At 43.1% G+C, this 66,923-nt stretch overlaps 2 protein-coding genes and 2 long non-coding RNA genes across 8 annotated transcripts in view; 1 reads left to right on the forward strand and 3 right to left on the reverse strand.

Annotated features, from left to right (window-relative positions):
* LOC119028610 overlaps positions 1-1,534 on the reverse strand; it is a 1,539-nt gene extending 5 nt beyond the window's left edge. The window contains exons 1-3 of one of the 2 annotated variants that reach the window (XR_005077762.1): positions 1,380-1,534; positions 1,062-1,293; positions 1-86 (exon numbers count right to left, since the gene is read on the reverse strand). The exon at positions 1-86 is cut by the window's left edge and continues 5 nt beyond it. This is a non-coding gene — a long non-coding RNA (uncharacterized LOC119028610). Of the gene's footprint in view, positions 87-530; positions 627-1,061; positions 1,294-1,379 lie in introns of those variants that run through there. The other variant, XR_005077761.1, reaches the window with a different exon arrangement.
* Positions 1,535-11,103: 9,569 nt separating this feature from the next.
* prrx1b (paired related homeobox 1b) lies at positions 11,104-30,209 on the reverse strand. 4 transcript variants are annotated; one of them, XM_037113450.1, is made up of 5 exons: positions 29,043-30,209; positions 21,858-22,033; positions 17,242-17,423; positions 14,625-14,690; positions 11,104-11,993 (listed from the first exon to the last, which is right to left on the reverse strand). In XM_037113450.1, exons 1-5 carry the CDS (start codon positions 29,287-29,289, stop codon positions 11,861-11,863), a joined length of 804 nt encoding a protein of 267 aa, XP_036969345.1. In that variant the 5' UTR covers positions 29,290-30,209; the 3' UTR covers positions 11,104-11,860. The 4 variants fall into 4 exon arrangements, with proteins under 4 accessions (XP_036969345.1, XP_036969346.1, XP_036969347.1 ...); XM_037113452.1 differs by having other exon boundaries at positions 11,871-11,993; positions 14,578-14,690; positions 29,043-30,207; XM_037113451.1 differs by lacking the exon at positions 14,625-14,690 and having other exon boundaries at positions 29,043-29,841.
* Positions 26,528-28,545, forward strand: LOC119027998. The gene is made up of 2 exons (XR_005077544.1): positions 26,528-26,832; positions 27,179-28,545. It is a non-coding gene; the product is annotated as an uncharacterized LOC119027998 (long non-coding RNA).
* Positions 30,210-39,134: 8,925 nt separating the features above from the next.
* Positions 39,135-46,585, reverse strand: gorab (golgin, rab6-interacting). The gene is made up of 5 exons (XM_037115477.1): positions 46,358-46,585; positions 45,866-46,196; positions 45,171-45,272; positions 44,938-45,078; positions 39,135-41,328 (listed from the first exon to the last, which is right to left on the reverse strand). Exons 1-5 carry the CDS (start codon positions 46,410-46,412, stop codon positions 40,884-40,886), a joined length of 1,074 nt encoding a protein of 357 aa, XP_036971372.1. The 5' UTR covers positions 46,413-46,585; the 3' UTR covers positions 39,135-40,883.
* Between the last annotated feature and the right edge of the window lie 20,338 nt (positions 46,586-66,923).

Genomic DNA, 66,923 nt, shown 5'->3' on the forward strand with positions numbered 1-66,923 from the left:
CTGTGTGTGTGTGTGTGTGTGTGTGTGTGTGTGTGTGTGTGTGTGTGTGTGTGTGTGTCTGGATCCAACACACTGACTCTGTCGCTCTGTAGGGAGAAAACACATTGAGGCCACATGTATCCAGACCCGTCATCTCGCACTCTGATATCTGAATAACTCATGTCTCTGTCACACACACAAACACACACACACTAAAGAAAACTACATAAATAAAGTGTGTAACATCGACTCGTTGTGTGACACAAACACCAGAATAAATCTCTCTGCCAAACTGCAGATTTGTTCAAACTGAAGGTTTTCTGTTTGTCTGCGCGCTGTGTTCACACTCTGGTTAGGTTCAGGCACAAAAACCACCTGGTGAGGTCACAGCACCTGTTTCAGTCGCTGTAATCACAGATGAAGATGATCTGACCTCCAGTGAGAAACCGACAGTTCTGGTCGCCTCAGTACAGAGTAGAAATGTCTCCACGTGTCCTTCAAAACATCCAGCAGTTCCTTCCAACTTCTGATGTGTTAATCAGCTGATAAGCATTTAATGTGAGTGTGATGTGACACGTTTGGTATCTGTGGTACTTTATATCCTGGAGATGTTGCTGCCGTGCATCGAGGGCGTGAAATCACATCTTCTGAAATCGAAGTAATCAAGTATGAAACTTCAACAAATGTTCCCTCAGCGCGGGAGAAGAATCTAGCTTTAGTATTATATATTATGTTATGTCTTCATACATTGCTCGTGGCGACATATATTTTCGGTTATAAGCCAGTTCTGCTGTCGTATGACTGAACTACAGAGCAGCTTCCTTCCACTGAAACTCTCTCTTTTTATCACTTCATCTCCTGAATTATTATTTTTAATTGGTTCTCTGTGCCTCCCTTAATGTAAAGCATCCTTTGGTCTCTTGAAAAGCTATTAACTATAATAACTACATAGAGAAATGGCCAGTCTTCCTGCTTATGTAAAATAAGCATCAGTATTGAATTGAGTGTGTTTAATAACCAGTGAAGGTTCGTGGCTGCGTGCGTCCTGTACGGTTTGTTTACATGTTGATGAGTGACGTTACCTTTATGAATATTTCCGCTGTGACTCGTCTTTAGGAAATATTCAGCCGTCTGTTCGTTTCCCTGCTGTGTTTGTTTGAGTTTGTCATCGTCGTGTGTGACACAGTCAGGACGTCTCAGCTGACTGTTAATATGAGCTCATCGCTGCACGCAGTGATCAGAACCTTCATCGCCGCCTCGGGCCTGGCACCGATATCAGCCACACGGCCTCAGCTCCGCCGGGCCCACAGGTGGCTCCATCATTACAAACACATGTTACACACCAACACACACTTTCTCTTTACATTAAACATGTTCAGTTATTCAGTTATAGAACTTACTGTAGAATCATGATGGTGATTGACGTTGTTGTTCTTGATGATGTTGATGCCAGTGAAGATTTAACGATGACAAAGGAAGTACACAAGCTTTCCTTCAGAATAAAACGCTCTGTTTCCAAAGTAACAAAACAAATAACTTCAACTCCACCTGGATCAGTGAGGATCAGGATCAGGATCAGGAGGACAGTGGGTGTGTTTACACTTGTGGGGCTTAACGAGGGAATGAAGAACAGGTGTGGCTCATTCGGGAACGGTGAGGGTCATGGCGACTGACGAGGGCGGGAAACTCAGAGGGCTTGTGGGAGACGGTGTGTGATGGTGGCTGATATCTGCCCAAATCAAATACATATTTCTCCCCTTACCTGCAGTGTTGTCGATCCATCTCGATGGTTGCACAGGTGGAAACTGCAGCGTTCATCCTGATGAAAACAAAAACATTTTCCAGATTCAAAGTGAAGAGGAGAGATTTGTGAAGGCTTTCCATTCTGCCATGAACGCAGCATCATCTTTACATTCTCAGCGTTAGCGTGTTAATGCTTAATGCTAAATTAGCTTAATGCTACATGCAAAAGCCACAAAAGCATGAACACAGTAGCCTCATGAATGTGTTTAACAAAGTTTGATCGGCCTTGTCTCCAGTTTGTGTCCCAAGTTAAGCTGACGTTGTTTCAGGATGCACACAGATCTTCTCTTCTCATCATCATCATCATCATCATCATCATCATCATCATCATCATCATCATCATCATCATCTTTTCAGTGTGCAGTAAAAGTTATTTTGTAGATGAACATGATCTGGAGCTGCAGTCACGATCTGAGACACATTTCTTAAATAAACCGTCAGCCTATAGCGGGTCGGATGGTTTGTTAGGATGTTTTTCTCTCATTCCTGCTCTCCCTTCCCATCCCCACCTCATTCTCTCCCACTTCCATCATTCCTGCTGTCTCTGTAGATTTCATGTGTGTGCAGCAGATCCTCCGCAGCACAATAGTCCAACAACACGCATAATGAGCGGAGAGGGGAAAATAAAGATGAAGAAGAGTCGTTCCTCGGGGGAAGTGAGGCGTCAGCAGGATTTCATGAGGCCCGTTCAGACTGAGCACGATGAGTCCAAAGAAAAACAGGATTCCTCAGATGTAGAGCTGCAGAACTGAAAACACTGGGATGATGTGTGATGATAAGTGGTGGGTCATAATGTATCATCGTGGCATTGTTTCAGTTCACATTCAACCTCCTGCTCTGCCAAGTTGGTCTCTGTCATGGAAACTTGTAATTACAGCAGATCAGAACAGACACATTTTGGAAACTGCTGCGTCAGAGCTTTTTATGGCTGCTTGGCAGATCTGGAGGTTTACTTCAGTTTGTCACGCTGTATGTGTGCTGGAAGCATCTGTGCCTGTGCAGCAGAGCGTGAACAGAGGCTGGATCGCGTGAAGGATCCTGTTCTCAAAGTCCAGATAGTCGGGTCGAGAGGAGCGAGAGAGTGTAACTGAGGTGATCATCTTTGTTCACACAGAGATTTCACACTATGTCTGCAGCCGAGGCTCCGAGCAGCGCCGACATGAAGCCAGCATGCAGGAACCAGAAGAGACGTGATGGTACACATCGTAACACTGAGATCTGTCTCAGCCAACTGTGTATAATCATACGGATGCTGTTGGTGTTTTGCTCTACATGAGATCAGAGAATCACCATCAGTACAGAGCAGACCCATGCTGTGTCTCTCCTCAGGATCTGCATCCTTCAGAGGAGCATTTGAAGGCCAAATAATTCACAACGCCGCGCGAAGGCTGTCCCAGACTGAAGGCTCCTCCGGATGCTCCTCCTTTTCTCTATTTTTGGAGGATGCACTGCGACATCACGTGGCGTAGATCGTCACTTTCACGGGCCTGGGCGGCAGAAATTGTGATCTAAGGGTAAAACATCTGGTGATGCAAACCAGGAAATGCTCCAGAGGCTAGACCGTCCCATTTAACAACGGCTGACGAGGTTAACAAGGTCTCTGAAGGACTCGCCTTCAAAGACCACAGACTCCGGGTCCTTCAGAGGAGGCAGACCCTGAATCGAGACACGGCAGACCCCGTCTGGCTCTCTCATGGAGACCGATGCTGTTTTCGGGGGGGGAAGTGCACTGAAGAGTCGGTTTGGAGGGCTGATCATTGCTGAGACTTTTCCTGATGTTGCTAAAGACAGTAACTACAACAACACAACAGTGGAAGGCAACAAAGACGAGTGAGTTAAATGTTTTTCACTCAAAATCAGGTCATATAATCATCGTCAGTAAGCAGCAGGAGCTGCCTGGCTCCCGCTGCCGGGACAGCTGCTGTTTTTTGGATGGAAGCGTGACTACGAGTCTGTAGGACAGACAGCATGACAGACACTATTGTTGCTGAAGACCTGACCTACCTGACACTACACCTTGAGACCGCCACACCCCTGTCCCTCCTCTGGCCTTTCTGTAACTCCCACACAGACAACGAGTTGGACTATCGGCACAATTCTCGCCTTAAAATTGCAGCGTGAACCGGACTTTTGTGACACAATAACAAAAATCAAGACATTTTGCCTTTTTTGGGGTTTTGGTAGAGGGGCCAGTTCAGGGACTTTGATTAATGACTTAAATATTTAAAAAAAATCCCTGGCCGCTGCCATCTGAGAGAACATAATGATCAACAAACAACAGCTTCTACAAATCAGAAGAACAAAGTTTCTCTTTGTGTGTGAACCACAAAACCTCATCAATTCACACGCACACATCCTCAGATAATCTATTCTAACCTGGGTCTCGATCCAGCACGCACACAACATCCAGCCAGGCCTCACTGTTCAGAATTCATGAGCAGATACAGAAGTAGAAGTGTCTCTAAAAAGAAACAACAAGCCAATCAAAGTGAAAACAGTTGTGATGTGAGGAGGCGATTACTGGAACTAGAAAAACAAAGAAACGCAGCAGCTGTGTCTAAAAAAAAAAAAGAAAAGAAAAGAAAAAATCTATTTTCTCGGCGGTGGCTCACTTTCACTAATCAGGTATTAGTTTAAAGGCCATTGTTAACTGAGGACAATACAAACATTTCCTGTCGGCGTGGAGCCCATCAGGCGCCTGCCACTTACACTAAATGGATAATTGAGAAAAAAATAAACTGTGGGGTCCACTCGCTGCAGGCCAACTAGATCTGTGAGTTAGAGCGAGTGTGAGGGAGGAAGCTCGGCCTTTTGGTTTGCTCAGTGTGTGTGTGTGTGTGTGTGTGTGTGTGTGTGTGTGTGAATGAGAGAAAGAGAGTCGGAGGGGCGAGCGCACGCAGAGCCACCAGTGGAGGAAAATTGAAGGCAGATTTTCCACGGCAGGCGTTGGCTCTAAATTGCTCGTTTTGGACGGGGAATTTGCTCTGGCACGAGATGTGACAATGATATTCATTTCAGAGCTCGCCCCCATTTATACCAAGCTGAACACACACACACACACACACACACACACACACACACACACATACACACACACTAACACACACACGGGCCCCAGCTGAACCAAAACTATTACAGAAAACTCAAACTGCCTTCAAAGGAGAAAAAGAAACATTCCTCATAGCCTCAAGTTGAGGCTCTGATCAAAAGGCACGAGCATAAACTGTATCCCTCTTATACTCTCCGTCACACACACACACACACACACACACACACACACACACACACACACACACACACACACACACACACTTCTGTATGCCGTGTTTGGACGTCCACACACACCCAGACCTGTAACATGTGCCCACACCGGGCTGATTTGATCCGAGCCCAGTGTCATGTTTCTCTGAATAATCATCTCCAACTGGTCAGTATGGAGCCCATTAAAGAAAAACTTCACCACACATGAGCTGATCCGGCTTCCACACAGAGAGCCGCCGGGCCGCCGCGAGGAAGGAACACCAGAGATAAAGACACAAAAACATAGTGAAAGTAAAAAAGAGTAAAACACGTGAAAGACGTCCAGTTGGTCTCTGCTGGAGAGTTTGTTTGTTTGAACGTTAATCCTTCAACTTCTTACGGCTGGTTTAACTGAAATGTAAAGAAACAGGATGCAACTTTTGCAAAACAGCAGCAACCAGAAGTGGTTGTGTTTGTGTTGTTTCTGTGATGTTCACAGAACTGAACCTTGATGTGATCGCTGCAGGTTGAATGGCATGTTGAGAGTTTTAATCTGAACCTCCTAACCTGCAAAATGACTCAGTAATGTAACATATAAAGAAATATATCATCTAAAGTGAAGCTGATATCAGCCACCATGAGCTGCTGGTTACAACAGACCAGACGAGGCTGTAACGACAAAACTGGATCAAACAAATGTGAGTTTTATTCTGATTAATTAAAGATTTTACTTCAGGGAACTGAACTTTCTCTGTTGTTTAAAGAGATCACTGCTTAATAACAAATAATCAAAGTTATCTATCGACTCTGTGTTTACTGAAATGTATCAATAACACCAAATATCAAGATTAATTGATGTTAAAAAAATAATATCAGATGATTCGTTTGAGGAGTTTGGCTTCCTCGAATGAATTAAGAGAGAATTTGTGATAAACAGCTTTTTATTCCCTTAAAGTCCAACGACCAGCGCTGACGAGGACATGAGATCTGTGACGGGAGTCTAAATGTTTCTCTTGTAGCAATTCAGTGTAACTCAAATTATCGTTATTTCAACATTTCGATGTTAAGAGACTGAAAAATCTCAGCGGTTGTTTTTATACCTGCCTCAGACTTTGCTTCTTGTAAGATGCATTCAGGGAGTTCCTGAAGCATCCGTTCATATTCCTGATTGCTTAAACTAAAGTGTTGTACAGACGGAAACGACTGTAACAGATCAGTGCTGTGACTCCTTCCTGCTCCTGGTGGTCAGCAGCAGTGAGGACGGCCGGCGTCCAGCAGAGGGAGTAAGACAGCTGATAATCTCTGGGTGAAGGTTACACATGGACCCTGCAGTCACCGCCATCAGCTCCACTGTCTGACCCAAAGCCTCTTAACAAAACTGTTTCCTGTTTAAACTTTGGGTCTGACGGGTGGAGTCGGAGCTGATGGGGCTGATGGATTTGCGGCTCTGGCTCCTTGATTCACTCTTCAAAGTGATCTGAAGGAGGCTGGACAGCGTAGCACAACACCTGACCCCGGCTGACAGGTAGATAACGCTCGCCAGCACTCAGCAGACTCTTCTCATAATCTGTGAATCTGATAACTGTCTTTTAAAAGCTTTGTGACTAAGACGGCCATGAGGGAGGCATAATTCCCTGCGGTCAGTAAATGTCTGAGCTCCCGAGACTTCCTCCATATTTCCCTGGTCAGTCACGTGTTCTGCTTGGAAGAGGCCGAACTTCCTGTAAGAGATCGAGAAAAAAACCTTAAAAATAGCCGATGTGCCATGAGGGAATATGAACCCTGGCCATGATTACACAGTGACGATGTCGCTGCGCTCACCTCATGTCACTCACCATAATTGTTGTTTTGGTTGTTGCCCTGCTGGACCTCAGCAGGGCCGACGGGATTAAAATGCTAATTCATGGACCAGAAGACTCACAGCAGCCATTTAAGTCGGGCCAGAAGCTTCATCGCACCGTAATTAAGTTACTGTAGGACGAGAAGAAACTATCTTTGGTTGCTGTGTTACACGCCGTGTGGGAAAATACAGAATGTGACATTTGGGTTTGTACCGACGTGGAGTAGATAAAAGTTCTGTCATTCAGGGAGAAAATGTAGAAACAGCTAAAAAAAAATCATGGCAACAATGAAGGAGCAGTCAGATTTAAGACTTCTCACCAGAACTTCTCTCAGTCAGGATGATATTTTTTATGAATGAGTAGCTGACACATGGCAACATGTCTAAAGTTGTTGTTTCCTCAGTTTATCAAGTGGTCGTTGGTCTATAAAATGTCAGGAAATGTTGAAAATGGTTCTGATCCGTGTTTCACACAGTGTCCCCGACCTTCTCTCATGAGTCAAACCAGTGAATCACTGATTAATCAGCTGCAGTCAGACGATCAGACAGGTTGGAACCGAACTTCCAGGTTAATTTATCAGGATGAAAATGAAGGTGAACAGTGAAATTAACACCGAAACTGTCTCTGCTGAACATCCATCACAGCCCAGCGACCCGCTTCACCTCTGACCTCCTGTTCTGCAGCTGAAGGATCATCAGCATCACTCGAGCTGTGCTCATCTTACCTCCACATCAGGTGGTTCAGATCATCTGTGTAAGACCTGAGCTCAGAAATGAACGTGATGAGAACAATATTGAAAGTATATGACGACCAAAACTACAAAATTAGACACACGTCATAATAAAATCCAGCACAGGATCAAGAGTAAAAACCTCGTTACAGCTCCTGTTTGTAAGGAAGTTGATTTTTGAGTCTCATTCCAGCTCGTGGATTACTGGGATGGAGTTGGGAAATCATACAAATACAAACTTTAAATCTTTAGTTTCATACCTCAAGATTTCTACAATAAATTGATGTTCATGTCAGGAAGTGGAGAAGGATGGTGGTGACGTGACGGCTCAGCTCGATGGCTCTTCAGCCAGAGACCACTGTTCAAGATGGTGTAAAAAAAGCCATTTTAAGTCAACATGTGATGTTTTCCTCTTCATCATCATGTTTGTTTTACACCTGAACCTAATCAGACCATCTGCACGGCGTCGTCACAACATGAAACGTAGAACTGAACATCCGTTACAGACAGTTAAACTTCTTCCACCTTTATCTCTAGACAACAACGTCTTCTCATGAGAGAGACTGGATGATGTTTAATGACAAAACATTTCATTTAAAAGTTAGTTATTTTAATATCTACACCACCAAGACCTGAAACAAAGTCGTGCAACGTTACTCTTCCCAAAAAAAATGAGTTTAGAGTATTTTTCACCTCTGATTTTAAACAGTGATGAGACACTTTTCCTGTCACATCTCCACGCTCGATCGTCAGATTGTGTCAGTGGGTGAAATCCTGCACGATCTCACGCAACCTCGCCACATGACGCATGCACTGATCCCGCGTCGTCACCGGGGGACGATCGAGCTCTTGAGAAACATCCAGCGTGAATGGAACTCTGAGAGGTTCTGTGCTTTGTCTTCTTGCCTCGTCGGACCATCGCTGTGTTAAAGACGAGATCCAAATCGTAATAAAACACAAGTTATCGTTTAAAGTTTACATGGTCTCCAGATTCTGAGAGAATTTACTGACTTCTGAGGCCATAAAACTTTCCTGAAACCCTGTGAAGACTTTCAAAAATAGTCCATGTTAATCAGAAAAAGCAACCATCTTTTTTTTTTTTAATGGGGAGAAGCAGCCAGATATTTTCTCAGTTCCTGAAGACAAGAAACAACAAGTTGCTGGCGAGGGGAAGTTCGGTGCATATGGCCGTCTGCATTAACCCTGAGATGGCAGTTTGAAGTTAATTATGTTTCTTTTACAATCCAACAGAGAGAGCGCTCGAGCTCTGCATCTGTGTTTATGAAAAAGTGTGTAATAATAGTGACTTAATCACACAAACAGTGCAACCTCTCAGTCAACTTGACTTTGCGTGGAAACTCCACATCTCGGGACATTCTTTTGGTTGTTCACCCAAACCACACACTGTTAACAGCTGTGCAGTATTTCACTCCGACTGCGCACAGAGTTTCTTTTTTTTTTTTTTTTCTTTTTAGTGCCGAGCTCTTTTCCAAAACCACTCATTAATAAAGTATTTGTGATCATGTGGCACTGACAGCAGGACAAAGATCACTGCATGAGAGAGAGCGAGAAGAGAGCGAGTGAGGGGGAAGGAAGGAAGGAAGGAAGGAAGGAAGGAAGGAAGGGAGGGAGGGACGTTTAGAAGAAGAAGAAAAGCAAAGAGAAAAAGGATAAAAGAGGGGAAAAGGTGGATGTTTTAAGGGAGAAGGGTTGAGAAACACTCTCTTTCCCGCTCTCTCTGCACGCAGACTCCCCGCCCCTCCCTCGCTCTTACTGTCTCCTCTGTAATGAGCTCCAGATGTGCTGCTGAGGATGGGGGTGGGTGGGTGAGGGCGAGGCGAGAGGAGGAGGAGGAGGAGGAGGAGGAGGAGGAGCGATGGTGGTGGTGAGGGGGGGAGCTGCCTTGCATGTCATGTGCTCAGGCGTGGAGAGACGCTGTCCGAGGGGACGCTGTCAGCCCTGATGGAGTGGCTGGCCCGGGCCCGGGGGCGAAGATGAGGGGGGGAGCATGAAGGGTGGAGGGGGTGGGGGGCCAAAATGATCTCCACATCTGGAATCACTTCAGGTCAGCCCGGGCCCTGGCCGTGAAAGGTGAGACCGGGCGCCTGGCAGGGGAGAGGGGGGACAGGGGTCTGACACTGGACATACCACAGTCAGGGATCAGTGAGCAGGAAAACAACCGACAGCAGAAAGTAAAACGGCTGAAAAGAAAACTGAAATATTCCCCTTTTTTTTTGTTTTTAACGTGGCGTACAAAAAACTCTGAAGTCACTTTAATGAACCGCCTTCTTTATAACGACGAGCACTTAAACGAGTCCTTAAATCCTTGAAAAATGACAAACTTGCAATAAGAAAAAGCTCCTTTCCAAGTAAAAGTCCCACATTCAAAATAAACTAATTCATCGCAGTGAAACCTCCCACAGTGGAGATAATGAAACGTTGAAAGGTTTTCCAAATTGTCGTGCTTTCATGGGGATTTCCCCGCTTACAGATCAGAAGAGGGATCACACGCCGGTCGAAAAAACTCTCAGACCTCATTCCTTTACGAGAACTCATACTGGGACTCAGAGACGCACTTTTGTTGAGCGACGACGAGGCTGTTTCACACAGATTTTAACACAGTGACACAGACACTCACTGAGATTTTCACATGTTCAATCTGAATCTGTTAAGTTTCTCCAGGTAATAAAGTAAAAAATCATACTAGCAAGTCTCCAGAAATGAAAATATGAGTCTGAACTTGTTCACTTTTATGCCGAATGAAGCAGAACACAACACAAATTTAAAATATGTCGTAGATAACATTTAATAATGAATAAAATGTTTGCTGCGATCAAAACTAAATTAAATGTTGAACTTTTTAAAGGGAGTTCAGCCGTCAAAAAAAACAAACAAATCTGCTTTACAGGTTTTCTGGTTATTTGTTGAGTTGTAAACAATAAACCTGAGCGCTCACGTGAGCTCACCTACCGAACAAACGAAACGCGACCACATCAGCTGCAGTTTCATCCGAGCCCGCTTTTATGGCCCGTGTTCGGCCCGTACGAGGACGAGTGTCGACATGTGCTTGTTGACGGCGGAGGTTACGAGGGGCCAAGGAGAAGAAACACCTTGTGTGACAGCCGCGGAGTTAAAATGAGGCCCGGGGGCCCTCCATATTAAAGAGAGGATTTCCCTGCTCATAAATATCCTGTTTTTAAGATGGAAATTTCAGGTTGTGGTAATCAGGAAAAAAGAAAACACACAAAGCAGGAACAGCTTGAGGTTTCAGTGAAAGAGAATCTGTTCTCGAGTTGTAAATCTCCCTTTTATGGGCCGAGCACGAGGTCCAAATGCTCTCAACTATAAACATGCTTATTTCTTATAGTGTGCAGCAATCATATATTTCTGTTACGTTGATTTAAAAACCTTCTAACCATAAAGATTCACTCCAAGAAGTGTTTCCAAAAAACGGGGGGGAAATTAATGTTTTCCCTCCTTTATGAGATCTGTTGAATTGGACACTTTGCATTGCTTGAAATGCATTTTTATTAATATACAAGTTTTCATTCTGTTACAAATAAAGTATATCATAGGAAATTAAGAGAATCTACTGGTTTTGGATTCAGAAATACAATTAGCCTCTCCTTTATATTGGACTATTACATGAGAATCAAAATGCGTTGAAAATGTTTGCTGGTCAGTGGTATAACATGGAAAGAAATGTGGAAAAAACAAAACTAACTTTTCTTTAAAAAACAAAAATGTATAAATGTCAGAAGTCTGTGTCGGTTTGTTGTTGATTCAAAAAAAAAAAAAAAAGAAAAGAAAAGAAAAGAAAAATCCCAAACTTGGAGTGTAATTTTATCCCACAGCTGAAGGGAGGAAGAGTCCACGTAGTCCGTCCACGCGTCTCCGTGGAGAACGAGCTCGCTGATTGAAAAAACAAAAATGAAAAACTCGGCCTCCGCTTCAGTCACAATCACACATGTAAAACTACGCAGACATTCGGCTACAGCATCCAGCAAAGATGTCTTTTTTTTGTACAAACAAGAGTTCAGTGATGCTCAGGAGGAATTAAAAATAAAAATAATAATAAAAAAAAAAAAGGTGGCTTGGGGGGAAAATCCTGCATCACTCGCTGTCCAACATTTTTGCATATGGGTGTAAAAGCGACCGAGGCTCCGTGGGTGTGATGAGGTGGTTCTGATCCCAGAGACGGTGTCCCGTCTGCAGGGGTCCGACGGCAGAGCGCCTCCCCTCCCTCCCCCAGCCTCTCCCCCTCCGCTCAGTTGACCGTGGGCACCTGGTTCAAGCTGTACTCCTTGGCTTTGAGCCGCAGGTTGGCGATGCTGTTGGCCATGTTCATTCCCTGGGACGTGTTGGTGTTGGAGCAGGTGGGCGGGTAGGTGGCCATGGCGCTGAGAGACAAGAGGAGGGGAGAATGGTTACATCACCTGAGGCTGACATGACACAGCTGTGGAAATATGAAAGAGGTGTCACATGATCAGCTCAAAAGATTTAATGTAAATCTGACGTTAAGACGTTTACAACCCCCCCTCAAAAAAAAAAAGAGTTTTTGCACATTTTAACCTCAGCGTGCGTCACAGTGTGGAGATCGCCTCCGATGAGAGATAACCTCCTGGATTAACTCGGCTTTAACCAGCAAACAGTTTGGAGGATCACGTCTGTTTCATCTTGTTTTCCCACAGATTGTTTCTCTGCCATCTCAGGCGGCGATTAACGAGCAACCGGGTCGTCACCAGATTGTAGTTTTTGTTCCTTAAACCATCTGCAGTTGTAAAACGTCCCGCTCAGTCTCTCTTATCCTGGATTTGTTTAACTGCCTCTCTTGATGTTTTTTTTTTTTTTTTTTACTTTGGAATTAGTGGGTGAGAAAATTAAACCTGAAGTTTAAAACAAATGGCAGATGACGAGTAGAGGGTTTTTGTTGTTGTTGTTGCTCTAATTCATTGGTTCTGAACTCGAGGGGGTCGTGAGTTAAACTTCCAGAGGTCACCAGATGGTGCTGGAGAAGAAAAAACAACAGATCTTTAGACTGGGGAGTAGTTTTGACATTTAACTGCCTGCATAAGCGACATAATTTACCTGAAAATAGATTTTATGTGAGTGTTCGGACACTTTCAGGAAGTTCTGGCGTTCAGAGGAGGCGAACACCAACCTGAGCTTTCTGCCACGTCTCATGGTCTTCATCAACAGGTGGAGTGTGATGAAGCTGTCGACTGATCTGTGAACCTTCACTGTCATTTTCATCATCGTACATCAGTTTCTTTTCAGCCCATTTTCAGGATCAGGAATTCTTATATTCTTGTTATTTTGAGCCTATTTTTTCCTCTTTTTTTTTGCAGGATTGTATTTATACTAAAATGTGTTTTCACCTCCTCTGACTGAGGACAGATCTCTCTCTCTCTGTCTCTCTCTCTCTCTCTCTCTCTCTGTCTCTCTCTCTGTCTCTCTGTCTCTCTCTGTCTCTCTCTGTCTCTCTCTCTCTCTCTCTCTCTGTCTCTCTCTCTCTCTCTCTCTCTCTGTCTCTCTGTCTCTCTCTGTCTCTCTCTGTCTCTCTCTCTCTCTCTCTCTGTCTCTCTGTCTCTCTCTCTCTCTCTCTCTGTCTCTGTCTGTCTGTCTCTGTCTCTCTCTCTCTCTCTCTCTCTCTCTGTCTCTCTGTCTCTCTCTCTCTCTCTCTCTCTCTGTCTCTCTCTCTCTCTCTCTCTCTCTCTCTCTCTCTCTCTGTCTCTCTGTCTCTCTCTCTCTCTCTCTCTCTCTCTCTCTCTCTGTCTCTCTCTCTCTCTCTCTCTCTCTCTGTCTCTCTCTCTCTCTGTCTCTCTCTCTCTCTCTCTCTCTCTCTCTCTGTCTCTTCATGATTTATTCCTTTGTTTGTTTATTTGAACCAAAATGCCATAAATCTGTGTCGCCTTTGTTTTCCGGTTCATGCCAGGAGTCGAGTTAGGAAAGGCTAAAGATGAGCTTTTTGTTTTGGTGACAACTCGTCTGCTTTTGTTGTTGTCAGAGTGATCTCCACGCTTGTTCCTGAAGACATCTACATGATCTCAGGGTTCTCTTTGGTTTGTATTTATGCTTTCAACACTCGTCTTAAACCTCCCGAGTAGCCGTCTGTAGGAACACAGTAACAAATCTGCACTCAAAATCTTCCATCATTTTCCACTGTTTTTATTTTTTATCTCTTCCATGAATGTTTTGAGCCATTTGAACCACGTCTGCATCACCAGGCGGATCTCCAAAGCTTTGTCTGCAGTTCCATCTGATTATTGTCTTTGTGCGTCTTTGTCATTTTGAGATATCGCTTCATAAATACAAAATGGCGGAGGGAGGACGAGCTGCTCCGAGTTCGTCTGGAATAACTGTCAAATCCTTTAATTCTTAGAAAACCTGAAAGGTAAGAAAAATACTTTTCATCTAAATAAGGTGTTAAATAGTTTAAGCCAGAAAACATTTAAAATATAAAAACATGTTTAAATAGTCTTCTTATTCAGTTAAAATTCATTGTATTGTCTGATTTTATGAGAATTAAAGGATTAAAAAAAAAAAGTGATTAAAACAAACAAGATGAATTATTATTGACATTCAAATTTAGATTTTTCTATCTTTGGATGTTTTTCTGACCGACTGTTCTGTATTTAACGTGCTGCATATTGTCTCGTTGGTTCAGATGGATTTCAGACGTCTGCGCTGCATTACGACACGACGACAACATGACTTTAAAAATAAAAGCAGACGTGATGATCGATTTATCTCCAGCGTGTTTCAGACAGCAGTATCTCTCTCGGGTTAAAATGTGCAAAAAGAAAAAAAAAAGCTGGTTTGATTCTTTAAAGACAACAAAAAAAAACTTATTGTATTTAATTAAACAGCAAAATGAATACAAACACATTAAAAAGGTTCAATAGAATTAAAGAAATACAATCAGGAAACAAGCTGACAGTGAAACAAACAAACAGTAAGACATGTAAATGGAGTGTATCTCACTTTTCTTTAACATGAACAGAACTCATTGTAGTAAAGTGAAGGCGTACTTGTTCTCTGAGGGCAGCATTTTCTGTGGCACTCGCACTGGCCCCCCCTCCGGCATCGGGTACCAGCTTTAGGATAATATACAGTCAAACGTTAGCACCACATTAGCATTATTCCTGTTTCACAACAGATTTCCCTCGCCGCTCTGCGTCCGGCCAACAAGCTCTCAGTGAGCTCGAGCCGCGGCCGCAGGGTCTGACATTTTATACCGACTTTCATAACGGAGGATTACTGTAAATCATGACCAATGTAACCAGAGTCACAAAAAATGTTGCCCAGAAGAGCTCTGTCTCTCTGTGTAGCGTTCATTATCTGGTGTAGTGTAGCACAGAGGGGTCGCGGGGGTCGACGGTGGATTTAATACGCTTTGTTTTCACATTATCACCTCGTCGGGAGGGGCGCGGGATCTGGCCCCGCCCCCCCGGCTCCGCTGACAGAGGGGAGCGGTGAGAGCGAGGCGAGAAGAGGCGAGAAGAGGCGAGACGGCTGTTTTGATTCAACACAACTGGTTTAGAGTTAGAAAACGTGCAGGACGGGACAGAAGAGAAGACAGAGGAGGAGACACACAGATCCATCTGAAGGCTTCCTCACAGCGACGGAGGAAGAATCCTGAACTTTAAAGTGTTTTATGATTAGAAACAGACAGTGAATGTATCTCAGGACACGTAGTGTGATTTATCCTCTTCCTGAGCCACACCCGTGTTCCTTCATTACCACAGATACTCACGAGAGCACCGAATGTGGAGAACAGGAACCCAAAAAAATCTAAAATTCAGTCTCATCTCCGACAGAAAGTGGAAAACAGTTCTGGAGCTTCACAGTAAAACAGATCTGCTGAACAACTGAAACAGCTGGAGACTTGATTCAAAACAGAGAACCAAAGAAACATAAAATGGATCCAGTAGCTTCTATCAGCAGAAGCCCAGAGATCCTGAATCAGACGGGATGCACGCTAACGCTGTTAGCTTAGCAGCTACAGTTAAATCTCCACGTTAGAAAACAGTTGTGTTAACATCGTGTTTTCATGGCTCCTGCAGACTGAACACTGTACGGAGACATTTAATATCTTTCTTTGGGTTGTTTCTCTGTTTTAAATCAAGTCTCAGCTGCTTCAGCTGTTTAGCAGAACGCTGCAGCTCTGTTTCACTGTGAAGCTCCAGAACTGTTCTGTGAACTACGAGATTAAATGTTCATTTTTGGGTGAAATGTTCCCTTTAATCCACCACTGAAAATAGTCCCCAACAGACACGCTGTGTCTCCCTGAGCGGCTGCTTCAGGACGATGACCTGAACAGAACCTGAACCTGTGAATTTGTGAGGTGTTTTCTAAAGGTCTTCAGTCGGAGCCAACGGGCTCAGAGCTGAGACAGGAAGTGGGACGGTATTGAGAGACGGACTCATGCGAGTTAAGTTCGACGGAATAAAACAGGCGGACATTAAATGTTGCGCTGAGCCGAGTTTGAGTCCAGGTGGATCAGAGGAGATGAAGACGGTCAGGAAGTATGAGGAGTATGTGCAGGTAGAGGAGGACGAGGAAATGAAACAATAACACAAGGCAGCGCCGGGGTCAGAGTGTGTGTGTGTGTGTGTGTGTGTGTGTGTGTGTGTGTGTGTGTGTGTGTGAGACGGTGGTGTTAACGTGTGGTTATTGTGGCATCAGCTTGAGCTTTTTCAACTGGAGACACTTTGTGTAATTTGACGTTCTGCAGCCGAGAGAAGAAAAGAAAGCAGAGGAGAAGAAGTCAGGACTGAAGTACAGTTTAGTTTACTGCAGTAGTACTGTAGTATTTAGAGTAATGGATTTATATAATACTATAAAACATTTAACTGGTTTTACATCCAACATGAGATAGATTTATTTAATGCTGCTAATATGTATTATCATTATTTCCTCATCTGTTCCTGTTTCCTGGTCTTATTTCTTTGCTGCTGTTAATTTGTTTCCTTTTTCTTCTTCCCGTCGTTCTTTCATTCCTTTATCTTCTCCAGGTGTCAGTCTTTCATTCCTTCCAATTTCAACGGAAGTAAAATCATAAAAAAATCCCCCAACTTTCACACTGAGACTTGACTTTTACTGCTGATCTCTGAAGACGGGTCAGTAATGAAACATCCCCCAAATTCTTGACTGAAACTGACAGCGCATGTTGGAGACGAGCTGCGGCGGCTTCTTCTTCTTCTTCTTCTTCTTCTTCTTCTTCTTCTTCGCTCGCTCAGCTGTTTTGTTGTTGTTTTTAAGAATCGCAGTCTGAAACCTCGAGAATGCTTTTTAACAGTTTTGTCTTGGATGTTTTCATCTTTTTAAATCAAAGACCACCTTCTAGACTTTTTCTTCTAGACTTCAGCAGCTGCACCTCCTCCTCCACCTCCTCCTCCTCCTCCTCCTCCTCCTCCGCCTCCACCTCCTCCTCCTCCTCCTCCACCTCCTCCTCCTCCTCCTCCACCTCCTCCTCCTCTTCCTCCTCCTCCTCCTCCTCCTCCTCCTCCTCCTCCTCCTCCACCTCTTCCTCTTCCTCCTCCTCCGTGTTAGCAGCCATGTTAGTACAGACGCCGTGCAGTGTGTGAACAGGGTGCTGTAGTGTAAATGTCGGCTTACTGGGTGAGAGAGCAGAGCAGTCTTTACCTGTAGGGGGCGGCGCTGCCCCAGGACAGGTAGTCGTTTGGGCGCGGTGCAGGCCGCGGTACGATCGGCTGCTCCACCGCCGTCACGTCTCCCGAGTACGACTTGAGCAGCGAGGCGTTCTTGCTGGCCAGCATGGCGCGCTCGTTCCTGCGAAACTTCGCTCTCCTGTTCTGAAACCAAACCTGGAACCAAAGAGAGAACGACACGATGAACGTCTCCATGTTTAAAGACACTTGTTTGTTTTTTTACTCTTTACAAAGTTTTCACAGAAGCCTTGAAAGCACCGAAGATCCGACAACAATCAGCAGTTAATATCTCGGGTCGGTGCAGGAACAGAGGAACTGAAACTCAAAGGTCCAACAACGAGCTTTCAGCCACATCTCATAGTCTTCATCACTGCAGAGAGGTTTGTGCTGCTGCTCGTCTGATTGTTGGGTGGATGTTGAAGATTTTAACCCTTAAAAAACATGCTGACCCAGATTACCAGAAATTTGAGGCTTTAAATTTGGGGAATTCAAAAGAGACCTTTTGTTTTCAATGTGCGATAAATATTTAAAAGACTTTTATTAAGATTCCCCACAACACTTATTTTATTTGGATCAGGTTTTGGGTTCTTCTTGAATATTTCTCATCTGCATCGGCCCATTTCGTCTTGATTCGGTTTTGTTTAACAATCACAATAATCCAAATTATATCCAGAGTGGCGCTCACAGACACCAGCCAGCTGAATTTAACACCTTTCATCAAGATCCATGTCTTATTAAATTATTGAAAACATCCTGGATCCAAAACCTGCTCAGTAGTTTTTGTGTCATCCTGCTGACAAACCAACCAACAAACCTCCTGGTGGAGGAAATTATTAAAGCTTTGCTGTTTTTATCAGCAGAATACACACATACAAAAACCTGAAGCACTGAATATTAAACTAAGTATCATAACACACACTCACAAACACTCACTGAACAACTTTAAAAGTGAGAAGAGTTTTCTGTATCGACATCTGTGATCTGTAACTCTCTGTTGGAGACACATTCGCTGATGTTTCCTGAAGCTTGTTTGTTTTCTTTCTTCACTAAAAGTCTCGATCCTTGTTGTTCTCCGGCTGCATTTCTCTGCACTGTGTAACGTTAAATAAAAGGAAACAGAGGCCATAAAAATCTAAAACCTCCTTAAAACAGATCAAACAATCGGAGGCTGATTCTCCGAGTTAAGAACTGTCATGTGTTCTCTCCAACACACTCACATCCTTCATCTACATGTCACCATCATCACCCTCCTCTTCCAGATAAACACATGATGATGTGACTCGGGCCGGGGGAGGTGACTGTGGGGGTGCTAACGTTGTTCCTCGCTGTGAAATAAAATCCATTATTAGAAGCTGTGGGCGCTCGCAGGGGCTCGCTGTCCGCTGACGCACAGCCTCAGGAATGAGCCCCGAGTCTCTTTTATCAAAGGATTTTCTGCATCGCTCTCTGCTCCACATTAATCACAGATGTGCTGCTTCGCTCCCTCCAACATCACCATTTCCTCTTTCCCACTCGCTCTGCCCACAGAACAAATACTCTCACTGCTGCGTTCAGGGAGCGCGGGGCAATTACAGGAACATATTCATATACATCTGCAGGAAATACACTGAATACTCTATCCAGTCGTACATCTTTTATTCATGATTATTAAACGTAGAGCCTGAGAGAATAACTGCTCGGACATTCCAGCGTTTTATCAGTTGAAGCAGGGCGCGACTTTCCATGTGAGACACACGTGACGTGTTCGCTCTCATTCATCTTCATCCCACTTTTCTTCTTCTACAGTTTCGCAGCTGCAGCTTGAAACCAAATTCCTGTCACAAGATTTACCCGACCGATCTGATTGGAGGAGCCTGAGACGACACAACTCAGGAAACACTGAAAATATATTCAACAGATTTGAATTTCAGGGGAATGTGAGAGGCGTTTTTGTGTTGATCGCAAATTATATCCTCACAACGTGCTAGTTAATTACGCTGACGTAAAAGTTTTTTGGTTTGAGGCTGATTAATCAGAAGATGAAGGGGTGGAGCCGAGTCCTCAGCGACCATGTGTAGACCAGAGCGACGAGCAGTTTGAGTCACATAACTCATCTAATGTTTTCTTTTTTTCTTTAATCAAGCAAAAAAAAAGTTTTTTTCTGCTTCAGCTTCTCAGTCTGAAGTAAATACTCGTGTCACAGCGCAAATAATGTAGGAAAATAACACCAGCCATGAAAAGATCAGGCTGAATGCTTCCCAAAAAATAAAAATAAAAGAAGGTCCAGTGACATCATGAAGGAAGCACGCCTGCCATTACTCAACCAAAACAGTTTGAGGCCGCTCGCTGTTTCCAGGTAACAGAGAGAGAAGCTGAGGTGAAGCAAGAGCGAACAGACGGACGTTCTCTGCATCGTCTCTGCACCTTCAGACAGTTCAAACCATCTTTCTTTCTACAAAACCTGCCGACTTATTAATACAAACTCTGACTTCTCACTGAGATCAGAGTTTCTAGATCAAACTGGGATTCTTACGGTCGTCTTCGACTCCGGACAGCAGCCGGGCTGCTAGCAGTAGCCATGTTGCTAACGCCTTGTTTGCGACACAAAGAGGAGACGGAGGCTGAAAAGTCGCCTGTTTCCATTTTAAAAGTGAGAAATAGAAATTTGGAGCGTTAAACGTGAAGCCGCACTGAGAGCACAGGCGACACCCCGTCTTTCTTTAGAATTTCTTGAGTTATTTGAGAGTTTTATCAGATCAGGAGGGGAACATGTCGTCTACTGATCACAGATTTGTTGGTTCGATCATCGCTGAACCCAAAATTCCTCCCCGGCTGCTCAGGATGCACAAGAGAATGCATCTGCTAATTCCCAGCCTGGATAAATGTGGATGGACTCATCAGGAAGAGCAGCCCATGTGAAAACCAAATCAGATTTGCGGATCATTAAATCAGGTTTCTGCACCAGAGTGGTCGAGGCTCGGTTCACCAGTGACATGGAAACAGACGATCCGCTGTGGAGACAGCGAGAGAGGAAGAGGAAGAAGAAGCTGCTGAGCCAGCAGACAACTTATAATGTTGAAGCTTCATGACACATTGATTCAAGACGAAGCAGCAGAGGTGAAAGTTTGAGACTCAAACTCAAGATTCATCTGCAGATTTTGTGTTTTGTGATGTGAAAACGTTCTCAACTGAGTCTGAAAGGAACTAAACTAACTTCACTGTGTCGCCTCCCTCACTTCTAAAACCAAACCTGCAACCTACAGCGACCACAAGAGGCACGAGGTCGACAAACTACCAAATCGTTCCATTTACATTAAAGGAACAGTTCACCCAAAAAGTAGAATCCAGTCATCCTCTCCTCCTCCTGATGATACACAGTCAGTTCTGGATCAGTTCTGGAGCTTCACAGTAAAACAGAGCTGCAGCGTTCTGATAAACAACTGAAGCAGCTGAGCCTTGATCTAAAACAGAGAAACAACCACAGAAACATCAGAAGTCTCCACACAGCTCGTCTGCTGAGATCCAAGCACTCCAAACTGATCCAAACTGATTTGAAACAATGTAATTTACACACTTTTGTAAACTCAAATCTTCACTGTAGCATGGTAGCATCAGCATGAAAGAACTGTAAATAACATCTCCTCAGATCAGTTTGTGATCTCAGGCCTCAGCAGACGACAGACGAGCTGTACGAAGACGTCTGACATTCGTCTTGTTAGTTGTTTTCTCCGTGAACGCCGTAACGCTGTTTTGCTCTGAAGCTCCAGGAACGTTTGTGAGTAAAATAAAGACTGAATTTTCATTCCGGGGTGAACCGCTCCTTTAAAATATCAAATCCATCCTCTGGCTCCTTTGATCGACTACATTTGGGAGTGTGACATCGCTCATTTGGCCAATTACAGCCGGAGAGTTTAGCTCCCGTTCTGCTGCAGCTCTCATGTGCTGAACACATTTGTCGTTTATCACTGATCTGTAAACCTCGGAGGGAAATTAGACGTCATTACATCCACTTTTCTGATCACACACGGTCCAAAACTGCTCGCAGACTCTAAACTATCAGCCATTATTTCATTTAAGAGAGCGTGTTAGCGGGATGCAAGTCGCTGACAAGTTCTTATCAGCTCCTTTGAGAGCCCGTAATGTGAAATCCAAACACGTTAATAGGTCCTGATAACTACCAGCCACTGAGTAAACCTGTAAGAGCTAACAGATGAAGTGAGGACACCATGTTGTTTCTGCTGCAACACAAAACACATCATAAATCTCTTCATATTTATAAGTTTAGTCCCTCAGCAGGTCCCACAGAGCCACCGGAACCTTTTCTGTGGGTTTCTGTGTGTTTATAACAATCTGTGTGTGTGTGTGTGTGTGTGTGTGTGTGTGTGTGTGTGTGTGTGTGTCTACAGGAACAGAGCTTTACAGTTTGATCTCCACAGAACTGTTCTGATCCTGTTCTTATATTTTGCAATCTGAGGACTTTTAGAGCTTCTCCTGCTCTGATTAACTCACTGCTGCCGGAGGAAAACCTCCAAACTTCAATGGAATCAGGCTTTTATTTTGTAAGGGAAGAGGATGTATATCAGAATAAAAGTCTCTGGATGAGTGGCGTACCTGGACTCTGGCCTCGGTGAGGTTGACCCGGCGGGCCAGGTCCTCCCTGACGAAGGCGTCGGGGTAGTGCGTCCTCTCGAACACTCTCTCCAGAGCCTGCAGCTGGCTGCTGTTGAAGGTGGTCCGGTTCCTGCGCTGCTTCCTCTTCTTCTTCTCCTCCGTGTTCATCTGCTCGTCTGCAGGCAGAAGAAGAAGGAGGCCATGTCACAAAAACTTTATGGCAACACAGAACATTTTAGTTTGCAGCTGCAGAGGAGGTGGAATATAAAAAAGGAGGTCAGAGCTCCTGCATTCACACGGCTGCTGCTGCAGCTCCTCAGACTTCAACCCGAAATCTATAAAATCACAGAACTCAGAAGAATTTGACATTCAAGGATCCAAATCACGGCGCCGTGTTCAAATCTGAGGCACTTTTCTATTTTATTCTTCCACTCCAACCACATTATGGAGGCAAATATCGGACATTTACTCTACAACAATCTGCCAAAGTAGCACACTTTTAAATTATTAAAACTTTTATTGATATTTAGACCAAAAAAACAGATTCCAATAATCTGAGAAATGCTGAATATAAGATCAGTCGACCCGTATAATACAGTGCATCCATGTAAACACACACGTTATTTACTTTTACTTTTGATACTAAAGCACATTTTAACACGAGATTTACTTCTTACTACTTTATACTTTTTCTCCGCCACATTTCAGGACAAAATATTGTACGTTTTATATTTCACAGCTACTTTTCAGATTGAGAGTTTATAAAATAATCTCATTATAAAATAAATCAAACTACAGAAACATTATTTCCACCATAACAACATGAAATGTGACAATATTTACCTGATAAATTTAACTCTGAACGAGGCTGTTTTGCAAAATCAGAGTTCACATTTGATTCTTTACGTCGTCGATACAGACTTTTATCTGTGACTGACGACTTTTTACTGAAGTGAAAGAACTTCACACTGCTCATCTCTCCTCTTCACTCTGGTTATCATAAAAACCTTAAAATGTCAGTATTATATCATATTATATTATATTTACACTCTGCAGCAAACAGCACAATGTATTTCTACAACACTGATCTGTGGAGATGCAAAGTGGAAACACCGCTGCTCGTTGGTGTGAGTGTGTTCAACTACTACAGACAAATTTAAGTTAAAGATTAACTTGATTAACTTGGTATTGTCACTATAAACTATTATATGACATGAATTTGAAGCTTTACTCCTAAACGTGCACACATAAGATCAATTGGAGGTTCAGGTAACATTTTGAACACAGAGCTTTAGTTTAGCAGCACATGAATCCTGATAATCTGATGATATCGACTTCATAACTAAAGCGAGCGGACGTCCACCAGGACCGCACGACCGTCTACACCAGGCTGAACGTTCAACCTGCTGCCGGACGGGAATCTGCAGCCAGATGCAGCGAGAGACGAGCGTCACCGCGGCTCAAACACGAGCAGGTAAACCTCAGCGTCACCGGGTCCGACTGGGCCGGGACCTCTGCTGCATCTCATCCCTCCCTCTCTCTCTGCAAACACTTCCTGTCGGCCCTGCAGCCATTTTCTCTATCAGATAGTCAAACGAGCCAATAACAAGAGTGTGTGTGTGTGTGTGTGTGTGTGTGTGTGTGTGTGTGTGTGTGTGTGTGTGTGTGTGTGTGAAAAAGTCTAACATTATAATATTTCTCCCATGACAACAATATTTTCTCTGGAAAAGTTGTGAGCGCCACAAACTAAACTCCAAAAGTATCAAGCGAAACACGAGCGAGAACATCCTGTTTTTTTCTTTTTGTAATTTGGGTGAACTGATCCTTTAAGGAACTCCCTGGATCTGAGCCGAGAGTAAATCACTTGTTTCACCGGCCCGGAGACTAATTATCTAACAGACAGACAGATGTAGAGAGAAACAAACAGGCTGCAGAGGAAACAACAGCGCTCATGGTGAAGATAATCACATGATGCGTGTTGATCACAGACACCTTCTGCTGCACCGTCAGGCTCAGTCAGAGCCGGAGCCGCGACAAGACCACAAAATAACACTCACACATCGACAAAACAGCTGTAATCATCTGTGTTCCTGTGTAATTACACACACACACACACACACACACACACACAGGAAGAGCAGCTGGAGGATTAAGTTACTTTGCAGATTTAGACTTTGCATTAAAATAAAACTGCCTGTTTTCAGATCGTCCAGAATCACATTCACACACAAAACAGCGCTGTCGTTTGTTTGCTGAACATTTTGTCCTGCTAACAATTTAAAATTATTTATCTTTATAGTTCTGAGTTTGACAGAAGTTTCATTAATGATCGTTAGTAGTCTGATAAAAACCGGATCAAGACTCTTTGTCGATGATTTATGGACTGAAGTTGTGCAATAATGAGATGTTATCGATGTTCCTGTGCATCACTTCCTCTGACGACCGTTTGCTTCGACACACAACTTAACGAACAACAATGACTTCAACTTTTCATACATACATATAAACATTTTTACTGTTTTATCTATATTCTTATTTTACTTTGTTTTTATACTTTTTATGTGTGAAACTGTCTGGATGTCTGTCAGATCGTAACGACCCACCTGAGTTTATTTGTTGCTCATGTTGATTTATTTTGTTTTGGGGTTCTTTTGGTCACAGATCTGATGTGAAACCCAACGATGGATTGATTTAATGGTATATGTGGAAAAGTACATAGTGAATATTCTTCACAATACGTTGATTAAAAACATTAATGCAGAGTTTATTTCAGCTGACGCAGGAAAGTCAGATTCTTCTTCTGCTGTTTTACTTCAGGAAATATTCAAAGCATCTTTAATTTACTTGAATTTATGTTTTTCACTTTTCACCACTTTGACTTCTGTAAAATGAAATAAACTAAAATAAAATGAATCGGGATTTTTTTTAAAAACACCTCAACAACACGATGACATTTCTGAGCTTTCAGCTGCATCTCATGATCGTCTTCACTCAGTAAATCTAAAATATCTAAATCCAAAAAGTTTAACATCGTCTCCACCTGCAGAAGAAGGTGTTCCATCAAAAAAGCTGAAAAACTGATAGATAACAAAAAAGATTTTATGTCTATGAGACCGTTAGAAAAAAAAATAACGTTTAAAGTACATTTTAAAGCCAACACATACGGTGAAAATACATCTTTTAAAGAAATGACGTAACTGCGAAAATCTTAATAAGAAATTTGCGAAGGTTTACTACTTTCCTCACACACACACACACACACACTCACACACACACACACACACTCACACACACACACACACACTCACACACACTCACACACACACGTTGTCGCCGAGCGTCACACACTCTGTCCTGAGCAGATGCTGCAGTGTGTCGATGTCCAGTTTGTTTTGTTGTCACCATGTTGACTGATTAAACCCCCTCCTCCCCCCGCAGGCTCGGCCAATCAGGAGGCAGCAGAGGATAAACTGAATGTAAACTGAATGTAAACTGAATGTAAACTGAATGTAAACTCTGCTTTAAAATGACTGAAGCTGATTAAAATAAAACTCCTGACACACACTGAGCAGTTTCAACACATTCTCTCATCTCGCAGGACTTTTTCAGGCCTTAAATATTTTCTGTATTTTACCAGAAAATTTTTTAAAAAAAAAGTAAAATTATGAGAAAACGCAGAAACAACAAACAGAATAATTTCTCATTCTTATTCATGAATTTAATCGTCTCGTGTCCGGTCACATTTAGCTCTTTGTGATTATTCACCTTTTACAGCCGACGTTTATCTGAATGTCTGAATCAGTTTTTTTTTTTAAAAACGCTGATGAATTATCGAAGCTGCAGCTCTGAATGTTTGTGAAGAGTTTGAAGTGACTTAAAGGATCTAAAACCAGTTCATTTGACAGTTAAGTTCATATGATTGGTTTTGTTTTATATTGTCTTCAAACTTTTAGATTTTTATTTAAATGTAGTTTTTAATGTTTTTGATAATGAAGATAAGTTAAACTAATAAAATAAGTCTTTGCTCCTCGCTGGTCAGAGATCTTATTGTTTTTGCTCATTTTTATTCTGTTATCTATTATATTTTTGTCCTGTTTTAATTGTTCAGTAACTGTTTTCTCTGTTTCTGACTCTCGAGCTGTTTCCACATGAGAGATCAGAGACGTTTTATCTTTTCGTGTCTTTACTGAAAACTGAAAATCAATAAATATGTGCAGATTTAAAGATTAGGGGGGGAAAATAAACAGAGTTTGGAGAAGCTGATTTATTTTTCTTTCTTCGTCCTAATCCAGATAATCGCTGTGTGACCTCTCGGGTTTATCTTGTTGACCCTCTGTGGGGGTCCTGACCCCCCGGGGCCCAACATCAGCACACTAAAACCATTAAAACACGAAATATTTCAAACATTTATGTTGCTTTGAACGTAAAAATCTAAATCTGCAACGTAAATACCAACTCCAACTCTCAGATTATTGAAAGATATATTATAAACACATTATTCCGAACATGCTACTTTTGATTTAAATCAGACAATATTTCCTTGTTGCAGGTGTTAAACTCCGCAGGATCCACTTTCCGCACAGATACGTGCTTTTATACTCCTACACTCACTCACATGTGAATATTTATGCGTAAATATTTGAACCAGCTGAGGCCAAAACTGTCTCACCTGCCTCTCCTCCATCTTGTTTCCTCTCCTGACTCAGTTGTAAATCAGTGCAGCAGCTCTGAGGCTGCAGGCTGCGCAGAGGAGAAAAAAAGAAAACCCGGAGTGAAGTGACGGATTCTTGACAGTAAACTGCGGCTGTAAACGCTGACGGCAGCCGCACATGGCTGACCAGCGACCGCGCATAGTTTCCTCCTCAGCCGCTGGAGAGAATCATGACGCGCTCCATTAGTGCTGCCCGCACCGTGTGATGACGTTACGACCGGAGAAAATGCGACAACAACATGGAGTCTGTCCGTCTGAGGAGAAGTAATTAAATATGATGATCGCTGAGATTTTATTTTGGTGCTAAAAACGAGTCCTCAAGGAGGAATTTACGCGCATGGCGTGCGCGTAAAAAGCGCGTTAAAGTGGGTCAATCCGATCAAATGAAAAAATAAAAAATACTGAATATATTCTCCTGATTCTCTCCTGTGAGAGTTCAGTGTTTTAATTTAATTTAATTACTGTTATTTAATATAAAACTGTGACAATGTGACACAGCTCTTAGTACATTTATAATTATTTCTTTATATCGTGAAATTATTTTAATTTCAAGTGGACAAAAATAAAAACGTATAAAATCTAAATGTCTTTTTTTTTCTCTCTCCTGAAGTGGAGCTGAAAACCTCCGGACTGAGTTTTCCTTTAATAGTCGTGCGAGTTCCTGCGCGGCGGTTTCTGGCCTCGGAAAGCTTTTAATTACGCCTGCAGGGTGACATTTAACGCAGCAAATCAAAGCCGTTCCCACCATCATCATCATCATCATCTTCATCATCCCGCTGCAGCTGCTGTGGCCAGCACGTGTGATCAGACTGATCTCATTAGCAGCTATCAGTGAAAGTCAATTAGTCGTCCTGCCACAACTCATTCAGGACGAGAGAGCTCACCGAGTCCTTAAAACAACAAACAGAACCACGTTCGGATTATTTGCTATTTTAACGTGAAACGTCGATTTACTCGATGTAGAACTTCTATAATGTGTTTGGGTGAAAATAAAGATAATTTGTTGAACAGATTGAAGTTTTCGGCTGAGCCAGATCATCTGTTGCGTTCACGTTTCTGTGAGAAAATCGGGAAAAATTAAACGTAATTTGCAGGGTTTGGATCTTGTGTTAATCTGCTAAAATCTTTTTTTAATCTAATTATATTAAAAAACAAACAAACTACCACAACTGTTTCAGCTCATCAAACCAACCCCAGACTGATTCTTTCCTTCTGCTGTTTTTTTTTATTTAAACTCGCCTCTCAACACAAAAAGATCCGATCAGCTGTTATTTGATTCCTTAATTGTTGCCGCGAAGACACGCGCGCTAATTATGACAGATGATTAGGCTCCGACGTTCTGAGAGTTTGACAGGCCGAAAATAAGCGTGAATTAACGGCGTGACCCGCCACTTCCTCCCGCATAGTTCTCGGAAGATTTTTTTTTTTAGCCTTTTAAAAAAAAAACAAAAACAATAACAATAACACTCATTAAAGCCTGTAACGGTTCTGTCAGCCTCTGCAGATGGGCCTCCGAGCAGGAGAAGAGGAGGAGGAGGAGGAGGAGGAAGGAGCGTTTATTTACTCTCTCAACGGAGCGCCGAAGAGGGCGAGCTGCGGGTTTCTGCGCTTTCACCGAGTTTATCCGAGTTTTACTCAACCTCACCTCGTGTTTGAACGCAATAAAGTTGGAAATCACGGCCACGATTTTCCTCTCTGGCCTCGTCAGCGGGCAGCTCAGCGGAGCAGCGCCCGCTGCTCACCGCACCGAAGTCGGCTTACACTTTTACGCACAGGCGGAGAGGAGCGAGTGACGGCGGGGGGAAACAAAACAGAACAGAACAGAACAGAACTGTATTTTATGATTATTAACTGATAAAATAAATCACATGTGGAGCACCAAACTATCACACACGCGTCGAAGCATCATGTGACGCACTCAGAGTGTTTTCAGATGAAGTTATAAAACTTTTCTGTCTTGAATAAAAAAGATAAAAACCTGCACGATCAAAAAAAAAAAAAAAAAAAAAAAAAAAAAAAAAAACCCAAAAAGAAAAGCAGCGGCCTCGTTCTGGTCAGCAGCAGGAGAGGAGAGATTTATTACCCCGGAGTTTGACTCGCAGGGTTACTTCACTGACCATGTCCACCAACATCACCATACCTCACTGACATCAAAGTGTTAATGGTGAATTAATGGCCGTTTTGAGGGGGAGGCCGTCAGGGATGATGCATTGCCAAAACTCACTAAAGGATTCCTTCCATGCGCGCTGCGGAGCTCCATTCATGCGCTCTGCAGGCGGACACACGCCAGAACATAATGAAAACAAATGACTTTCAGTCCTCAGCTGCTCATTAGAACTACATTTGCGTGAACTCTGCGGTGTTTTCCGCAGATCGGGCCTGTTTTGAAAAAACGTACCAAAGAGGAATTTTAACATTTTGGTGACGTGATCTAAAAGTAGGTTTTCTCTTCAGGCTCCTTTTTTTTCACTTACTCTCCTGCTGGGTCGTGTCGCTCCCGCTGGTCAGACCCGGGGACTCCAGCATACTCCTCCCCGCCTCCCCGACGCTCTCGTCCGCCTGGCTGCCGACCATTTCCCCGGCCTCTTCCAGATCCAACAGGTGGCTGACCGAGAAGTTCTTCTTGGCTTGCAGGTTGTCCAGGTTAGACGTGATCGGACTCTCCAGGCGGTTTGATATCGAGGCTTGCCTGTCCATTACATGTGCATAGCTAGAAGTCATGACGCAAGTGGGGAACAGCGGAAAACAGTGGAGCGGCGCTGAGAAGAAGAAGAAAAAAGAAGAAGGAGAAGGAGAAGAAGAAGAAGCGAGCCAAAAAGATCCGTGCGTGCAGCAGAGCGCACAGGCTCCAGAAACCAGCCGGAGGCAGATCCGGTTCTTCCGCGCAGAGAGCGGGTCTGTTCACATCCAAGATGAAGCCGCGGAGGGTTCAAAAACTCTTCAGCAAAGTTAAACTCCTACAGACAATCCATCCGGACGGACGGGAGTGACCTCAGCTCGTCCCGCAGCCCGACAACTTCTTCACACCGAGAGGTCGAACAGAGAAAGTCCTCTGAGGAGACGCTTCTCTTCTCTCGTCCCTCTCTGGTCGAGTCACATCTGAGCAGGAAGAGCTGCTGCTGCTGCTGCTGCCGCTGCTGATGACGACCAGATGCGCAAAGCTCCGTGTGTGCGCAAAGCTTGCTCAGCGGCAGCTAGGCGCGAGGAGGCAGGACGAGTCTCTCTCTCTCTCTCTCTCTCTCTCTCTCTCTCTCTCTCTCTCTCTCTCTAATTACGTGGCAGTGCCTTTATGTTCTCTGACGTTTCACCGGCCCCCACCACGAGCTGCCCCCCCTTCTGCAGAAATTACACCATCAGCACCATCGACACCCTGCCTCGGCCTAATGAGTGTGTGTGTGTGTGTGTTTGTGTGTGTTATCGCTGATTGTGTGTGTGTTGATAAAGCCACTCTGACTGTCCTGCGGTCTGCCACCAATTAAACCCAACCATAACCCGTGCCAGTCAGTCTGTCCACAGATGTGCCCACAGCAGCGGAGTGACGTCTCTCACAGAACCGACATATAGAGAAGAAGTTCTGGTCCACATGTCACTGTCAGACGGGAACATCATCATCTTACAGTTTAGTCTTTGGTTGGATGAGATAGAATTAAAGGAGCAGTTCACCCCAAAAACTGTCTCCTCCCTCCATGCTGATTGAAAATCAGGTGAACTTTCATAGTCCACAAAACAACAAATAAAAAAAACAAACAACACAAAAACTTTGCAGAATTAGCTGTTAGCACTTCCTGTTAGCAGTGAACCTGTGGATGTTCACACAACTGTCACTGGGTCACTGTGGTGCTGAAGAAAACTTTAAATTATGATGTTTCTAAGGCAAGTTCTGCACATGTACGAGCATCTTTTTTTTAGAATTTCTAAGGAGATTTATGAAGTCCTCCTCTCCTCCTCCTGAGGATATAAAGTCCTCCTCTCCTCCTCCTGATGATATAAAGTCCTCCTCTCCTCCTCCTGAGGATATAAAGTCCTCCTCTCCTCCTCCTGATGATATAAAGTCCTCCTCTCCTCCTCCTGATGATATAAAGTCCTCCTCTCCTCCTCCTGAGGATATAAAGTCCTCCTCTCCTCCTCCTGAGGATATAAAGTCCTCCTCTCCTCCTCCTGAGGATATAAAGTCCTCCTCTCCTCCTCCTGAGGATATAAAGTCCTCCTCTCCTCCTCCTGATGATATAAAGTCCTCCTCTCCTCCTCCTGATGATATAAAGTCCTCCTCTCCTCCTCCTGATGATATAAAGTCAGTTCTGGATCAGTTCTGCAGCTTCAAAGTAAAGCAGAGTTTCAGCGTTCTGCTGAACAACTGAACTGAGCTCGGACACTCAGACGTGCTGACGTTTTTACCTCGATGGTGTATCGAGGATGTAAATAACGTCTTTTCAGATCATTTTGGGATCTCTGGTCTTCTGGAGACTTGGATCACACCAGGCAAACGTTACACAGCTGTTTTATTTGGTCATTTTTTTACATTTTAATTCAAGTATCCAGCTGCTTCAGTTGTTTAGCAGAATGCTGCAACTCTGTTTTACTGTGAAGCTCCAGAACTGTTCTGTGGACTACCACACTTCATATCAGCGTAATGTGTAATGACTTCTCATTTTTAGGTGAATTGTTCCTTTAAATACTTCCCAGTTCAGTCAGGTGAGTGATTCTCAGGTAGTTTACTGAGCTTCAGCCAATCAGAGCTGGAGGAGAGTCTGGACCCTTCAGTCTGTCGATGACATCTGTGATTAAAGGAATTTTCCCGACTTTTACTTCACCTGGTTTCTTTCAGTTGGACCTGAGCAGGTGAGAATGTGGCGGTCGTGTTCTCAGTGTGTGGCGTGAAAATGAAAATGATTTTATTAAAGTTGATTTTTATGCCTTCAGATCAGTTGGTGAAGAAGGACGAGAAGGACAGAACATTTCTGACGCCAGAGGTCACACCATATATGTTCAGGTGTCTGTGACACACTGTATGTTATCACCTCTACAGTCAGTAACGGTGCCTGAAAAGACCTGAATCTTCCTGAGGGAACGGCTCTGTTTGTCTGACCGGCTCGTTCCAACAGGCCGTGACTTGTGACGACGGGTCAGGAGAAGAAATAATCTAAAGGCTCCTGTGGCAACGAGGAACAGAAATGTGTGCAGAAAGAGCAGAAAGTGTCCCAGTAAAGTAATTTAGACTGATGCTGAGTTACTTCCCACCACTGAACTGTAGGTTAGTGGGGTTGCAGGAGTGGGGAGGGGTGAAGGAATGGAGGGAGGTGAGCTGGATGGTGGAGGTGATGTCGAGGAGGAGGAGGAGGAGGAGGAGGAGGAGGAGGAGGAGGAGGAGGAGGGGGTCATGTGCTCAGATGGCAGGAGTCGACTCCGGGCTCCGAGCTGCCATAGACATCCCGTAGCTTCCAGCCCCCTGATCTGGGAAAAGAACACTTGATGCCATCAAAGGGACGCGGATTGAATCCAGATGTGCCTCTCTCGTTCTTTCCATGTATTTAATGAAGGCACAGGGATAGAGTAGACTTTTTCATCATTAGTTTTCCCTCCAGATTCTCTTTTCCTGCCTACAAGTCCATTCCGGTGCCAGCTAGGGGAAAAAAAAAAAAAAAAAAATAGAAAGAGCTCAGAAAAAAAAGGCCTCCCCGTGTCTCAGACTCCAAGTCTTCTCCTCCGGGGCCCCGGCTCTTTGTTCAGAGCTCGATGTGAAAGTGGCCCGTTTGCTCCGCCTGCTCCAGTTTGTCTGTGGCGAATGGAAACGTCCAAACATGTCAGACGGGGAAAAAAATGCCATCGTGCAGGACGAGTCGGCGGAGGAGGCCGAGACAGACTCTGCAGCGTAAAGAGTCTGCATCAGGATGAAGACTTTAACATGGAGGCCAGTGTCTGCTGCTAGAGAATATAATTATGTAAAGCCTCGACTGAAAAAAAAAAAAAGAAGTCATAATTATGGGATTAAAAAGTCATATTTAGGAGATAAAAAGCCAAAACTTTGTGATAGAAAGACATAATTATGAGATAGAAGGTCAGAATTATGAGGTAAAAGTATAATTATGGGATAAAGTCTCATATTTTTGTCTTTTATCTCATAATTATGACTTATCGTCTTTTTCTTTAAGCTCAGTTTTCTTTTTTAACCGGCAGAAATGAGCTTCCACACATTAACACTCCGGTTAATTAAGAAAGTGATTTGTAAATTAAATTTTTTATTGCAAGTTGAAGCTCCTGAAACATTTGAGGCTTTATTGAATTAATTAAACATGAGGCAGTGATGGTAGATCATGGACCATCAAGTCAAGTCAGTTTATTTAAAAACAATAAATGTTGGATCGGTGTGACACTCAGAAATAAATGAGTTAATAAACAGCTTATCAATCAATAATGACAGCAGAGGACACTGAACACAGAGTCAGACGTTATCAATGATCAGCTGACATCATCATTTCTGAAAACACAACGTTAGGAATGAAATCCATGTCAGAGAATAAATCAGCAGGTTATCATCATTTTCTTGTGTTTACATGATGAACAGAACCGAAGTGACTCACCGACTGAACATGTCGCTGTCACACCACGTCTCTGATACTCTGCTGTTTTATCTTCAGGGATCAAAAAACGATGTGAGTGTTTCATCAGAGTCACAGTCTGACAGGCAGCTTCTGGGCTCGTGTTTAACTTCGATAAAGTCTGACACATAAATCTGGACGAGCCGCTCTGATTCTGTATTAAACTGCACAAACCAGAAACAGGACGGATCATAAATTAATGCAGAGCTTCAGTGAATTGGTTGGAAACGGGACTTAATCACAGAGTCATGAAACTCCACACTTTAACTCACGTCAGGGCTGAAAGCCCGAGCAGGATAATTAGGTTTCTGCTCTGGTTCTGGACTGTGGGTGGTGACTGAACATGAACCCACAGAAACCTGCTGACCCTCCCAGTGTAAATCTTAATGAGCAGAAGTGAGCGGACAGGTGAGAGCGTGTGATCCGTCTCTGTTCGGCATGTCGGAGTAAGATTTGTAAAATTAAAGGAGGTGAAAACATGACGTTAAACTTTTAATCGAACAACCGAAGACGTGAACCAGGAGGGACCTGAAGACAGACGGTGGAGCTGCTCTTCACATTCAGACTTCACATTTAACATACAATCAAATTCTAAAATATCAGCAGGTCTTTTATGGTGTCAATATATAATAAAATGTACATTTTCAGATATCATCTAATGATTGGAGTGATCATGATATCGGGAAAAAAAAAAAACATATTTGTCGAATTCATCTTTAACTTTATTCACTGTGTTTTTGTCTCCTGCAAAAGAAAAAAAAATTGCAAATAAATTTCACTCAAAATGCAAAAAAATTAAACAATTAAACTTAAAGAGGCACCGTGAAGTTTTGGAGAACAAATTCAAACTGTGAATATGAATATTTACAATATTAATGAGGTAAAAATACATAATTAACCAGCTGTTCTTAGAGGAAAATTAGGTCCTAGAACATCTCTGAGAGGTGGCAGGGTCCGCCACATATAAACAAAGTAAAACAGTGTAAATTTGTACTCTAAGGTCAGTTTGTTCATTCAGTTTAATCAGACATGAAAACAAAGAGTTTGATTGTTTAGTTAATCAGCTGATGAGGATCGTTCTCTGCTCATTAACATTTCTACAGACTGCTGCTTTAACTTTGTTCAATGTGTTTAAAATAAATGACAGTTAAAATGCTCGTGCAGGGAGCTGCAGAGCAACTGTGACTGTCAACAACGAAACAACAATTAATACGAAAGTGAACCAGATGAACGAAAAGATCCACGAGGCCGAAAACATCTGGATCATCCGCTCAGTGTGTCATTAAAGTAAAAGTTCTTTGTGTTCAGTGTCACAATATCACCGGATTATTCTGCCATCTACTACTGTATGAGGTGATGAGTAGTTTAATCCACAACATTCATCGTATCTAATTAAATTCTCATGTTTTTCTGTGTAAAACCTGCCAAGTAATAATAAAAAAGAGTACATTTTCCCTCTAAAATGTAGTGAAGAACAAGTGTGAAGTGAAGTTTAACTGCTCCTCGTGAGAACGAACGCCGAGCAGACTAAATGTATTTACTGGGCTCCATGTGAAAAGTGTTGAAGACGTCCTGATGTCTGCAGTGACATGTTGAGTCTGTGGTGTTGTGACGGCCGCCTGTAATCAGCTCAGACTGTGTGTGAGACGTCTGCAGCTCGGCAGCAGCAGCAGCTCGCCGCTATAAGAGGAAGAAGTCCCGGTGCAGCCGCTGCAATCAGGCGGCGCAGAGGGAGCAACACGAGGCTGCAAGAGTCAACAAGGAGCCCATTCACTCCCAGTTAGGGAAATAAAAGAGGACAGGGGCCACAGCGCCGCTCCAATCAGCACCGGGGTCACTGGACAGCAGCGGCGGCAGGGTGGCGGCCCAGGACCCTCATCATCATCACCTTCATCATCATCATCACCCTCAGGACTGCACAAAGACCCTGAGCTGAACACATTAAGACCAAGATGGAGGATTTATATAAATGCATGTTGACTGACAGCTGAATGTATCAACACTGCTGCTGCACGAGGACAAACGTGTCATCAGGTGAGGAGAGATGCAGCGCGCCTGAACAAATACTCACAAGTGTACTTCAGTCGGTGTGCAAGTTACACTGTTTTACTTTGTTTACGTGTGGCGGACCCTGCCACCGAGTGCCCCCATTTAAAAATAGCACCAGCAAAATAAAGCCTGCAGAGCTGGAGTGGAAGTCAGCTGGTGACAATTACTCACTAACACTGTCAAATTAAAGAATAATTACATAAACAAATGGCTCAATAAATAAGTGAATATAAAAGTCTGATGGTTTTTGATTCTGGGGCCGATATGCAGACATTTCTGTGCAGCGATCCCTCACATGTGGTCATCAAACACTTGTGTCATTTAAAGTTTAACAGTAAACTTAGATGTGTAAAATAACACGGTTAACATCGCAGAAATTTAATAATTACTATAAGTCATCATTCAAAAATAAATCAATGTTTCACATTGGCGACATAAACACAGATACTGATTCATCCGGAGGAGCAAATATCTGCTGATGATATCGATCAGTTTCTCCAAAAATAAAATACTGACAATAGATGAAGGCGTTAAAGGAGCAGTCCGTATAAAGAGAACCAACAAACTCTTTGTTTTCACGACTGAAACAGCTGAAGATGAAAAAACAAACCTAACATTTCCACTTTTACAGAATTTTCATTGTTTAATAATTTGACTGTTTATAAATTATGCAAAACCGGGTGGAGGGTGGCAGGGTCCGCCACGCATAAATAAAGTGAAACAGGAAGAAGTTGTGTGGTCCCCAGTATCGGACTCCTGCCTTTTTAAGTACAACAAAATTTCGTACTGTTTCACTCTGTTTACATGTGGCGGACCCTGCCACCTTTGTTTATTCACTAAGGGATGGATTTCTACATAGTGGCCCTTTAAGGTTTTTCATTATCCAACATTTTTGGATGCAGTCAAACAATAAAACAGTGACATTATTTCCTAATTCTTATTAAAACTCTTGATCCTCAGAGTGACACGTCACCTGTTGATCCCGGACCCAGAGACGGACCCTGGTGTGAAAACGACATGTATAAATAACCGCCCCTCCCGGTAATTGTATGTAATTGTATTATATGAACTATGAGCGTCCCCTCTTTATGTTTTACGAGCGGTTCTGGTTCTGTTTCTGTTGTTGCAGGCGGCTCACATGTTGTAACTGTAAACGGTCTGTGGTGTTCGACATTAAACAGCAGATCTGCTCCTGATTAAAACAACACGCCGAGTTTACAGAGCGCGTGTGAAATTAATTCAGCCGCGCTCATTCTCGTTATTATGAACCCGCCAAAACCACCGGAAACACCGCGGAACACGTCGGTTATTACTGATTAATCAGGAGACGTTAATCACTGAGAGCTTCTGCTTCTTCCGGTTCTTGTGTTGGTTAATTTTTCAGGTTGTAGGTTGAATCAATTTTAAGCGTTTTGAAATTAATCAGATTGTTTTATTGTTATTTTTAATATTTAACACGCGCGTTCAGTCGAGCTGAGATTATTTCCCATCATCTGTTTACGCACGAAGCCAAATTCGATTAAAGTTTCTTTAAATATTTAGTTGGAAGATAAAATGTTCTGATTATTGTCCAGATATTTAAACATGGAGTCTGGATGTCGGTTCTTCGGGGAAATAACATTAATTCGGCTGCAACAGTGAAGCATTAAATTAAAACGGAAAATGAGATTGAGTTAATCATCCAGCAGCTAAATTAAACCGGACGCGCGTTTTTGTTAATTGCCAAAGCAAATTAGGCCGAAACTTCACTGTAAAAACATCAAATCTGAATCTGATTTGTTTCATTTTCTCTTTTTCTGTCTTGCACAGTTGTACCGACAGTGAGTTCAGAGTTCAGCGGTGTGGAGGTGAAGTTCGGCTGGTCCAGATGGCGCAGATTTGGAAGAAAACTTGATTTTTGGGGCTTTTTTGTCTCTTTTTTTTCTCTCTCTCTCGGCTTTTGGACTTCTCGGGTTTCAGGGTCTTTCTCGACCTGTCGAGGGACGCCAGCGCCACATAAATCACACTTTACTTTATAAACCCTCTGAAGTCCGGCCCGGCCCAGCGCGCGCACACACACACACACACACACACACACACACACACACACACACACACACACACACACACACACACACACACATTAATGGAAATGTATTTCCAAATGTAGGAGCCGTTGGTGCAGTTTGAAGCCCGGCTGGATGCCTTAATCTCCGCAGCCTGAATCTTCTCATTTTTCTTTGTCATAATCCAAAACACATTTCTTTTCACAACGACTCCTCCTCCTCCTCCTCCTCCTCCTCCTGAGGAGTCCTGAGACAATTATTATTATTCCCATTTTAAGCTGAAGCAGTGAGGAGGATCATGTGAACATGTGCAGGAGGATAAAACTCTCCTCAGTCTCAGTTTGTTGGAAAACTGAACTTTTCTACATAATGTTTTCATTTGAACTATTCGGTGGAATAATGCAGCAAAAAGAGAAACTACAAAAACACAGAAACGATCAAACTTTCTCCCTTTAAGAGCCAAAACTAAAAAATAAAAGGAAAGCCTTTGTTATTGTATTATGTTGTTAAGATGACAGAAGGAAGCCTTTAACCTACGGAAGCCCGGAGAGGTCAGTGAGAAAACACAAACTTTAATGACCTAAATCTCATCTAATTATTTTCTCTTCATCTTCTCTTGTTTTTTTTTTTTCTTTTTTGTTTGTTTAATTTGTAAAAGTGTTTTGCCATAATCAATAAAAACAAAATGTCTCTCAGGGCTTCCGTATTTTTAATTTCCTCAGTTGAACTGAACTTCACACTGCCGTAGGTATCAGAGTATGAAAAATAATAATTAACAATTAGGATTTCTACATATTAAAGAAGCTTTTTACATCATGAAATTAAAGCATCAACTCAGATTCTATTACTTTTTCACTCTAAGCATCTGTCGGAGCAAATAAAACCTGTCGGCCGGCCGACTTTGGACCGCAGGCCCGACTCTGAGCAGCTCTGACTTAAAGTTTCAAAAGCAAATGTTCAAATTGTTAAACAGCACCTTTAATATTGTTATATATCCATATAATTCGTTTTTTAAAAATGTTTTTAAATTATATTTTAATGTTGCATTGATTTGATTTTATTCAAACAAACGGAAAAATAAATGTCTCTGCAGAATATTTCCATTTTTTAAATTTCATCTTTTTATCGAAATCAAAATATTTACAGCAGAATTTACATTTACAGCCTAAATGACAACAGATTTATAGATACCTGAGATTCTGCAGGATGAACAACTATTACATTTATAAAAACTTTTAAAAAGTGAATACGATTTTATGACTAATACAATTTATTTAAATAAAATATCTGAACTGTAAAGTACAAAAAGTGGTTGAATAAATGTAAAAAAATAAAACATTTCAAATATAAAGTATCATCAAATAAAAACCCATTCATGGTAGAATGAGTAAGTAGAAACTGTAATTCAGTAAATGTTCTTAATTATCTTCCACTCATGGTTTTTGTTTCACAATGAAGGTCACAGCTGAGAGGAAATTACATAATTGCTCCTTTTTTTTTCTTTTTCTTTAAATGTCTTTCTAATTTGGTCAAATCTGATGTGACATCAGCTCCTCGGGACTTCAAACGTTGACCTTGGAGGTTCAGCGGGGACAGACGGGACGGTGGTCACTCTCCCTCTCCGAGCTTCTACCTCCCAACTAATTAAAAAAGCAGCTTTTACGGCCTCTGCTTCAGACGGCCAGATGTGACCGGAGCGCTGTAAAATCTCAAAGCGGTTTACAGAAACACTTACTGCACTTTAAAAAAACGACTTGCAAAAGCCGTGAGAGTCCCAGAGTGCTCCCCCGAGTAAATTCCTTCCAGGACCACAAGCTGCAGATAACTCATTATCAAAAAAAGTTACGACACCAGGACAAAATAGACGAGAGGGAACTGAGCTCCTTTAAAGTTTATTTTAGTAAAATATCAGACTGCATACCTAAATATCACCTTCTTAAATATTTACCCATTCAAATAACTTCTCATATGCAACATCATTCGCTCCACATACAAACCTCAGAGTATACAGACTTTGGTCAGGCCCACAGATATAAAATTTAACATTAGATTACTGTCATATATTATTTTCAACACATGTGCAGCGAGCAAAAAGCTGAAAGCGTCCGTCCGTAAATGAACAGGTATCATCTTACCATCCGGAGGCCCGTTGCTCCTCAGCAGCACCGACAAAAACCCAAATCATCTCTGTGAAACACGAGCGCAGCGCCAGCTAACGTGTTCATCTCCAGAACGTGACACAGGACGGTTCATGTTTGGATGAACGCTGCAGAGCGTCTGCATCAAACAGACACGTTCCAGGAAGTAAACAGGACCCATCTTTGGTTGTCGCCACAGAAGAGACGACAATCAGAAACAGTCAGATTTTGAATTCGACCTTTGGTCAGACAGATAATTCACATGGGATGTAAAACCACATGTTTGGAAGAGGAGTTTTTTTTTTTTTTGTTTGGAAGGGCACACGTAAAGACAGCGATGGAGGATAATGGCTGAGAGATATTTTACTCTGCAGCTGAATGTGAGTGTGTCTGATGCTGCAGGTACATGTGAACGGAGGGCCGGGTGTCCTTTGACTTTTATCAAACACCACTGCTGATGAAAAACTCAAACTCGAGTTCCATGAAACAACTTTTTTACAGATGGATTACAGCTCTGTGAGGTTCTCGGTAGAAAACAACAAAAAAAACCATCTAAACAAAAGCAGCCGGACGAACACTGACTACATCCCATTGTTACATTCTGACCTGAATCTGGAACTTTTCTTTGTGACTTGACAGTTTTTGACAGATCAACTCTGTCTGCTAAAAATGTGTGTGTATTCTACTAATCTGCAACAGAAAACACATTGTCAAGAACATGCAATAACTCCAGCTGACATCTTTTATCAGCATAATAAAGAACTGTTATTCATAAACTAGTCTGCAGAGCTGCAGGTGAAGATGTAACCTTCCTCACCCCGGTAACAATCTAATACTGGCTCTCTATTTCTGATTGGAGCTGCTCTTTAACATTTTATTGTTCTGTTTAAGGCAACTCAAGGTTTTGGCTATAATTAGGTTAAAGCTGCTAGAAGGAACTTTTATTTTTTACTGATTCTGGCAGCTGCTGCGGACAAAAAGCAAAACAAAGTAGAATTTGTTTTTTTCTCAGGTTCTGAAGCTCCTCGACACCCTCAGAACTCACCATAAAAGATGGTTGTAATTTCATGACTTCTCTGACCCGGATCAATCTGAATCAGGCCTGGTGACAGGCATTAAGAATATCTATAATAACTATACAGAAGGAGCAATTTTCTCACTGTTGGTGTTGTTTAGGATTAAACAGACAATGTTTCATAACCAGATAAAAGTTCCCTTAAAAGTGGTTTGTGCATCAACCATCACCTCCCCACGACTTCTGGTACCAGTACTCATTATAATGATACATCAAGATGAGTAACAACATAATGTCTGAGAGACTCTGAGTCGGTTTGTTCTGATGTGGACACCCAGCATCAACATCTCATCTAGCTGATAGTATCAGTGTGAAACATTAGTGTTAGCATTTTATATCAATGTGTGATAACGTCCAGATATTTTACAGCTCAGCTGACAGATGATGAACGTGTGTTTGTCTGTTCTGAGCATCAGGAGGCCTCGGCCTCACTCTGAACACAGTTTTCTAGAGTTTTACAGTCGTGTTCAGTCGTCGCTGCTTCAGTCGTCGGGTGGTGCTGCTGCTGGACGTCTCCTCCTCTCTCCTCCTTCACTGTCTCTCCCTCTGTGGGTCTACAGTCTTTGGTTGATTGCATCGTTCCCTCCTGATTCTCCACTGAACCGTTTCTCTGCCTCTCCACACAGCTTCTCTTCTTCTCCGCCTCCTCCTCCTCCACCTTCTGCCTCTCCAGCTCCTCCTCAGTGGCCTGAAGCTGCAGCTGCTTCATCAGCTCCTCCAGCTTCAGCGCTTTACGCAGCTCGTTCTGCTGGATGATGGCGCAGAGGTGCTCCGTCAGCTGCTCCTTCACCTCCGTCTTCCTGTGCAGGTCCAGTTTGGCCGTCACGTACTCGGCCTCCGCCTTCTCGTAGCGCTTTCTGAGAGAATACGTGAGGAAGAAAATGTGAAGAGAAACTAAACAGGCGTGAAGGACTTCTCTTTTCACTCTGCACTGAACATCTCGCTTACAGATGGTGACAGGAGGAGTGTTTCTTTTCATTTTGAATATTTGCTGCAACAAATCAAAGCTCTCCTGTCTGCATTCCTTTCCTGCTGATAACATCTAGTATGACCAAATATGCTGAGAGCTCAATCATGCAGATTCCTCTTTTAACACCTGCTTCCTGTCAAAGCTTAACGTGAAACAGAAAAAAAAATAGATGAGAGGAATAATCCAGCAAATGAATAAAAACTCACTGGCATAAAAACCGAAACACTAGCTAGAATATTAGACATTAAATCCACAGATGAAGAGTGTGAGCTGTTGCACTGTGCAGGTTAAGTGATTAATCCATCAACATTAATCAAGAACTATTTTTAAAATACATTTTTGAATAATTCATCAACCAAAATTGCTAAGTGGGTTTTTAAAATGTGAGCAATTTTTGATTGTTTAACTTAACTTTATGTTATTAGGTTTCTTTGGTTCTGAGAATGCCTGATCCGAATCAGAATCCTGTTTAGAGCTGCAACAATCAGTCGACTAATCAATAAGTTGATTAACAGAAAAATAATCGCCAAGTGTTTTGATGTTAGATTAATGGTTTAATTCTCTGGTTTATATTTAATATTTAAAATATGTAATTTTGCAGACCAACCAATAAACAAAATAATGCAGAAAAATATTGTTGGATTAATTGAAAATGATGGTTAGTCGCAGCCATGATCACGAGAACTTCTTCTGCTCATTGAAAACAGGTGTTTTGTTGTTGTTGTTGTAGAGAAACTTCCTTATATGTCTTCTGTGTCTAAAGTGCTAAAGTCTTACCTGCCAACATTGATCAGCTGTTTGAACACACTGTTTACACTGATTTCACCATTTACACTCCATTTATGAAAGAAGAAACATGTTACTGATCTGAACATGTCACATGTCACAAAGACACTAAACAGGAACAATATAGGCGACTTCTTTGTCCCGGTGGAGAAAGTCCCCAGACTCCCTTAACAAATGTGTCAGTTTAGTGAGTTGTTGAGCTGGAGACACTTTATAAACTTGAAGTGAGATCAGATCAGAGTCAGTCACTCAGACTCAGGCTGATGTAGTTGTGAGCAGACGGTCTGAGAGCTGAAACACTTGTGTACGGTTCACTCGGGTCGGATGTAAAGTCCACGTCTGGTTCATCATTTAGGAAGAAGCACTGAGGCCCTGCTGAGGACACACACGGTCCTCCCACAAATTCTGAATGCAGAAGCTTTGTTATAATTGTGAGAAACATCACACAGTGTTTGGAAACAGATGATGTCAAACAGGGTTTCATTCTGTACCTCAGAGAAATCTCAACAATTCATTAAATCAACATAATCAGAGGAGAATCCAGCGCAGCGAGTGTGTGAAGGCCGGGTCCTCTCTCTCTTATACAAACATCTGTAATGAGGAGCGTTCATGACGTGGAGCTAATCTCACTACACAGCAGGCTGCTGAGAAAAATCACAGCTACAAGCACAAGGTCAAACACAGCTGGACTGCATCAGCGTGGGTAGAAAAAGTATTGTGTATTAAAGATTTTACAGTCTCTATACCTTCTGTGGCTGCTGAGAATTTAATGCTGCACTGATTAACAACATGATTCAAGAGCTTTTTTTTCCACACTCATATTTATCAAGTTTTTTCAGGGCTTCATTAGTCTCTCCACGTTGAACATCTGAGCAGGACCGCGTCTGCGAAACTGGTTCAAAGAGTTTGAGAACACAGGAATACTGGAAACAAGCTGCAGGGGGCAGTGAGAGCATTTACAGTCAGTGTACAGTTCATTACCTGCTCACTTTTATTACAAGTGACCACAGTTTACTGCAGGACTGAATCTGAAGTTTGTTTATTCAAATCAAACTGTCCGTCTCTGATGAATACTCAATGATTTTCTTAAACCCTGAACGCTCCTTGGCACAAATTTACAAACATTTTGATGTCCCTGTAATGACCAAACTCGTCTGTCTATGAGTAGTTCGAGACGAGACACTCTGCCCCAAATAACTAAATAACTCCCAAAGGTCGAGCCGTGCTGTCTTTAAATGAGAAGCACCATCAACTCCTCATTAGTGAGAATAGTGATGTGTAAGAGGAGTCTGGATTACAGTTGTTTTGCAGGGCTGCTACAAGCATTTTAATTTTAATCAACCTACTGACTTTTTTTCATGATGAATTGATGAATCATTTGGTCTTTCATATAAAGAAAATGTGAAAAATGCTCATCACAATTTCCCAGAGCCCAAAGTAACGTCCTCAGATGGTTTCTTTTGTTCAACCAACAATGCGAAATCGAAAGACTTGTCATTTTCTGTCAAACTGACAAATAAAAGCTCCAACCAGCTCGACTGGTTGTTGCGACTTTCTTGTTCAGCCTTCTGTGGTATTAAACTCCTGTTACCTGCTAATAGACTCTACAGTCAAACTAACGTCTGAACCTCAGGTATTTCTACATACGTTGACATTTACTCAATAAAAGAGTTACTTCCTTAGTCAGAGTGAGTTCATAACCCCCTAAGAAGGGTCGATAACTAGACTTATGTGATTTAGGCTGATTTCACTGAAGCATGGTGAAATCTTCAGCTGTGAGACACCTCCAGAACAGCTCATACATTCAACCACTGACAGCCTGTGCAAAACTTCTGATAGTGTCAGAAAACTTAGAACCAAATCTTAATAATGTGTCGGCTGCTATGACAAACAGCTACAAACCAACAAATGGAAACACGAGAGAATACACTGGCCGATGCTACAGTCAAGACCACTGACAGCAATACGAGGTGCATCTTTAAATACGTGCAGATAAATGATGCAAATTAATGACATGCATCTGCCTGCATATTTCTTCTCTATTTACATTGTGAGGATTTCATCCGTAGGTCTTTTCGGGGAGGGGGGGAGACCACTCCTCTTGGAAGTAAAATGACTAAAATGTGCCTCTTTTGTTATCCTGCAATCCCTCTCCATGTCCCTGAGGTCACTTGTAGATGGCCTGTGATCTGGGTCTTGACTCAGATGAAGGCCTGTCTGGACGCAGACCTGATAAAATAATGAGAATTTTAAAAGGACTTTTCTATTTTAAAACAGAGCAGCATTTCCTGCATCTACAGATTGAGTCACTGAGGAAACTCAGACTAGCTGCATGCTAAACATTGTTACAGGAGGCTAATCAGCCAATCAACTCTGTGTATTCTTATCGACTCGAATCAGACGGATTCACATAGATGAGCGACGACAGAGAAAGCAAACAACGAAAAACTGACCTTTAAGTTTAGAATGGACAGACTCTTGCATGTTCATTCTTCCCACATGCAGATCAAAACCAGTATGTCTCATATCAGACACCATGATTATCAAAAACAACATGAAGCACCACTTTGAACTTTTTTTCACAGAGTATGACTGTTCTGTCAGTTTCATTGGATCTAAAGTGCTCAATACTGACTAAAATTCAAAAGGCACTTCTGCCACAATTTGACATGCCCACATGTTCCCACATGTCCTTGTGTTGTTTCTGTACCTGGCTGCAGAGTATTCCCAGCTTGCTTGCTCTATCTTTCCTCTCAGGATGCCGATATCATTGGACACCATGTCATCGAGGGCCTGGAGCTCCTTCTGGATCCTCTTCAACTTCACAGCCTCTGCCTGAGTCTGTTTGGACCTGTGGAAGGTAACAAACTTTTAAATTAATTTGGTCTTATTGCGTCAATGAAAACACGCTGCTCACTACAGAACCAAGACAGCCGTACTTACTTCTCAGCGATAGTTTTTGTCAGCAGAGCTTTCTTGCGCCTATTCCTCTCTTCGATTATCTTTTGCTCCTGCTGCAGCTGCTCCAGACGTGTCTTCTCCCGTCTGCCATCAGACACGGAGAGGATTTAACACACAATAATGCACATCAGACTCAAAAAGGTCAGGTCTGTACATAAAAAAGGCTTAATTTGTGGTGGAGTGACAGTAACATCAGTAATTGCATGTATTTGAGAATATTGCACAGCTTTGGGCAAAACTCATCCGGTAACAGTCAGCAGAAGTTAATGCAGATCAGTCTTCCTCTCATTCATGTGGTCTTAAAACTGATAACTGACTTTCTGCCCAAAACAATTTAATGTTTGTCTGGAGCAAAATCAAAGTTTATATCACACATCTGTACAGACTGCACCATGTACCGCTGCCTTAAGTGGCTTTACGTCAGTATACAGGGCAGACTGTAGACCTGGGAGATTATCAAAAGTGTCTTGATAATGCAGCTGGTTTATGGGTAAAATTAGGTTTTTCTACAGTTTCAACTGTTATTTTACAAATAGGGCGAAGCTGGAACATTGAGGCTCTAACAGAACAGCTGGGATACAGTCACTAGGAAACAACGGAGGTCGTTTATTTTTCACATAATATTTGCTCTACAATCAGTTAAACTCAGCAGAGGACAGTATAAAAGACATACTAACAGTTCCACCTCTTGTTTCTCCAGCTCTTTAACAGCCGGGGTTTCCTCCTCTGAACGCGGCTGATGGTTCTCAGTCGACTTCACCTCGTTTGGTTTCTGCTGCAGCTCCTGCTTGACAGCCGGAGCTCCTGCAGTGGGTATGGGCTGAAACACAGCCTCTTGCTTCGGCGCCGGTGTGCTTAGCTGTTGCTCCAGAGGGAGGCCAGGTGCCGGGGCTCCGGTGCTTTTCTGCGCGGCCAGCTGGAGGGCCCTCTCCCGCTGTAGCTGCTGCCGACTCCGGTTGGCTGGAACCGGTTTCCGACCGCGGGCTGCCGCTGCGGGCATCGCCGAGTCTGAAAATACACGCAGTCTATATATAAGTTATATAAGGTCTTCCGTAATTACTGCTAAAGGATCACATGAGTCAGCCTAAATGTTAAAGAGGATTAAAATGTCAACTGGGAGGCCGAAGCAAAGTCAAATGCTAACTTCTCAGGTTAACGTTAGCAGTTACCTTTCTGTTGAATCTTCCGTAATTCCGCATCAGAGAAACCGGCCCAGCCGCTCATTTTACAACGGAACACCTAAAACACCACAAACAAGACGGAACAATGATGCATATATGAAATGTTGTGATTAATGATCTAAAATCATCATTCTAAAGTTCCTCAGTACAGAAAAACTCTATGAGGCTGTAAAAGCCACCGCCATCTTTGTTTATTACTGCCACGTTCAGGACCCCAAACAGACCGGTGACGTCGAAGCTGCAGATATCGCCTGTACAAAAAAAACAATTAACATTAAATCTAAGTAAGATAACACAATGTGTGGTCTCCCATCATGATATATTCTTTAAGAACTCAAAAAATATTACTTTTAGATGTATTATTTGAATAAATTATTACTTTGTAGGTAATAATCTAAAAGGCATTTATAAGGTGTCCTACAACCGCGCTTCATAACTCTTTATTGAAAGTTTCATTGAAGGATTTGTTTTATCCGGTTAAATTAAAATCATTGTTTCATGGTATTTCGTCAGATAAAATAAAATAATAGTAATTTGTTCACAGCTCACATTCTGTGTGATTACATTAACACTTCTCTTTATTTCAATAATAATAAAAATATATATATATATTCAGGGTGTTAATCTCATTTTACACCCATTTTACGCCAATTTCTTAACCTCTAACTGGCCCAGATCGTTTCTTGTAGAGAGACCGCCTGTGTGTCAGTGGGGTCAGAGGTTAATTGAAGAAGTGCTTCATGTGAAAGCAGCATGACATTTAAGTGGTCAAGTTGATCTGAATGATCTACTGATTGATCACTCTATCTACTGAACTATTAGCTATACAATAATAATAATAAAAAATAAAATCAAGTTTTATTTGTAAATTTGTAAAATGTACCAACAACAATACACCTGACACCCAAATCTGTCTCTGGATCACATTTTTAAAAAAATATATTTTATTTGGCCTTTTCTGGCTTTATTGACAGACAGGACAGCTGAAGAGTGTGACAGGAAACAGGGTAAGAGAGGGGGAGTGACACGCAGCAAAGGGACCCGGGCCGGGAGTCGAACCCGGTGTCCCCAATCTAATTTCACTGAGTGTGAGATCCGTGTTCAAACATGTAAGACACATGTTTAGTTTGTGTTCAGACCAGAAGACCATCACCACGTTACTTCTTGATTCAGTTACAGAATAAAAGATTAATACGATCCATAAGGCTGGTTTAATGAAGGAAGATTAACGATTTTAAAGCCAAAGCACGGCACAGAAGTTTGTAATACTGGAGGATTTTACAACTCTAGAGACTCTACAGATTTAATCATGCAGGGTTATTGTCAGTCTTGCCCTCAGAGCAGGTTCCAACTTTTACCACTCGGTGGGGTCACACTTTAAAATCATATTGGACTTTTGCAACTATCCAGAAAACAGTTAAGTTTCTCATTCCTGTCCTGTCTTGTGCTTTTCTTGTGACTATATCCTATGAACTCATACAAATTGACAGCAGGCAAATCATGTCTGGTGAGTCAGTTGTGCGAGTGGAGGTGGTCGTCAGACAGGAATGAGGACAGAAGGTATTTGTAGGAAAGAGCTGAGGCTGTGTGATTTGTTTTTTATTGCTTTATATAGTACTGTCCTTCAGCACACGCCGTCACATGCTGCCCTCATTCAGCTCCATATTCCATCATTACTTTCATGTATGCATGACTTTGTACAGCCTCCTTATTTCCTTCAGTAATTGGGCAAGGTACAGACATAAAGCGTGTCTTTTTAACCTTGGCAGTGCTCAGGAGCCGGAGCGATGCAAAAACAATGACCTCTGCTTGGCAACTAATAAAAACTGGCCTCCACATCTTTTTTGCATCTGGGGGCCAATTATGTGCGAGTTAAAAGGCGAAACACCTCAGGAGGGCATAAATCGCCGGCAGAGTGGAGACAGGGCCAGGCATGGAGGCCAGATGGCAGAGAGACAACCACTTTGGGTTCAGAGTGTGTTTTTGCTGCCGCGGCGTCGGGCCGAGGATGGGACGGCCTTGGATCCCTGATTAGTGAGTGCCAGAGGGGAGCACATGGCTCATTACTGGGATGACCTGCGGAGGCACATCGGGGTTAGAGGTGGGGGAAGTGTATAAATCCCCTGTAGGAATGGGTGGTACTGATGGAGGAGGAGGTTACTGTGATGACTGCACTCAGTTCAGAAGTTCAGCATGTCAGATCTGTCGTCCACGTGTCGAGACGCGTCTTCCAAGAACCAGAGAAAGTTCTTCCACTCTTTAATGCAGCAAGTGGACGTCAGTCTCAAGTTAATTTACGCATGACTAGTTGAACAAAATGTATTTTCTTGGAGGGAACCAGGATGATGAATTGTTACCTTGACAACCTGTTACGTAACTTCATTGTTTTCAAATTGTGTCTCTAATCAACCTTGCCATCACGAAACTGGTATCAGTCAAATCACTTTGTTTATTTATTACTGATTATTATCTTAAGTAAATAATATCCAATATGCAAAGACAGTGGAAGAACTTGAAAGCTTTGTAAAAAAAAAAAGTATCAGGGCTTCAAGAGAAAATTGTTTAAAGAGGTTATCTCCTTTAACAAAAGCCACTCATGTTCATGAGGATACAGTCGTCTTACTTGCAACAACATCAGCATCCAGGCCAACATTAGCTGTTACCTGCTGGACTCTGGGAACTTTACAGTAAATACAGTGTAAAAAAAGGTATTAACTGCCTACATGCAGTTCTAGAAATTGAGATATTGTGAATCAGCAAACCTTGTTTATTTCTGTTGTGATTTTCCACCATAATTGTAACACATAAAGATAAAGTGACATGGCTCAGTTGCTGTTGGATCCTTTAACATGCGCAGTGAGTGTGCACGTCACCTTTGACCTCCCTGCCGCCCATAAAGACACGGAGTCCGTGGTGCTCAATCAAACAGGAAGTGCTGTGAAAAATAAACAGGCGATCCGAGGAGACGTGTATCAGAGAGTCGGAGCCTGAATCAAATTGAGGATGATTAGAGGTCAGGAGGTGGCTCTGAGCTGAAGCTGGAGGAACTTCTAATTGCTGTTTAAAATCTGCAGCCCGGTCCACGCTGACCCCTCAGCCTCCTCCCCTCGTCCCCGGTCACCACGCCTCCTCTCTCCCCTCGGCTGCTGTTCTGAATTTGTCCTTTAATTTCCATCCCTGACCTCTCGTCCCGCCATCTGCTGCCAGTTTGCAGCGCTAAACAGCGGCCTGACATCATGCACGCTGTTTCCCTTTATCTCTCATTCACTTCACCCTCGGCGTCTCTCTGCCTCCCTGTTTTCTTTCTGTTGCTTCTTTGATTCAGTCATCGGTTTCATCGTCTGCCTCTCAACGGTTTGTCTCTCTCCATGTAAACGTTCGTTAGGAATTTGTTTTGGTGTTTTAATCTCTTGAGAGTTGATGTTTCCCTTCTCACTTTAGGAATAATTGAACTGTGTCATTTTGTAGCCCTAAAATGAAAAAAGAAAATTCATAATTACATTCAATTTTATATTGAAAAAGTCAAGTGTTAGTGCAGCACTATACCACTAAAAGGAAAAATACCGCAAGAACTGTCAATGTCTTATGAACGGTTTTACAGACTTCTGTTTAAATTAAAGCTAACATATTGGTATTCTTAAACACTTTGGGATCCTGAATTTCATTTGAAGTACAGTTCTGCGGGTTTGGGCATGACTTGCAGGAATTTTCACCAATTTTCACGGCAATAGAACGTCAGAATACAGTTTGCACCTGAGCTCGTCTGCCATCATTACCATTCCCTCCAGACTTGGCTTTCTGTCCACGTCGTGCCAGCCTCACGCCAAGCCCTCTTAATGTTGTTGGAGAGTGTCCCTGATCCATCTGAACAGAGGTCTGTGCTGCGGACTCTGAGGAGTCCCACCTGTAAGGAGGAGAAACAATGCCTCCCTGTCTCTCCACGGTCTCACCGGCTCCCCCCCAGCTCTGTTTCCCCTGGCAGTCCGTTGGGTGTGCGGGCCCTGTGAGCTCTTTGGACGGGGTTCAGGCTTTCAACAGGCCCGTCAACAGTCTGACTTTTGGGCTCGACCCGGGAGTCGATCCCCAGCTGCAGCCTGCAGCGGCGAACAGGACGGATGGGTGAGAGTCAGGAGTGGAGTCGGACTGTCACTTTGTGTTGAGATGAAAAACACAAGCAGTCAGATGAGACAGACACTCAGACGGAGAGAGGCGGGCAGGACGAGAACAAAAGCACACAGAGGAAGCACAACAAGTGGAACTAAGGATGTGAATCAGAGCTGGCCCGAGGCAGGCGGACCTCTCAACCATCACACGGCTCTCACAAACTAGAAAATGTTAACTCTCTTTGGGCTCCTCTGTTATTTGTGTCATGTCCTTCAAGTATTACAAGGAAATCTCTGACATTTGGGGAAATATGTCGGTTTGTTTTCTTGTTGGGAGCCAGAAGAGATGATGACATTAATTTAATCTCGCAGGTCCTGTAATGAGAGTGATCCCAGAGTACTGGAGCGTAGATTGTTGTCAACTCAACAAGTTGCCTCTGACAGTAAAAGCAGATAACACGACATTGTTTTAGTGCCTGTAAGGAAAGGAGATGAGTGGTCGGGTCGTCCGGCTCATTATCGCCGGAAAAAAACACTTTAAAAGCTCAGTATGACCAGTACTTACATTTATTGTTGGATGCTGACATCTTGTTGTTGTGGTAATTATAACAGGAGCAAAGGAGGAAGTCAGCTGACAAAATCTATGTGTTTATTTGAACCCAAAGCGTGACCTTCTCCTTCACCAGACCAGGTAGTTCTGTTGCCTGAATCCAACCATGCAGCGAGTTATTTCCAGTCATGCTGCTGGAGAAGGTATAAGCTAGTTAGCATTCGGCTGCAGGCTTTGCATTTGTTGAAGAGCAATATGTTGAAGATGGGAGGCGTCACAACGGTCAACAGCCTTTGTAGCCGCTCGTTCTTAGATGTCAGTTTTTTGTGTCTTGACCTGAATTCTATTTTTAACGTAGGTGGAGCTGGTTGTTTCCATTCACTTCCAGTCTTCATGCTAAGCTATGATGTAACTGATATCTATGTTTGCAGATAATGTGTAACCCAAAATGAAATATTCCTGTAACGGCCCTATAAAGTCTGGCGTCCCTCCAGAGATATGTGATGAAAATGACGGTGAGCTGCAGCCACTTGCTGATCCGAGCAGGTTATTGGCTGAAGCGGGTGAGTGTCTGTGCAGACTGACCCTGGCTGAACCTGACGGAGCAGAGTCAGAAAAGTTTGGGACTTTTTAAACAGGCAATCACATGTGATGACAACTGATTCATTAGCCTCGAGCTCTGCCCAGAAATCCCCATAAAAAGAACTCGATCGAAGGCTCGTAGAAGCTCATTAGGAGGGAAAATGTGGTCTCGTACACCAGAGCTCAAATAAAGATACAGCTGTCTCCAGCATGGCCTCCAACAATTTGGCTGCCGAATCAGATTCTTAATCAAATTATTTTTAGCTATGGCACATTTAATCCGCTGTTGTTTTATTCATTAGCCGTTCCACGAATTTATTGCGGCTCTGGCGGCCTCGCTGTCTCTCATCTCAGCCATTTCCCAGAGTGTAACACACACACATCTGGAGCCAATCTACGGAGAGGGAGATGGAGAGAATGCCTATTAGCCGTCTCTGGCAAAGGTACACCGTGAACAGCAGTGCCCCATCATCTCCCCTGGAGTTTCTGGTAGTCTTGTGTTGTATACAAGCTCTCCCTCAGCTCGCTCGCCACGCCCCGATTACCTGATTTCATTACACGGGGGAACAAAATGAACGGTGGTCGTGGATGTGGGATTTTTCTGGCCATTGCTGGAGGTAAGGAGCCCCGCTGAGCGCAGAGAATAGAGATTTATGGCACAAACACGGCAGGCTGCGGCTGAGTTAATCACATTAACTCCAAGTATGTGTCGTGTTTGTGGATATGCAAACCCATAATGACTCATTGTTCCGAACAAAAAAAGCTGTGATAATTACACTAATTTACGACCTTGCCTTGTTTTTATGTTCTTCATAAACATTACATAAAACTGATTTGGTTATTTTCAAAATCAAACTTTATTAGGATCTCTGGAGTGGAGATGTAAAGGAATACAAATGTGGGTTGAAACAAGAGGTCAGAGATCTCAGATGAATAGAAAAGCATTCCTGTAAACAGGCTTTTATTAAAAGTAGCAGCCAGTTGGTAAAAGACCTCTGACGTTGTTTCGTCTCGGGAACATTTGACAGTGTTTGAACTTGTTTTGGTTTCTTGCAGCGAGCGAGCAGGGCGGATTAAATGATTAGGAGACATCACGAAATGAATCCGAAGAATGAAGGTTTTGATGATGATGAACTCTTAACCTCCCGAACACCGACCGTGACCAAAACCACGACCACACAGAGTTCATTCCAAACACGACAGCGACAGGAGTGGACGAGACGCCCTCGCCAGTTTTTCCAAAAATATCCACATTCCTTAAGTGTCTCTGCTCTGTCAAATGTCCTCATTCTTTAGAAATGTTGACATCGGGCAGAAAATATCATCATTTTATTCTCACATTCTGAATAACCTTTCTTCTATTTTCATTAAATATTCTTAATTTATAAGAACATCATAAAAAAAAACATTCCCAACATTTTATGTGTCTTCACTTTCAGAAATGTCCTCACTCTTTATTAATATTCACATATCCTCACTGTCATTTATTTAAACAAACCCATCTTGCATTAATAAATATTTACTCCTCTACATAAGATATCCCCCCCAAAAGACTGATGTCCTAGTAACTATGTCCAAAACGTCCTCCATGCTCCTCATAAATGTCCAAAGTGTCCAACATTTCTTTATAGAAACTTTTGTCTCAACTTCTGAATATTTTCTGCACTATTTTCATTTAATGTCCTTGATCTCCAAAACTATAACGTGTCCTGACTTTTTACTTTAATTGTCCTCATGTCTTCACATACTTCCGACTGAACATCATTTATAAATAAAATGTGAAAAAGTGTCTTCCTTTTCTGAAACGTCCACACTTCACCCCAAATATCTCAAACTAATCCCCCAAATACCTTTAGATTCCAAAATTGTCTTCATGATCTAAAGCTGTGCTAACTTTCCAAAATGTCTTTCCATTTGGAAAATATCCACATTTTATAACATGTTCCCGCTCTCATGACTTTGTCAGAACTTGTAAAATATTACATAAATTGTGCTCTCGCTCTCTAAAATGTCCTCAAAAATATCACGTTTAAGAAAGAATCGTCTCTCTTCCCGACCATAGAGGAAGTCATTCATTATATTTGAAAAATCTTCCCAATGTTCCAGAAATACTTAAATGTCCTTTTCCCCTAATTTCCTTGTTATTTCTAAAGTTATCTTGGTGAAATGCAAATGTCTTTGGATCATCCCTCATCGTGTGATACGTCCCCAAACATTTTCCCAAATGTTCCTTATTTTCACAAAACATCCAAACATTAAAATTTACATCTCTTTCTTCTTCTTTTATTTATTTATTTTTTTACATCTTTATAAAGTCTTCATTGTCCTCCCTCCTAACTTCATCTTTTTTTCTCTAGAGATAGAAGCATTTCATCCACAAGCAATTTTCTTTTCAATCATTTTCTCTTCTCTGCTTTAATTAAAGTAACTGAAAGTGTTTCAGCTGAGATGTAGTTTGTTTTTTTTTTTACATTGTTGTACTTCTTGTTTGTTTCCTGCTGCTTCTTCTTCTTGCAGAACAAAAACCAAACAAGGGAGATGATGAACTGAAAGGGGACGATGAGAGTTGCCTCTCTCTCTAACACACACACACACACACACACACGCACACACACACACACACACACACACTGATCAAGATATCCTCCCACAAACACAGTTAATCAGATCCAGGGACCGAGTCGCCGAGTTCTTCCCCTCAGAAACCGCCCCCATATTTTGTGGGCCCTGATTCTAAACACCACGATGCATTTTGCTCGGGGTGACAGATTCCTGAGCTGCATCATCGAAACCACAACAGGCCAGCTGATACCGGGGGACCGGGAACATGGTGGTCTGATACCATGGGAACCAGTCACAAAGATCACCAAACTCACACGCAGACAATAGACAGGAACCGGAACCAGACGCAAACACTGACCGGAAACACATCAGTGTGTGTGACGACACACGTGTTCAGGTGTGTGTGAGAACCTTTTCTACAGTAGAAACAGTCTTTACTGTCAGTGCTGGACGCCATGAAACATCAGTGTGTGATGAATCTTAGAGGACAAACAGCGGCAGAATGAAGGTGGTCAAGTTTATTTTCACAGTTGGAGGGAAACATTTCGGTGGCTGCACCAACATCCATATATCCATTTTCTGATGCTGCTTGTCCAGGTCGGATCGTGGTTGCAGAAGAGTTACTCAGGTATTCTTGTCAGGAATGTTTTCGAGCTCCTCCTGGAGGATCCTGGGCCAGATGAGATGTATAATTTCACCATCGTGTTCTGGGGTCTTACTGTCTCCTTGGTGAACGTCAGAGGCCTGTTTGACCCAGCGGTCCGTTCAGAACTCCTTCCTCTGCAGACTTCACCTGACTTCCTCCTGTGCTGCTGTAACATGAACCCCACTGACATATTCATGGTTTACAGAAATTATTAACCAACATCATCGTATTAGACTGAAGTTACTGTAACCACGAGGATGGAGTGTTTGTGTTGGCTGGACTGCAGCTGTTTGCTGTTCAGATACAAACTGTATCTGATGTGAGGTGAAGTGATGTTCGCCCAGTGAATCAGCCCTGATTGTGATGAGCAGCTTTAAACAGCCTCCATCAGTGGAGCACAATAGACAGCCGAGTAATTTGATTTCTGCCGTTTGTTTGTCTAATTTGAGTTACAGCCTCATAAATGTATCTGCTGTCGCCACCGCAGCAGTTTCTCTTAACGCCCGTCTAAATTTATTCATGAAATGGGGCGTTTGAATCTGCGGCCAAGCTCTTTCATCAGTGCGTTTGTTGGTGTTGATCATTTCTCAAAGAGCTTCTCCCCTCTCTCCGTCTGTCTCCGTCTCTCGGTGACATGATTAGCGCCGAGCCACATCAGAGCGCCGAGCCGTTAAACGTCCCACATTTAACGTAAACACGAGGGGGTTGCCATGGTTAGGCTGGCAGAGCCGCTTTCTTTCCCATCATCATCATTATCAGCCACCTCAAAAGTTACACAACACTTCACTTTCCGCCTCACTTGTTATTCACGTCAGTCAAACACTCCTGACGCAGCGTCGCTCAGCAGAGGTCACGGATCCTGAAGCTGTGACCCGAGCTGACTTGTTGCATGCTGGTACACGCTGAAGCAGATGCTTTTAAAGATGTCTTTTATGTGTCGTAGCCTTCGACACGCTTTGCACTTTCACATTGTTTTCTAGAGAACAACTGAAAAGCAGCTAAATCTCCTCTAATTCCACCAGCATCTGGTACAAACATGGTCCGTTCCTCTTCATGGTCTGTCAGCAGGACGGAGCTCTGAAGCTCTGTGTCCTCTGTGATCTCTCATTTACTCTTTTAAAGACAGCCAATCACACAATACAGGTGCCGTCAATACTTCCTTTCATGTCTCTGTTTGACCACCGGCGAACTGAACAAAAGCTCAACTCAGTGACACGAAGGCACATTTAATTTGATCCATTTCAGATCGCTGCTGGAACATCAAGTCCTTTTCTCTTTAGAGACAACTTGTTTTTCTGTTGCCGTCATCGAGGCTGAAAACAAGATGTGGACGAACATCAACATTTGGTTTTGATCCAGTATATCAAGTGATACCAGGACGAGAATCTCCAACGTCGATTTTCCTTTTTAATTCATCTCTTCAGGTCAAAATGAGAGACAGCAAATAACAGTAGATTACAAATGTTGACAGGGTGATTTTTTTGTGATATTCACACTGTTTTCACAATTCCAACAATTCCACGGTCCACATTCCTCTTTGTAACACCTACTGTCATTATATTAAAATCTGCTGTGCAGTGTGTTGATGTCTGATAATCCTTCAGAACTCATGACTGAGGAGCCCAGTGTCACACCAACGCTATAACAGATCCACCTGTCCACTAGAGGGCAGCGTGTGAATGTCACAGTTCGCCTCACCTTGGCGTGAGGTATCCAGGTGTGTGAAGGTGCGATACCAGCTCTGAGTGATGATGATGGACGAAAATAGTTTAAAGATCCAGAACATCAGCGTGGGGAGGTGGTTGGAGTTTTAAAGTGGTAGCAGACAATTTTTCTCTCTATTGTTTCCAAGTTGTTTTTGTTTTGTTTTTTCACTGAACCCATGATCCTCTCCTAAATGTGACCAAGTGGTTTTTGGTGCTTTTATTTTGAAAGTGCTACCAGGGGATGCAGATTTATTATTACTAACAGTGACACAATGAACATCAAGACAGAAGACAAAATCATTGCTGTAAAGTTGTCTGCTATTATAAAACTGAAACAACTGAATTTGTTTTCCTCACTTGTGGGTGAATTATGTGAATTTATTACACTTGGAACTCAGGAGCAAGAAAATAAAGAGTTATTGCTCTTTGCCGCGGGGAGTCTGTATCTCCGAGCAGATGGGAGAAGAACAAATTCCTCCAGAAGTGGACGGTCAGATCCGGCCAAGATCAACCCCAGAATATGACCATCATAAATATCAGACAAAGGCAGCTGTGTGCCAATTATTTTTTTGGCTATTTTAACGATATTTGGCCGATGTTTTTTTTCGTTGTGCACTGAGAGATTACCAGATAAACTAAAGGTTTGGGACGGACACAGCTTCATATCTCACTGGGAGCGTTTCAGAAGTGGAGCGTCATTTCTCTGTGATTTTTGTGTGTCCACAGTGGTTGACTATTCTATGTAGCTAAACCGTCATTTGTCGGTTTCAGTTGTGTTTGTTGTTAATATTTCAGACTTTGTGGTGCTGTAGATTTGAGGGGCAGCACCGGGTGGTGGCCTGCTGTCTGGACTTCCTGTCTGGCTCGATCTGCTCTGTGCAAACACACTTGTTGCATATTCTCCTGCCGGTGGAAACGTGACTATGTTCTAGAACGGCTGCAACCGTGTCACCATCATAACACCAGTTTTGACAGCAGTTTGAGGATGTCACACTTCTGCTCAGTCAGTCTGAACAAACGCAGAGTTCTATCCTTTTCTCTGCTGTTGGAAATATTCATTTTCCAGTAGGGAAGGTGTCGAGGGGAAAACGATGCATCCCTGCGTGTATCTGCGCTGGTGTGAACGAGGACGTATTTGCGTGCTGTTACACCTTTTTCTCTTTTACACCCCTGAACATTGCTCCCTCTCTGTTCTCCCATCACACAGGTCCCCCGGAGCCCCATTAAGAAGCATGTGTTTGTAATTATATCCCTCCAGCCACCAGTGACATAGAGGTGCCCTGGCACAGAATCACTGGCAGCCAGTGCCTCAGCCCCCTCCCAGCCCTCAGCACCCTGCCACGCCAACCCCTGTGCCCAAAATAGTTTAATGAGGAGCGTTTTAATGCCTTTATTATGGCAGAAACTGGCACCGTGTACCGAAGCCGAATGCCACGCCGCCCCCACCTCAGCTTGCTAACTAACCGCTGGAGGTAATACTGAGTGAGCGCCTTGCCCTCAGGACTGGAGAACATTTAACGTCTGTGTTGCTGTTTTGTTTTTAATACGCAAACCCTGAACCACACACTCCTGCACGCACCCACCTCTGCATCATGCACAAACACACACACAGACACACACACAGCTGTGCAATCAGGCATCCTCGGGGGCAGTGATTTACTACCCGGGACTATTTTATTAATTTAATTACACATTTACAATCTTTCTTCTCAGAGGAAAACAGGGAGAAAAGTGCTGCCTGTGTGTTTTTTGCGGAGGCAGCCAAACCTTGTTTTATTTTATGGCCGAGAGAGAAAGATGTTGTTTTATTTTACGAGTGGCCTCAAGGTTTCCTTAATGTGTTAGAAACACAAAGGGTGTGTCCTGTTAAAGCAGCGCTCTTTAATGCTCCTCTTGTTTGTTTGGTTTCTTCTCTTTAAATTTCCACCAGCCCGACGAGGGAAACAATCACTCACCGTAAAACAAATAGGAACGTTTTTTTTTTGTCGGTTTAATTATCTGAAGCCGAGCCGTCGATCAAATACAAACTGTTTCAGAGACAATGGCGGGTCTTCGTGCTGAATCTGCTTTTTGTTCCACTGTTTAATTTTTTTCTCAATCCGCGGATTGGACCGGGTCATTACTCGGTGTCCGATGGTCCCCACATGAGAGGAATTTCACTGAGCTGTCGTTACTTTGGGTCGCAGCAGGCTGAGTGACGAGATTTGCAAGTTTCATCGCTAAAGTTGTTCGACCAGGATGTGAGCTGCAGGATGGAAGGACGGCCCGATCGGACCGAGGTCACACACCACACCAACATCTTTAGATGAAGCCTTTAAGTGATTTTTGCTGTGTTGTTAAGTCACCACCTTTTATTTTAGCACGCTAATCACTAGTTTTACTTAGTATGTAGTTAATTAGATATATTTGGATGAAAACTGGGCAGGTGGAATTGAGGGGATTCCCAAAAGTAAACTGGGGGAAAGAGAAATCACGCCACTCCACCGTCAGCTGGTCCAGGAGCTTCACCTGGATGTTGATGTTCAGGTCATGGCTTGTTCTTAGGATGAGTCAGGGGCAGCTGGGTAATCAGCTGGGTAATCAGCTGACAATCAGCTGACAACTCCTGTTAGACAAACATTGTAAAATTATCCAATTACAATAATGTTTTATTCTGCACCTCTCCACCAGCCCTGTAGATGTTTTCTCTTTCAAAAGAAGCTATTTGTCTTCATAAAAATGCTGTAAATATGATTTAAATCATGGTGACTGTGTTAGTAGTTGGTAAAGTCACACTGCTCCGGGGATCCAGCACCAACACTTTTACCTCCATGAAGAATCAAATGACATCAGGAGCTTTTCTGCTCTGCGTTGAAGTTTTCTCATCATCTAAAACTCAAGACATCCCGGCGCACGAGCAGCAAGCAAAACACGTAACGCTTCTGTCAGTGTTGACGTCTCTACGTCACCATGCGAACACGGAGAAGAGGCGTGTTCGCTGCACGTTCACCAGCTGACGTGAACATGAGTTCTCTGTCCTGATTGGATAACGAGGGCAGGGATACCAGAACATTTCTATCGTCTTTAACTGCTGGGGAGGGAAGGAGAGACATGGGTTACTGACCAAACGCTGTATAACAGTGATTGCTGTTGGGATATTGAGCTATTTAACACTTATTTTAATTAAAACATCACTTACAGCAACTTTAACAGCCATTAAAAGACCTCAGACGCTGCACCCTGTCTGACCGAGCGCTCATACAGCAGCTCAGGAGGCGAGTTTAGGATATTTGCTTTAGTTAACGAGATTTAGCTTTCAGTAAGAGCTGCTTTCTAATTGGCTCCTCACAGTAATCCTCTCCAATTAAGAGCCGAGAATGCTGAAATTTCAGAAGATGCTTCAAGACAACGAGTTGTACCGTGTGAAAGTCTTTATGATTAATTGAAAACATATAACTTTAAACCCTGACATGTTTTTTTTTTTTTTGCATCACAGGCTGAATAACCGGAGTCCTGCTCTTGTCAGTTTTGACAAAAACAAGTCCCGTTTTCACGTCTTAAAATGTTCAGAAACTCCGCCGTTCTCCCTCAGAGCTCCTCGTTCCCAAATGTTCCATTCCAAACCACTCAAGTCACATTAACACATATTGATATTACAACAGGCTTTGACAGTCGAAAGTTGAAATAGTTGAGGAAGTTCAGATTCAGATGTCTTCTGGGTAATAAAAAACAAAGTGTTAGTGAACTTGCGGTGCGCGCTGATTGTCCTGCAGGCGTACTCGCTCCCTTGTGCTGTAATCTCAACCAAAGAACACACAGTACCGAACCTAGAAACTCCAGCAGGTCGTGACCTCCAGCTGAGAAGTTAGCGGTCGTATCGCTCCAATCATCTTATCACCTTCCTCTTTAGGAGCCGGTCCGATACGCTGACATTCAGATGCGTGGATCTGTCGTTAGCATGTGGCCGTCAGCGCTCAGGGAGGTTCGTCTGCTGTGGAAAACATCAGTCAGCCGCCAGCGTCTGACAGAGCTCATTACTCACGTTACCGGCTGACGATGGCAAGGAGCCTCGGCTTCGAGTCAAGACATCCAGCATCGCCTGTTTTTTGGGCCGCTCCGAGTGCCGGGGCAGAACACACACAGACACGACTAAACGCAGCCAGCGCAGCCACCAGGAATGTGTTTTCTGTCCTTATTTCTGTTGACGTGTAAGAGCAGCGAGGGAGAAGCATCTGTCTTCGTTTTCCTTGAAACTCTATATATGCAGAACAAGCCTTAATGCTGTCATTACACGTACTGTCTCATTGCTGCAAATCAAACCCACGGTCAGGCAACTGGTAATAGATATGGCTGACAATCACTGTGTGTGTGTGTGTGTGTCTCCGGGCCAGGGGCAGAACCAGAGGGGTACCTGTGAGGGGTACCTCAGCTGATCAGGGGAACTTTTGAGGCACTTTAGCCAATCAGAGGGCCACTTGGTCCCTCTGGGTGGGAGGGGCTTGACTCTTCAGCCTATCGTAGGACTTTTGGAGGCATTTTGTACAATCACAGGGTCAAACAGAGATGGACGCTGGTCATCTGAAAGGCAATAACATCACGTAAAACCACAGTGAATTTCTAAACCTAACCAGCTGCAACTGTACGACAAGGGTCCAGTATACCTGCTGCTGCGACAGCAGGTATGAACATAAGGCGACTTACAATCAGACGCCTTATTTTGAAGTATTTTTACTGAATATACTTTTCAAAGTTGATTCCTCCATGGGCTGGTTGGCTTCATGGCAGCAGCTGGAATCCAAAAGTTTTGAACAGAACAGGTTTAAGAATCAGAGTAACGTTGGTGGAAGAGGGTTGATAGATGGGAACTTGGGGCAAATACTGGGGGCAACTGGTCACAAGAGTTACAGGTGGTTATTTAGGCCAATCAGAGGGGAGGTGACTGAGGAGGTCACCTCCACTTGTGACTTTGGGGAAATAAGAAGCAAATCCTATTAAGGCAAAGACATAACTTAACTTAGTATTTGCCTCAAAAACAAAAGGAACTTTATTAGTCTCACATGTCTGTTAGTGCTCCTCCTACCATACACACCAAAACAAACACACACACACAGAAGGAGCACACACACATTTGATGATTGAAGTAACGATTACACCAAACTGTGACACCTGTTAACGTTCACGTCTGTTAGCGTTCACGAGCGCCGCCTGAGTCACGGTGAAAAGAATCCATTTCCCACCGCCGCCCAGCGCCCCCGCTGCCGAGCTTTGTACAACAAGTTGACTAACCTCTGGCCCGCAGAAGGCAGATTATTACAAGAACTTAGCTTAATGAAAACAGACACACACACACACACACATTAAGCCGTCACAGGAAGAATGACTTGCAACGGAGATTACAGCATCCTCCGTGAGTCAAACGTGTGATATGAAACACATGGAGCCACTTTGATTTTATAAATGGAGGATCTGTTGGCTTAACGGTGTCCAAGGTCGTGACACACACATGCACAAGACACACACACACACACACACACACACACACACACACACACACTCACTCTCTGAACCCATAATCAGATCTGAATCCCATTTGTGCCGTAAAATATTTATGATTGCACACACAGACATTTCATATCCAGCATGAGAAAGTGTAGATTAGAGAGAGAGTGTGTGTGTGTGTGTGTGTGTGTGTGTGTGTGTGTGTGTGTGTGTGTGTGTGCGTGTGTTTGGGGAGGGCTCTGAATTAGACTGTAATTGAAAACAAATCCACATAGTAGTTTTGCTGGAGCAGTAATGAGGTTAAGTCACTGTTTGCCTCCTCCACTCCGTCAGTCAGAGTGAGGAATCATGTGAGACGGAGACGTGCGAGTCGCTGCCCTGCGCCTCGGCTGCTGCGCTGTCATGGGAGAATAAAGCCAGCATCACACCTCATCCATCCAACGGCTGGACACGTGCCACACACACACACACACACACACACACACACACACACACACACACACACACACACACACACACACACACACACACACACACACACACACACACTGCTTTGGCAAACATTGTCTTCTTCAGCAGAAATGCCAAATAAACAAAAACACTGAAAGAATGTGAAACGACGATCATAAATTTGTTTTTTCGAAATTAACTCAGAGTGTATTACAGCGCTCGCAAATCCCCAGATTTGGTTTTGCACATCTTGAACTTGTTAGTTGTTGTAAAATATAAAAAAATTCTCATCAGGCTGCTGTAATTTTTATACACCAACCCCAAATCTGTTATTTGTTACTTATTTCAAAATGTGTTAAACGACACACACATCAAACCCGAAATACTGAGGAACAATATTTTTGGCTCCTAATAACCAAAATTACATAAAGTTGTCACAGTGAACACAAATGTATGTGTTAGATTAATAAAATGTGTTATTGCACATATTACAATTTTTTATTTGTATGTTTAATAATCCCATTTTTGGGAGGGGGTGTGAGTCCAAAACCTAAACTTTGAGATACCACATCTCAAATGTGTTATTTGATAAACAGTAACTCAAACATTTCTTCATATTTGTTGTGTTTTATAGGCCAAAAATTTCTTATGTGAGATCATAAAGTTTCTTTGTCTAAATCAAAACATCCTAAAACAGGAAAAAACACAAAATGAGCCAAAAGAAAGTTCAGATTTTTATTTTGGGGCGACGTGGTTCTGAACCTGCAGAGCAAATTGTGCAGATCTGTCCATGCAGATAAGTTTGTAATATACATGTGAACATTTATATTTCATGTGTTGAAACGTGACATTATTGTTAACATTTCATGAAGAAACGTGTGAGATGAGATGAGAAAGCAAATTTCAAAAGATGATTTCATGTGCAACGTTTTGTTTCCACATGTGAGAAAAAGCTAATTGCGTGTGAATGTGTGTAATTCACATGAAAATGTTCATTCCCATGTTGATATGAGACATCAGTGTGTGTGTGTGTGTGTGTGTGTGTGTGCATGTAGCTGAGTGTGTGCATTGCGTGTTGGCCTGTATAAAAGGCCAGCCAAGCGGTAATACATCACACTGGTTTGGAGTTGATTCCTCACCGCATCTCCTCGGTGGTGGAGGATCTTCCAGCCTGTGATATTAAACCCTGTCTCGGTGCATCGTCATGAGAAAACCTACAATGTCTGGCAACCTCGCGGAGTGCAGCAATGCCCCCTTATTCTAGCAGAACAAAAGCTTTGAGCTGTCAAAAAGGCACCCATCTGGAGCGAAAGAAAGAGGCTTCATTGTTCTCCCTCCCTCCACCTCTCCTCCACGACCCCATCTTCCTGTTGTGCTGGCTTTGGCAGCGAGAAGGGGATTTTTATTTTGGTTTTCTCTGCTGGAGGTCAAAGTTCCCTGGGATGTGGAATCAGAGGAGACGTTGCCATGTTTCCCCTCCTTCATTTTTCAACCCTTCCCAGCAGTCCCTCTGGGATAGCCAGCAGCGCATTTCATCTTCCATGAGAAACGGCAGCGAGCTGCACGGTGGAGCTGCGTGCAGAGATCTGTGCAGGCACGCCATCCCACGCATGATGCGTAGGCAAGTGGCAAGCATTTCAGAGAGCACATGTGCTGCTGCAGACGATTTCACACGCATGCTTGGATGTTGCTCAACGCTCACTGTTATTGTTTGCTGTTAATGCTCACTGGATGGTATGTGTGTAAGTTTTGTATCAGTTGTGGAAGCGTTTTACTCATCATCTCCAGAGTAAACAAACAAGAAGTCCACAAGACGACAGTTTTATTAAAGTCAGCTTTAAGCTTCTCATCCACAGGAACACAACCGTCCATCAGAGCTGTGTGGTGGATTTATCATGGTAGGTACGGCAGGTTTTTGTTGCACCATCGCTCTGAAACTAATGAACGTTTACACCTGATGGTATGGCTGATAATAAAATAGTCCACCTTTCTTTGATCTATTCATTTCAGTGGTTTATATAATTGAGTTAAATTGGACTTTTGATCATAAAACGATGCATCGTGGACGTTGTAAAGCTGTTACTCTGTTGCTGCGTCCCTGCAATTATGCTGCTGTTTAAAATGTTATCATAACCAATAAGAATAATGGCTAAAGCTACAAAAAAACACCAAAGTCTGTGGGTGGACGTGATGGAGCTCTTTAGGGGCCCCGGCCAATTACATCATTATCTTAACCGAGCTGACTGCAGAGGCCTTGAGACCTCTTTCTCCAAACACAATCAGACCAACATTCATCACAGCAAAACGCTGCTTTCTTTCCTCCTTCCACATCTTTTTTTTCTTTTTGCAGACTTTGGTCTTGCACATGACTCAGAGCGGACATGTTTTGGTGACACACCTCCATGTGATGCCAGGTAAGCGTCTGACACAGTGATGAGTGGGCTGCAGACGCCGCAGCGTTCCTGCGACTCTGACCGGCAGACAGACAGCAGAGATGACTCTCCCCTTGTTGTTGTGCTACAGAATGATGAGTCATTAAGTGTTTTTAGGAGGCCTTTTTAGATGTCTGCCTCCCTCCCCACCCTCCTGCCTGCCCGGTTCAGCCCGGCTGTTCATTGCGAGTCAGGGGGGTTTAATATTTTCCGTGCACTGTGTCCAGGACATTTACAGTTGGCGTCAGGGTACGCTGTTGGTCTGAGGGGAGGCACTTTGAAGTGTTTGCGGTTTCGCCACATCTGCAGGCAAGATGTGCGTACGGGGCTGGGGGTTTGGGGGATGGAGGGATGGAGGGAGGAGGCGGCTCAGAGGAGGAGGAGGAGGAGGAGGAGGAGGAGGAGGAGGAGGAGGAGGAGAGGTTCTGTCGGGGCTCCTAATGTCATGTGACAATGAACAACATCCCTTAACTCTTTCCAAGGATGGCTCGGTGGATCGGAGCAGCCCGTGGTGGCTCGGTCATTAAAGTCTCATTTCTCATTGTGAAATGTGAGCATGTTTTCTATCGGGAACCAAATGTGGCAGGCATCATGTGTTTGTGTACACTCAGACAGAGATCCTGTCCACAGGAAGAGGAGGATCATGAGGCTGCGCTGAAAGGGGGACTTTCCCAACATGTGCTTCTTATGTTGGCAGGGAGGTGTCTCAGCTATAATGTTGATAAATGCCTCACATTACTCCAGCATTTACGCTCAAAACAGGAAAACCAGCTGAGTTGATTAAATGCTTGTTAGTGAGACTTTGCAGAGTCATTATTTTCAGTTTGTTTCACTCTTTCTAAATATAGGAGCGAGAGCTGTAAAAGGACAATCCAAACATCAGCGTCATGGTTTTAACAGTCCGACCACAGAGCAGGGGTGAAGCCAGGGTGGTGCCCCGTTAAACCCCACCGCCGTACCCGTTAAACCTCTCGTCAGACGTCGGCTGTCTCGGTCTGCTCCTCTTCTTCACTTCACCCTTGCAGGCCGCCAAAGCAAAGTGGAGCTTCTATACAGAATTTAGCCCCCGCCGCAGGGACATCAATTTAATCATCAGTTTATGGAGCTGGATTTCGCTGAGCCCATAGTCGCCGCGCCCACAAGTATTTTCACATTTCATTAGCTGGTGGGTTTTGCCAGGGTGGCAGCGAGAGCAGAGGGAGGCGGCGGTGAGCTGGTGTTGATCCCAGCGTTGGAATTTTGACTTCTTTATTTTCCACACTTTTATTCCCGCCATATTCCTCTCCCTCCCCCTGCTCCCAGACGCCGGCCCTGCCATTTGCAACCATTATTAAAGTCATATTTCACAGCTTAGTTCATAAAATCGCTCAACTTGCTTCAAATTAGTAGGATTGCTCACCCGTCCTTCCCCCCTTTCCTCCTCCTCCTCCTCCTCGGCTCCCTCCCTGCAAATCATCAGAGGGAACGATGATGGGTGAGCGCTGGATTTCACACAGTTTCTGCCATCGAGCTGCGAGCTGCCATCTCAGGTCAGGATCACTCGGCTCACATCAGGTTCAGGTTTTGAGTCTTGGCTCCTGAACACATGGCAGCAAATTTCCTCACACCATAAATACTGTGATGATTGAGGCTGTAAGTGTGGCAGCGTCTCACCGCTCCGGCTCTCACCAACCTGACACACGAACACCGCTCACACTTCGCTTGTATTCTTCTTTTAATCTTCATTAAATTAGAGAAAGGTGTAAATATAATATTCAATCAACTTAGTCTGTTCAGAAGTGACATTTTTTGGTGTAATTATACAGTTTTTACAATAAAGAGTGAAGAGTTTAAACTGGCAATAGACAAGTTTTTTGCTTGAACGTATCTTGACGTATAAATGTTAATTACGGAATATAATGACATCTAAACATCGTTTTCACCATGTGGCACTAAATCTGCCGGGAGATGAAGGCTGACTAGTGATCCAGTATCTGCTTTCATGTGTCCATTAGAAACTAAATGAAAGATAAATTCATGTTTTGTACCGTGTTATGTCCAACATA

This window comes from Acanthopagrus latus, chromosome 11 (genome assembly GCF_904848185.1).
Source record: "Acanthopagrus latus isolate v.2019 chromosome 11, fAcaLat1.1, whole genome shotgun sequence".
Taxonomy (NCBI): Eukaryota; Metazoa; Chordata; class Actinopteri; order Spariformes; family Sparidae; genus Acanthopagrus; species Acanthopagrus latus.

Coding starts and splice junctions, on each gene's coding strand:
- gorab (XM_037115477.1), bottom strand. CDS start 46,412: ATGAGCGGCTGGGCCGGTTTCTCTGATGCGGAATTACGGAAGATTCAA. Junction 45,079..45,170: donor ACAAAAACTATCGCTGAGAA/GTAAGTACGGCT, acceptor TACCTTCCACAG/GTCCAAACAGACTCAGGCAG. Junction 41,329..44,937: donor TGGGAATACTCTGCAGCCAG/GTACAGAAACAA, acceptor GTATTCTCTCAG/AAAGCGCTACGAGAAGGCGG.
- prrx1b (XM_037113450.1), bottom strand. CDS start 29,289: ATGACTTCTAGCTATGCACATGTAATGGACAGGCAAGCCTCGATATCA. Junction 22,034..29,042: donor CGACACGACCCAGCAGGAGA/GTAAGTGAAAAA, acceptor TTCTGCCTGCAG/ACGAGCAGATGAACACGGAG. Junction 11,994..14,624: donor ATGCTGCCCTCAGAGAACAA/GTACGCCTTCAC, acceptor CTTGTCTCTCAG/CGCCATGGCCACCTACCCGC.